This window comes from Bidens hawaiensis, unplaced genomic scaffold (assembly GCF_021521415.1).
Source record: "Bidens hawaiensis isolate Kalapana, Puna unplaced genomic scaffold, B.hawaiensis_p1.1 tig00049671_1, whole genome shotgun sequence".
NCBI classification, from domain to species: domain Eukaryota; kingdom Viridiplantae; phylum Streptophyta; class Magnoliopsida; order Asterales; family Asteraceae; genus Bidens; species Bidens hawaiensis.
In genome coordinates, this window is record NW_027498884.1 from 5,594 (window position 1) to 77,682 (window position 72,089).

At 33.8% G+C, this 72,089-nt stretch overlaps 2 protein-coding genes and 1 pseudogene across 3 annotated transcripts; 2 read left to right on the top strand and 1 right to left on the bottom strand.

Annotated features, from left to right (window-relative positions):
• Positions 1–6,227: 6,227 nt before the first annotated feature.
• LOC143598129 (putative mitochondrial protein AtMg00860 pseudogene) lies at positions 6,228–6,824 on the top strand (annotated as a pseudogene).
• A 1,230-nt stretch (positions 6,825–8,054) lies between these two features.
• On the top strand, positions 8,055–8,612 carry LOC143598130 (uncharacterized). Its single transcript, XM_077076427.1, has one exon. The coding sequence runs from the start codon at positions 8,055–8,057 to the stop codon at positions 8,610–8,612; it is 558 nt and encodes a 185-aa protein (XP_076932542.1).
• Positions 8,613–22,997: 14,385 nt separating this feature from the next.
• Positions 22,998–57,163, bottom strand: LOC143598128 (serine/threonine-protein kinase ATM-like). Of its 2 annotated transcripts, none has more exons than XM_077076426.1 (79): positions 57,018–57,163; positions 56,827–56,935; positions 56,443–56,574; positions 55,825–55,986; positions 55,554–55,749; positions 54,757–54,913; positions 54,522–54,661; positions 54,050–54,137; positions 53,371–53,474; positions 53,035–53,133; positions 52,346–52,402; positions 51,830–51,914; positions 51,111–51,185; positions 50,894–50,935; positions 50,723–50,793; positions 50,223–50,271; positions 50,075–50,146; positions 49,194–49,349; positions 48,794–48,883; positions 45,729–45,916; positions 44,515–45,088; positions 44,373–44,444; positions 42,950–43,114; positions 42,658–42,831; positions 42,102–42,229; positions 41,678–41,834; positions 41,392–41,438; positions 40,746–40,809; positions 40,587–40,661; positions 40,398–40,517; positions 39,718–39,903; positions 38,787–38,908; positions 38,632–38,701; positions 38,415–38,542; positions 38,124–38,265; positions 37,890–38,030; positions 37,593–37,691; positions 37,427–37,473; positions 36,679–36,865; positions 36,345–36,566; positions 35,595–35,666; positions 35,392–35,461; positions 35,180–35,297; positions 34,691–34,814; positions 34,406–34,543; positions 34,204–34,314; positions 34,070–34,117; positions 33,233–33,337; positions 33,050–33,136; positions 32,423–32,740; positions 32,201–32,316; positions 31,605–31,671; positions 31,454–31,528; positions 30,833–30,952; positions 30,455–30,619; positions 30,261–30,359; positions 29,473–29,624; positions 28,947–29,148; positions 28,108–28,155; positions 27,942–28,025; positions 27,759–27,842; positions 27,560–27,640; positions 27,379–27,468; positions 27,235–27,297; positions 26,993–27,133; positions 26,846–26,902; positions 26,602–26,661; positions 26,385–26,479; positions 26,194–26,302; positions 25,971–26,060; positions 25,775–25,854; positions 25,620–25,698; positions 25,391–25,437; positions 25,195–25,294; positions 24,716–24,847; positions 24,468–24,602; positions 23,648–23,713; positions 23,416–23,559; positions 22,998–23,328 (listed from the first exon to the last, which is right to left on the bottom strand). In XM_077076426.1, exons 1-79 carry the CDS (start codon positions 57,084–57,086, stop codon positions 23,251–23,253), a joined length of 9,111 nt encoding a protein of 3,036 aa, XP_076932541.1. In that variant the 5' UTR covers positions 57,087–57,163; the 3' UTR covers positions 22,998–23,250. The 2 variants fall into 2 exon arrangements, with proteins under 2 accessions (XP_076932541.1, XP_076932540.1); XM_077076425.1 differs by having other exon boundaries at positions 51,111–51,194.
• Between the last annotated feature and the right edge of the window lie 14,926 nt (positions 57,164–72,089).

Below are 72,089 nucleotides of genomic sequence, written 5' to 3' on the forward strand. Positions count from 1 at the left end.
TCCTCTGTGTTCTTATCAACTTTGACTTTGACTATGGATAGTCAAAATTGGCATTATTTGTGCTCATTCGTTATGTACTAATGAATTGAAACTGATTTGTCTTCAATTCTTTAGTATTTTATAATGAATCAACTCGTTCGTGAATTATTTAACGAATTACATCACATTCGTTCCTTAATTCGTTATGTTTATAAGATTAATTCGTTATGACTAGTTCGTGATTTTGTATAACTAACGAACTAAGTAATTCGTTATCATGAATCAGTAAGATTAACGAATCATACTTAGATATTTTGATTTATTTTGAATTTTAATATTTAATTATTGTTCCTTTTTACTAAATCTCGGGTTTATATATTTTCATTTAAGGCTGATGAGATTGTTTAGGATCCTCCTGTTGTTGAGCAACAACCGGTACAGCAACAACAAGTACCGGATATTCCATTGCTATCATTCGACAAGAAGCATAACATCTTTGCTTTTGTCGGTACGAACGTTGCTGAAGAAGATTTATTTGGAGATTTGCTGGCTTTTATAAGATGATCTCGTATTTATTATGTTGTGACTAAGAGGCCAAACGTTCATTTTAGCATTGTTCGTCCTTTCTGGAACTCAGCACGGTACGTTGAATCCGAGAACCACATTGTAGCTTAAGTCAAAGGGCAAGCTATTACTATTACTCATGGGGTGATAAGACGGGTGTTACAGTTTGGAGATAAAATGGACAACCCGAGTGAGTTTGATAAAGAGTTGATTTGGGGGTTATTTAATCGAGTGTTCTACACTAGTGACCTTGACAAGTCCATGTATAACAAGGCGTACTTGTGTCCCACTTACAAGTACTTACTAAACGTACTAATTCATTGCCTTGGTGGACGGAAGGGAGGTTTTGACGAGTGCCTTATCATGCTGCAATCGACATTAGTCGCATTGATCTTGAACAAGCCATTCAACTTCTCGGAGATGATCTTTTATCATCTCAAAGAGAATTGTCTTGTCAAGAATCGACGTGGGAAATTTTTGATGTATCCACGTTTTATACAATTGATTGTTCAAGACTTGATTCCAAATTTGGAGATTGATCAGACGTTAGTGGATGATGTGCTGAAGATGGAACACATGACAGCTGATACCGTCAAGCGTATGAAGTTGTATAGGCAAGATCCTCGTCCAAGGACCAACCGCTTGATTGGTGATCTATCAGATCCAGCATACGAATGTCCTTCTAATGATCACTAGATCCATGATGATTCAGATTCCGAGCGTGAAGAGGGTCCAGGTAGGAACGATGGTGATGATGGTGACGATGGTGATGAAGGTGGGGATGATAACCAACGACGTGCTGAAGTTGATGCAATTATTGCTCAAGCTGCTCAACAAAAGCGAAAGGGGAAAGAGGTGGCTAGTGGAGAGCCATCTAAACGTCGTGTGACTGAAGGTGCTGGCGTATCTTTTGGTCCTCAAGTTCCAAGGTCTTTTTTCTCCTCGACGTCTAGCGGTGCCGCTTACTACTAGCACCCCAGAATTAACATTGACGACCACACTCACTTCGGATCCTAGGCTTGGTATGATTCCTCAATCTGTTTTATCTACACTACCAAGGCCTACTGCTGCTACATCGGTGGTTTCTCCAACACCAACTATGATGCCAACACAGCCTATGGACATTTCGTTCACGAGGCTTAATCGTCCTCAAGGCCATGTGCAGCCGATCCCTCCATCGTTCCATGCTATGCCCTATGAAAATCAAATGAACATGCTCTTGAGTTTGATTCATCTTTATGAGAACCAAATGGCTACAGATCGCCAAGATCAAGAGCAAATGATGCTGAATCAACGACGTCTGATGGGTTTCGTCTCCTACTGTCAGAAGGAAACGAAGGAGCTGCGTGAGATTGTCACGGCTCAGGGGGTGAAAATAAAGGAGCAAATGGATCTCATTCTGCAGCTGACATGCGAAGAAGATGTACTTAAGAAGCTAATGAATGATGATGAAGATCCTGATGCCTCAGGAGCTGGAGGCTGTGAGCCGAAACAAGCTCACGGCTCATCCTCCGGTGCTAGTACAAGCGGGGTTAGGGATGTGGATAAACAGTTGGTCGTTTATCAAGACTCAACGAATGCTCAACCAATCGAGTCGATAAAGGCTAATATTGTACTATTTATGGATAACACGGGGGTGGTGAGGAGTATGGTGAATGCGGATGAAATTGAGGAGGGACAGTTTGTTGATAGGTCCCTGACACGTAATCAGATTTCAATAATGTTAGGTTTAAATGATGAAGAGCTTGATGTGTTAGAAGCTGAAGAGGATGTAGAAATGTTGAACGATAGGGAACTCCTACAAGATCCGACGATTCCTATGAATACGTCGTTTATTTATAAAGATGAGGAAGTCGATATAGAGGATGTGACAGCAGAGGAAAACCCGGATCTTTATCAACGATCCAATGTTGATGAGAGTATTCCTACCTTCAATGAAGAAAACATCAAAGCTGTTGAAGACCATCTGGAGAAGGTGCCAAAGGGTAAAGGCAAGACGTTTGAGTGGAATCTTGATCTTTTTGTTGCTGATATCCAAGGTTGGTTTGCGTGCAGAAACAAGAAGGCACGTAATATTATTGAGGCATACAAATACATGAACGAAAAAGAGAAGCAGGATGCTGTCGCACGCACTAAAGCTAATCAGAAGACAACCTTTAAAGCCGTGTCGACTGTTAAAGGTGATATCGTGTCCTGGCTTTATGATTCCGAATCATGGTCTGAATTATCAAATGGGAGAACGATGTTCAGTATTATCAGAGCATCACTAACGTTCTCTCATTACCACGTTGGGATGTTCGCACCCTCGTGAATCGACCTTTTATGAACCGCGGTGGAAATCGTAATGCAGAATGGTTTCACCAACATTTTCTATTCGAAGTAAACCGCAGGTTCAAGTTCTTTAAGTCGCAGATTCCAATCCGTAAACGTATCGACGATATTGATCCACGTACGGGTTGGAGGAAGCTCTTGCTTAAGGTAAAACCGCCAAAGACGATGAAAGAAATATTGGTGAACACGTTTCCATAGAGTTTGCATCTCTCCTTCAACTGATGGTACTACGATAACTGTACTGGCGAGGCCGTTATTGTACTGGGAAAAGGGCTGAAAACGAGCTTTATACGAGTTATCGATCCAATGTGGCTCGTTAACTTATCAGAGACAGGCAATGATGTGCTATTTTAGAACAAGATCTTGATCGAGCACCGAGATGACTACAACCTGGCTATGCAATTCCAACGTGTTGTACGCGTGTGTCACGAATTTGGAATGCATAGTTGTAGAGACTAGCAGTCAAGGCGCTTCAAGTAATTTAAAGACAAAGGGCTCAAGACGAGGGGGTGTTTGTTACTGCACGGTTTTGTCGTCTCGAGTCTTTGTATTTATCGTTTTGTATTTATTATTATTATAATGAAAAGATATTTATCTTTAATAGTTAGTTCGTTAATGTAAGGCTAATTCGTTAAGGATGTGATAAGAATCATGAGGGTCCAAAAGAGTTAATTGTTTATTCAAGGAGGAGTAAATTGCAAAGTGGCTAAAGGTCACATGTTAGTAATAATAGGAAGGTAATATTGAAGTTAGTCAGTTATGTATTTTGTTAGAAATTAGTGGCTCTGCATCATGTGCATGAGAGAAGGTGTGACCCTGGGTTGTTAGTGGTCTCTTTCTTTCTCATTCCTGTATTTCCTTTACACAATCAATCAAACAATTCCCCTCCTACACATCACTGTTCTTACATTTTAGAGATTTATTCATCTTAGTCAATCTATTCTCCTTTACAATTGATTAATTATTCATGTTTGATTCATACACCCATCATTGGTCCGACCTGCCTTTGACCTACCGTCAGTTTTCAATTTGTTTCTCCATGGAAACTCGCACAAACACTCGATTAGATGCTCAGGATTCTCATATTAAACAACTTCAAGTTGATGTAGCTGACGTTCGGATTTCCTTACACTCATTGGAAGAGGAACGCACTGAGGCTAGTGAATTTCAGAAGGTGGTTTTGACATGGATGGTGAAGCAGGATAAGAAACCGGTGTCAGATTCATCGACTTCAGGGGCTTCCAGTGGTGGTTTCATTTATTCCAGTTCCAGATCTAACCCGGGATCCTCCGACACCACCGATTCATCTCTTTCACTTCCATGGGCAGTTAAGAAGGTAAAACTTCCTGAATTTTCTGGGTTTGATCCACAAGGTTGGATTCAGAAAGAAAATTTGTATTTCGACTTGAATCATACACCTGATGATGCTCGATTGCAAGTGGCCCTATTAAGTATGGTTCGGGTCGCACAACATTGGTTTACTATAATTACTCAGGTGCATCCTACCATTTCTTGGCTTGATTTTCAATCAGAATTGCTTCAACGGTTCAGTGAATTGGAAATCCAGAACCCGTATGAGCAGCTGGCTAGGATTGAACAAGGGGATTCAATTTATGATTATATTGATGATTTTAGGTACCTTCTTTCCCTAGTTCCTCGTCTACCGGAATCGCAGTCAGTCGGTTATTTTGTGGTTGGTTTAAAAGACGATGTGAAAAAATGGGTACATCTTCATCGTCGTCAATCACGTTTAGACGCTATGTATCTGGCAAAGGACGTCGAATTGATGTTTCGCCCAGATTCAGGCCTAGCGGCTTTGGGCCGATTTCGTTATCTAAACCCTAATGGGCCTCCACCATTTGGGTTTAAAAATGGGCCTTCGGTGATGGGCCGATCTGATTCCAGATCTGTTTTCTCTTCCAGGTCCAATGACAAACATGTTTTCCCTAAAATAGACACTCCCCGTTCATTTGCAAACCCTAGATCATCTTTTCCAGTGGCTGACCACTCTAACCCTAGATCATCTTTTCCAGTGACCGATAATGGTCAATCTTCTCCTCGTGATCGTGGTATTCCTTCTCTCTCTAGAACTGAGTGGGAGGACCGTCGTAAAAAGGGGCTTTGCTTTCGTTGTGGTCAGCAATATAGGCCAACTCATAAGTGCCCCGAGGGAAAGTTACGTGTCCTGTTGTTAGGAGATGATGAAGATGAATTCTCCGTTGGAGACCAATGTATTTTACAATCGGATCCTTCTACACAAGAGACTGATTTAGATTACACGGTTGGTACTTGTGATGCATTAGAGTTTGCTGGCACTGTGGCTGCTCAAGCACCTTCTGCTACTATGAAACTGGAGGGTACTCTGATGGGTTTTCCGATCTCTATGTTGGTTGACAGTGGGGCTTTTCATAATTTCATTTCGCGTTGTTTGGTTTCGGCAATGGGTTTTATCTTCTTCTAAATTCAAGGATATGAAAATCAAACTTGGTGATGGACATTTCGTTTTTGTTTATGAAAGATGTGTTGCTCTTCCGGTTCTTATTGGTCCCTGTTTGTTTTCGGTGGATGCGTTGGTCTTTGATACCAGCTCTTTAGATTTTATTTTGGGTTTGGAGTGGTTAAAGTCCTTGGGTGAGGTTGTTCATGACTGGCAACACTCTTGGATGCGGTTTGAACATCATGGCGTGTCAGTGCAATTACATGGGGTTCAAACGGGTCATCCATCATTATTAGCTTTGCACCAGTGGTTATATATGGACGGGCTATGGTTACTTCATCAGTGAGCACTTCGCCTCCTCCGGTTTCACCTCTATTAAACACTCATCAACAAACTACTTTAGCGTCTTTATTGCAGCAGTTTGAAGAAATTTTCCACCCACCTTCTTCTCTTCCTCCGATCCATTCTCATGATCATCGTATTCAGCTGTCTAGTCCTGCCCCCATCTATGTTTGTCCTTATCGTTACCCTCATGTTCAGAAAAAAGAAATTGAACGCCAAGTGCAAGAATTGTTATGAATGGGGATGATTCGGCCGAGTAAGAGTAAGTTCTCAAGTCCCGTTATATTGGTTCGTAAAAAGGATAACTCATGGCGTATGTGCGTTGATTATCACTCCTTAAACAACGCCACAATTCCAAATAAGTATCCTATTCCGGTGGTTGGTGAATTGATTGATGAATTACATGGTTCAACTTTCTTTTCTAAATTGGACCTCAAATCTGGATATAATCAGATTCGTATGTGCCCAGATAGCATTGACATGACCGCTTTTCGTACTCATGATAGGCACTATGAGTACTTAGTCATGCCGTTCGGCCTTATGAATGCTCCGGCTACCTTTCAAGCGGTGATGAATGGCATTCCGTCCTCTTCTACGGCACAAGGTTGTTATTATCTTTGATGACATCCTTATTCACAACCCTACTTGGGAGGCTCATTTGGCTGATTTAAAAGAAGTTTTTGACATTCTACTCCTTCATCACTTCAAAGCCAATCCTGAAAAGTGTAGTATGGGCCAACGGTCAATTGATTACTTGGGTCACGTAATCAACGGTCAAGGGGTTTCTATGGACCCGGCTAAGGTGGCTGTCGTGGTTGATTGGCCGACTCTTACAACATTAAAGGTTCTTCGGGGATTTTTGGGGTTAACGGGGTATTACCGTAAATTTGTTAAAAAATATGGAAGCGTTGCTCGCCCGTTAACTGATTTGACAAAAAAAGATGCGTTTGGTTGGACCCCGGTGGCCCAGGCAGCCTTCGAACAACTTAAACAGGTCTTAATTTCAGCTCTGGTCTTGTCTTTGCCCGATTTCTCTATTCCTTTCGTTGTAGAATGTGACGCCTTGGGATGTGGTATTGGTGCGGTTCTAATGCAACACAAGAAACCTATTTCTTATTTTAGTAAAGCTTTAAGTGATCGAAATTTGTCAAAATCAGCATATGAGCGGTAATAAATGGCGTTAGTTTTAGCGGTCCAACAATGGCGTCCTTATTTGTTGGGGTCCAAGTTCACTGTGTGTACGGATCAGAAGAGTCTGAAATTCTTATTGCAGTAGCGTGTTTCTTCTTATGACCAACAAAATTGGGTGGTTAAACTCTTGAGTTACGATTTCGACATTCAATACAAAGCCGGTCGGGAAAACCGTGCAGCAGATGCATTATCCCGACGTGCTGATTCTGGTCAGTTTTTACAAGCAGTTTCTGGTCCCATATGGCTGCACGGTGCTTTGCTTATAGAGGAGGCCAAACAAGATCCTGAAATTCAAACCTTAATTGCTAAATTTGAAACGACACCGGCTAAGTATCCTGGGTATTCACTCAAGAATAACGTTCTATTTTGTCAAGACCGTTTGTTTATTTCTCGTCATTTTAGATTTATTCCTGCTCTGTTACATGAGTTCCATGTTACCGTTGCGGGAGGACATTCGGGGTTTTATAGAACTTATAGGCGTTTGGTGGCTAATTTGTATTGGGTGGGTATGACATCTACAGTTAAAGAGTTTATCCAAGAATGTGATATATGCCAGCGCTGTAAGGCTAGCTCTTTGTTGCCTGGTGGTCTTTTACAGCCTTTAGCCATTCCAGATGCTGTTTGGGAAGACTTGTGTATGGATTTTATCGTTGGCTTACCACTTTCTAAGGGGTTCACAGTGGTTCTTGTGGTGGTGGATCGTCTTTCGAAGTATGCTCACTTTATTCTATTAAAACACCTGTACACCGCTAAAACAGTGGCTGAGGTTTTTGTTAAAGAGGTTATTCGTCACCATGGAATTCCAAATACTATTGTAAGTGATCGAGATCCCTTGTTTCTAAGTAATTTTTGGCAAGAAATTTTCCGTTCCATGGGTACTAAACTGCACATGAGTTCTGCCTACCACCCGGAATCCGACGATCAAACTGAAGTAATCAATCGATGTTTGGAATCCTATCTACGTTGTTTCGCAATTGATCAGCCCAAAACTTGGTCTGTTTGGTTACCTTGGGCAGAATTTTGGTACAATTCCACCTTTCATGCTTCTACGGGTGTTACTCCATTTGAAACTGTCTATGGTCGGCGTTCTCCTTCGGTGTTTCAATTTATTCTAGGCGAAATTCGGGTGGATTCTGTTGCTAGAGACCTTCAAGACCGTGATAAGGCTCTAAAATAACTCAAAAATCACTTATCTACTGCTCAGGGTGCAATGAAGTTACATGCAAACAAGAAAAGACAGGACGCGCAACTTTTGGCGGGTGAATGGGTATATGTTAAATTGAAACCCTACCGCCAGCTATCCTTTGCTAGTCGAATTCACCAAAAGTTGGCAGCTAAATTCTTTGGGCCTTTTCAAATATTGGAGAAGATTGGGCCAGTGGCTTACAAATTGATTCTCCATGCTACTTTCAAAATACGTCAGGTTTTTCATGTCTCTCTTTTAAAGAAAGCTGTATCGCGTCTTAGTGAGACGGAGTTACCTCCAGAATTGGATATGTCTGACTCTCTGCATCCTTTACCTCACAGTGTTTTGGCTATTCGTGTCATTCGGGAGGGCTCGGATTCTCTGGAACAATGGTTGGTTCATTGGAAGGGTCAACCAGTGGATGAGGCTTCATGGGAGGATGCTGATTGGATTAAACTACAATACCCTGAATTCAATCTTGAGGACAAGACTGTCCTTGAAGGGGAGGGCAGTGATAAGAATCATGAGGGTCCAAAAGAGTTAATTGTTTATTCGAGGAGGGGTAAATTGCAAAGTGGCTAAAGGTCACATGTTAGTATTAATAGGAAGGGAATATTGAAGTTAGTCAGTTATGTATTTTGTTAGAAATTAGTGGCTCTGCATCATGTGCATGAGGGGGGGTGTAACCCTGGGTTGTTAGTGGTCTCTTTCTTTCTTTTTCCTGTATTTCCTTTACACAATCAATCAAACAATTCCCTTCCTACACATCACTGTTCTTACATTCAGAAATTTATTCATCTTAGTCAATCTATTCTCCTTTACAATTGATTAATTATTCCTGTTTGATTCATACACCCATCAGGATGTTTAACGAATTAGCCAGTTTGTTTAATGTAACACCCATTCGATAAGGATGTTTAACGAATGGGCTGATAGTTTGTTATGTTTGTTCTCATTCGTCATGGAATGTTGACAAATGTGGCATAAGGAATCAAAAATTTGTTATGTTTCCCTTATTGAGTCTGTAAGTTAACGAACTGGACACCAATTCGTTACGGGATGTGTAACGAATTGGTTCCATCGTCTATATATAGGGGTGTTCCTACCCCTATTAATTTAAGTTTTGATTATAAAGTAACGAACCCATGTCCAAGTGTTCTCTCGATCAATCCTTCATTTAAGCTATTACTTAACACACATAATACAACTAATACATACATATATATATATATATATATATATATATATTAATACTGATTAAGAGTATAACAATGAACTAGATCTTATTAAGGTATATTACATCTCGATTGATAATCGATATCGTCTAGATCTGAATTGTGTTTAAACAAAATTAATGGATATAATGAAGTTCTATGGTTCTCTTATTTGGAAGAGTTCTCTCTAGATCCCACCCATATATATATATAGAGGATCATGAGAGAACTCCTTTTTATGGAGAGAACTAATAATGAAATATTTTTAATTTAATTAAAAAAATATTTTGAAAATTTTTTTACTTTCATCCTTCTTATATGTTGTTATTCTTCATCACAAAAAATATAAAAATATAAAAATAAAAAAATTAAAAAAATAATGCATATATGCAATACGCCGACTTTTTTTATAATGCATATGTGCAATAGTGTTCATTTTGATATTTGAATAGTGTTGAATAGCATATATATAGTTGTTTGTATTGTATATTTGCAATAGTGTTATATTATATACAAAAATTAAAAAAATCGATATAGTGTATATGTGCATTAGTGTTGTATTACATATATGCGATAATGTGTTTTACATACAATTATTAGTGTCGTATTTGCATATATTCAATAGTGTGTATTTAGATAATGTATTTGTGTTGTATTATAAATAAAACACTATTTTATATATATAATACACATTAATGCACATACGCATTACATCGACGGGTTTTTTTATGTACAATATCATCCTATTAAAAGGAGGAAAGAAAAAAAATCACAAAAGAATTTTTTTAAATAGTTAAAAATGATTCCTTACTAGTTCTTTCTTTAAAAAGAGTTCTCTCTAGATTCCACCTATATATCATATGAAACTTTTTAACCTTTTGATATAACCTTTAACATAAACTATAAATGTTTTTCAAAATGAATATAAGTTTCTTGTTATTATAACTTTCCACATTAACTATTTTAAAAACATTACTAAACAAATGTAATGACAAATTAATAAGATTGTAAACCATATCTAAACGTGAGCTTGTCTTGAAATTTAAAACTTATAACAGGTCATAGTAACCGTTATGAGTCCCGTGGTTAAAGAAGTCAAAGGCCATTGAGTTTCCTGATGAAGTGAGCTGAAGGTTACTTTGTATATATGGGTGAGAGCTGGGAGTTTTCTTATTTGTGGTGGAAGAAATGAAATTTAAAGTATATAGAGGAGCGGCAATGAGAGGCACAAAAGAGGGGGTGGTTATTCGTGGTGATTGTGAATGGTGGAACTTATAATGGACCAGATAGAGATTGAGAATTTAAGGAAAAATGTTTTAAGAAGAAGATGGTGAACATATAAATGCAAAACTTAAGATTTGAGAAGAAGATATAGTGGGGGATGATAGTAGGTTGAAAAATGTCAGTATCCACCACGTCTCTTTTCAATTTTAAAATATAGAATAAAACAAATATGATATCAACAGTGAAGGACAGTGTACCACAATAAAGCTGGATGAAAATAACATGTGAGACAACTAACATACTATAAATAATATATAAAATTTATTATTTATTATTTATTATTTTATCTTAAAAGGTTGTTACTTATTTTGATGGCAAGTTAAATTCAACGGGAACAAGAGAATATTACTTGGTAGATTTAAGAATGAGCTCATTTTCCTTGCTTTCTAAAGGTTAATTCGAGAACACCACTTAATATTAATAAAACCATGCGTAATGAAAAATTTTGAGGCCAAAATGCTCCTAAACATCGCCGCCCTCAACATTTTGGATGTTAACATTGTGTAAACAATGTTAGGAATCGGCGTTTTGTGTGTGAGAGGGAGAGAGGGGTGGGGGTGGGGGGTTAATGATTGAAGAAGAGCTGCGAGCATTTTCCCAATACACTTGTTTTTTACAAAACTTTGAAATATTGATTGGGCATTACGTGGCGTAAAATGCTTAGAGTTGTCTAGTTTTGACTAAACATAGTCTAAGTCAAGTTTTGTCATTCTTTTTTTGTCATTTGTCTTATGTGTCTAGTACAAAAGTAATAAAAATGATTCTTTTGTACTGTACCTCTTTTCTGAAATGGAATTATCAGTATTGTTATTAAAGTACATAGATATAGGGGCATATAATTTTGGTATGTATAACATCCTATTTTTGATAATAATAAATAAAATAATTTTGTTAATATTATTATTATTTAGTTAAGTTAAATAATAATAACAGTAGAGTGTGGGTTTGAAAAATAAAAGAGGTGCACACAAAACCCGAACCCGAAACCGGACCCGAAAAAAACCCCAAACCAGTTCTTTTACCCGGGTTTTTAATACCCGTACATGATCCTATCTGTAAGGTACGGATAAGGCATGCATTTCAATACCAAAACCCGTACCCGAACAGGGCCCGATTTGTACCCGATAATACCCTAAAACTGGAATCGGTTCTATACCCGAAAATGGGTTTTTCAATTACCTGAAAACAGGTTTTTCAAATACCCTATCTATACCCGAAATTACCCGAAAATACCTGAAAATACACCTAAAAAGTGCAACCCCTTAAAAATCTAATATATACTCGAAAAAAATCAGAAAAACCCCAAAAATAGGGTTTTTTAAAAATACTCGGAAATCATCATCATCGTACTCAGTATATCCCACCAATTTTTAAAATACTCGGAAATAGGGTATTCAAATACCCAGTTTTAGAATACTCAGTTCTGTACCCGACCCGAACCCGATACACAGGGTGTTGTTTTTAGAAGCAATACCCGGACACGAGCCCGACCCGGGTATTGCCAATACCCGATTTTTCAATACCCAGTCATACCCGAACCCGGTTCTATACCCGAAAATGCGTATTTGAAAAACCTGATTTGTGCACCTCTTGCCTCCATACACACTCAAAAAAACACACAAACACTCTTTCTCTCAACTGAATCCGAGATCCAAGAGAAACTGGGTTGTTTTCATGATTCTATTATCGTCGAATGACTAAGAAGCGTACCAAGATCTTAGCTCAAGTCAGGCTCAAACCGAAATCGAGCCAAACTCGAACCGAACAAGGAAAAAGGTATATTCTTGGTGTAAAGGTTATGTTTTAAATATTGGTTTGCCTTAATATTTGATACTAAGAAAAATCAGGTCATAACATGTAAGAAAAACGTAAACCTGAACATAAACAAGTTGTTTGGAATGAATCGAGACGAACGAGGGACGTTCGGACCGTGTAAAAACAAGAAGATAGAATGGCTGTGACCTAGAACTCGTCATAATGGTAGATTGGTAGGACGTGTCGAAGGAAATCGATTATAGCAAAAGGCATGCAATCAGGTCTGAATCATATTCTTGTAGAACGCTCGTATCGAATCCAATCTAAATGAAACAAATCGAATCTAAATAAAACGAATCGAATTAAAACGAATCGAATCGAAATGAAACGAATCGAATCGAATGAAAACTCGATTCGATTAGAATGAAAATCGACTCAAATGAAACTCGATTCGTTTAAACTTCAGCTTGAGCCCAGCCAGGGGCTCTGCCCTTTGGACCCTGCTAGGGACTCCCGCCCCTAGAACCCCGCTACCAGGTGTGCTGCCCCCGGACCTCCGTTCGTTTGGGGTTTCACTTACTTAGAATATGATCTAGTTAAGGGTAGTTAATTGATTATTATAATTGTTACACAGTTAGCCGTGCACTTCTAAGGAGGGGTATTACAGTTAACTCAGAGAGAAAACAGGACTAGGGTGAGTTTCTAGCCCCATTTCCTTGTTATGTTTTCGGGGTTGTGTGCATACTTGATGTGATTAGTTAATACACTTACCTTAATTGGTATGTGTATGCTTTATGGATGTTCTGTGGATGATGTTTGAATGATATAAAAAAGGTTAAAAATATGACTGTAATTATATGAGTGATAATATGAAGAAATGTATGTATGAATGTATGGTTATATGGCTGTATGGAATGAATAGACCAGACCCTGATAATATTTGTGAGGATGGGGACCAGACCCTCATAATATATGTGATGTTATAGACTGGACCCTTTTAATGTCTGTGAAGTTATAGGGTGAAAGACTCTTTAAAACGTAAAGATAATTATACATGCACTATATATGTTAACAAAAGAAAGAATGAAAGTTTGAAAGAAAGAAAGAATGTATGTATATATGTATGAAAGAAAGATTAAAATGTTAAGTATGTAATATGTGTCTTCGGATACGTATGTTTGAGAATGTAATGTGTGTTGTGTGATTAACTGTTACTCACTTAGCATAGCTGACTTTTAGTATACACACATGTAAATAGGCTAAGGTGGCTAGCTTGAGGGAGACACATGGCATTGGACTGAATAAGTTGGCTTCTTCGGAAGAATGTTATGATGTTCTAGTATGATGTTTTATGTATGTTATAAGACAAGTGTTTGATTGTTATGATGGGATTTAAATGTTTAAACAAAGATGTTATGTTTTGTAACTTAGGGTTGAAGTTTTAATATTTCCACAAAAGTTTTAATTCACTATGATATTTAAAACTGTATTTATAAGTAAATCCAACGCTAAAGTAAGGCACCGGGTATGAAGCCTTACAGTACGTTAGCAACAAACTTTGTCCGGGTTTAAGATAAGAGGAAGACGACATATTTTGGTATAGGATATGTCGCATGTTACATACTATTTATATAATTTCCTACCATGAAATTTTACGTGTCGATCTCACATCCCCCCTCCTTTTCTCCCATCTACAACCATCATATTGCTTGATTTCAAAATTGAGGTTTCTCATGCATTCCTTCAAAATTCGTGGGTATGTGTTTTGTTATGGGTATGAGTTATATCATATAACCTACAATAATCATCCAACCCTCCTTCATACCACGTCTCGACTCTAATACCCAACACTTCCCACCAAGTTGGTTCCTAAATTAATCCGGAACACTCTTTAATCAATTCAATTATTAATTCAAATCCGATCACAAACCGCCGTCTAGATGGATTCTGGATCTTCAAAAGGCTTTGATTATTGTTATTATTATTATTATTTTAAATTTACAATTAGATGTGAATATATCTATGTTATTAATGACATTGTTGTGCAATATAATGCCTATGCTTTTATATAAATATGTTGTTGCCTATGATCATAATGTAGATGCTGAGGTGCTAAATGTTGCAAAAGCTACATTGTATTTGTCTAGAGCCTGTTCCATCGTCATGTTGCTTGGTTACTTTGCATATCTGGCAATTCAATTGTGGACCCACAACAATATCTTTAAAAAACAAAAGCATATGAAATTCATGATGGTTGGCTAACATAAAGGATGCCGTGACTTTGGCTGTTCTTCAAAGTGATATTGAGATCATCATCGTTATCATGATCTGTCAGTTAATTGCAGACGCTAATGGGATGACGCGAATCTTTTTCATTTGAGGTCCAGGAAAAGGGGATTGTTCACGACTTTGTAATTTGTCCATTTCACACTACATTCCTTTATTGATTTGAAAGATAGTTGCATCATTTTTTATTATGGTAAGGTGACCAGATCTTCGTGTCTTGAATGAGTACCCAGATATTCATTCATTTTTTGCATTCAGCTCTATTCATAACAGCATCGCCATTTTTGGAAACCAAGTAAGATTGACTGATCATCAATTTTCTTCGAATTACTTTTGTTACAAAGTCCCAGGTTTGCATGGAAAGCCATTGTTGTAGCTGCTAAAGAGCTTACTATGATTTCCCATGAAGGAGCGAGCAGGTTAATTGACACATGCTCTTTCAACCCATTTCTTGAATGCTATAGATGAAGTATTAGACACGGATATCACTTCCATTGTCGTAAAGCTTATTTCCTTGCCCTTAACTGTAGCATTTCGGATTTTTCAAACCCTTGTATTTGAATTCTTTTTCGACCCAACTTTGTAATCAGTTAAATCTTCGAATGCAATCATTCGAGTATGTTACGTGTTTTATTTAATTACGTAAATAACTTTGAGAGTGGTGCAATAACCTCCCCCCCCCCCCATTAGAGAGAAGAAATATTGAATTTTCGAGTTAAATACAAAAAATTTTAATTTTTCATATACTTATTTTAAACTTTATATATAAACCAGTCTTATTATATATACTTCACTTCCAACAATCCGACATTTGATAACAACTTAATGATTATTTGGTTAACTAGTGTTTTTATCCGGCGCCTTGCATCGGGCAGTTGCAATCGCTTTCTATACATGTCGTGTCGTAGTGGTGCACAATGTGGATTCAGTTGGTAGCAGTGGCGAAGCTTGGACATACACGTCGAAGGGGACGAACTCAATATGTATAAAAAATTCATAGACTAGGGGGGCGAGCTCAAAATTTCGGTCGGAAACGGGTGAATTTATACCATGTATAAAAATTTTCGGTTAAAAAAATGATAACTTTACACTGCCAAGCAAAAAAGGAGGCCGGGCTCAAAATTTAAATCGGAAATGGGTAAATTTACACTATGTATAAAAAATTTCGGGCAAAAAGTGGATAAATTTACACTAACGAAAAAAAATCTGAGGGGGCCGGACTCAAAATTTCGGTCGAAAACGAGTAAATTTACACTATGTATAAAAATTTCTGCCGAAAAAGGATAACTTTACACTATCGAGCGAAAAAACAGAGGGGGGTAGAAGTTATGTTCGTTAAGATACCGACACGAAACTAAAAAAATAATCAGTATGCGTTATCATTCGTATTAATAAAAATTAACATATTATAATGTACGTAACATTTACGATTTCCCGCACGCGTTACGTTGGTCGGTAAAACTCGGTCATTGCATGGGTGAGCCAACAAGAATTCGGTCGATACTGACTACGCTCGTCACGATACCAAAACTAAATGTAAAATATTTTTTTCTAAATTAACATATTAAAAATCAAACCCAAAAAAAGGAGCGAACACTCATATAGTGTATTATAAAATATTTAAGAGGAATTTTATTTGGTCCGTAAAACACAGACGTTGGTAAAACCAAAGTACTATCGGTCTCTGGCATCGCAGCGGTGATTAAGTAAAACCCGGAGGTTGGTAAAACATGAGCTTTCTCCTGAGTGTTGCGGTGGTGAGTCGATGCGAATTTGATCGACTTTAGTTACGTATGTTACCGTCATAAATTAAAACCTAAATTAAAAAAAACATAAAAATTGATGTGGTCCATTGATATCGTGTCACTTGGTTCAATAAGAACTCAAGCGGCACCAAAATTTGATTTTTATTAGTAAACTAGTGTTTTGCTCGGCGCATTGCGCCGGGGCATGTCGGTGAAACCAGAACGGCGATAAAAGTCAAGTGTTGTCGGTCTCAAACGTTGAACCAGTACGTCGACCTGAATTCGGTCAATTTCGATTACGTGCGTTATAAAACAAAAAAATACAAAAAATTGAGATGGATCAATGGGGTAAAACTCGAGTGCTGGTAAAACCGACCATTGTTGATTTCGGGTGGTGAGTCTACGCAAATTTTTTCGGTTTCCGTCATGTTCGTGAGGAAACTACAACTTAAAATAAAACCGGCATCCAGTCGGTTTTCGTTACAATATCGTAACAAAAACAAAAGGCGGCAAGTGTATGCGATTTCGGTCGATTTCGATTACATTTGTGACGGTATCAAAGCTAAAACAAGAAAGTCGATAAAACCCGGTCGTTACTAATTAATACCCGAACGTTGTCGGCTTCAGGCATTGCAACGGCGAGTCAACATGAATAACCGTTTAGTTATCAAATTAAAAATAACAAAAACAGTAGTTTGATCCAATCAAATGACGTCACATGACCAATCATGGCCATTCGATGCCAAACTTTTCATATATTATATTATATATAATAATAAATAAATATGGGGATAAAGTAAGTAGACAATAATAACGAAATTATTTAAGTTTATTTTGACGTGATTCGTAAATTCGTATTTGAAATCTAACTATCAATATAATTGTTTAGCATAAAATCCTATGGGTCACTCTCACGTCCCGTTTAAAATTCGCGGGTGATGTGATTAATCGTCGGATCCTCCTAACATAACCCGTTTCTTCACTTTGATTCTAAACTCTAATGCTTTGTCTTATGCTTCGATGATGAAAACCCACCATCACTGGCGGTATATCGCCTCTCCGCCACCACAACCTCTAGAGGTCTAATTCATATTAATGGTCGCTGCCGTCTCCAACTTTCAACTGGGCATTTGCTTTACGATCGGTGGCCATTCAATAAGTAGATTCCTCAATTGATTCGAGCATGCAATTGATGGCTCTAATTGATCCTCAGGACATCGATCTCCAATAAACGATTTATAAGGTATGTTCGATTTTTATTTCATAAATAGTATATTCGATTGCGTGTTGGTTTTCATCTAAACTATAATCGCTAAAACAAATTTAGTTCCTCAGGGCTTCAACCCTAAATCGACTCCTTCATTGAATATTACTAAGGTTTTACGCATTTATGGGTATATTTAACCCAAATTATGATATTATTATTATAATGATTAAAACTATTAATGAGGTTTTTATATATTTATGTGGATTCAAGGCATTGATTATTAAATGTCTATATGATCAAATTGATATTTATGTTTGATGATGCATAATGTGTTTCATGGATTATACCTGGCAAGGATTTCGGCCGATTTGTATCGAGTTTAAACAACTACCGAGGTAGTTTCTGTACGCGAGTATGTTCTACTTCAGTTTCGAATAGTATGTTTATGAAATATGTTCATGTTTCATTTGTTGCAGAAGCAGAGATTAGTCGGATTCCCTTTTCTTGATGTTCCTTAATTTTTGTAATTTGCAAATTTCAACATGATATTTGGCATCCCATTTTAAGGAATTTGAGGTTCATTTGTAGTAATGTGATTACTAATAGACTAAGCGTTTTTTACGTTTTTATAAATATAAATTTCATTTGGTTAATCTGATTGTTTCTTTCTTTTGTTTGTGCTTATCATAAAGTGGAGACACTTCTATCAAAGGTTGACCAGCCACCGAAAAGTCAATGCTCGATTCACTCAAACCGTCAATGAGGGCATTGATACATGACAATCTTTCAAAACATGTTGATGTGAAATTTTCAGTTGCTTCTTGCATAAGTGAAATAACAAGAATTACAGCTCTTGCCTCATGATGCGCCCTATCATAATGACCAAATGAGGGTACACCATAACTTGACACGCCATTTGATATATGTATATATGTAGTATATTTAGAACTCTTCTTTTGTGCACATGATGTCTTTTAGTTAATTGTTTCTTCATCAATCCAATCGATCTTATGTCAAACGAGCTTCAATTATTAAATCCATTTCAAAAGTCAGATCATGTGTCATCATGATTGATCTTGAATGTGGCGGGCTAACTGTTGAAATTTTTGAGCATTTTAAAAAATCAGTAAGGTATGTGTTTGATCTAACTCGTGCTTCATTTGTCGTAACAATATAATTATTATTTGTATTTCAGGGACTATCATATGGACTCCATATTCCCACCATTGAAAAACATAATGGTGTTGGTTTTAGAAGAAAGTGAAGAAATTCCAGTCGAGATGCTAAAACCGCTACTCACTAGCATTAAGAAAAAAGATAACATGGTACGAGGTTTATTATGCTATGTAGCTTTGTTTTAACTTTTAACCTTAGTCTTTGCCTATATGGTTAATCATTTATGTTTGACATGTTATCATTGTCTTTTGCATATTAAGGTTGAGTTATGGGGTATCCAAACCACGCGAATATTCTCAGCTCGCGAATATTCTCAGACTAAAGAACAGGTTAGTTTAATTTGATTGTTATCGTTTTCATTTGATTTCAACTTACTAATTTGACACTGGTTGGAAATTAACGCGTGCAGATAGGGGCTGAACATTATAAAGTTGGATCGTACATGATCTATTAAAAGAAAGTGTTTTGCTTGACTGATCTTTCAAATTTTTTAATGTTTGTTTTAATTCCTATGCATGTGTTCGGGTCGGGACGAGTTCGTTTCTGACCGGTTTATGTTTTGAAAACGCAAATGGGTCAATTTGGGTTAACTTTCATCTGACCTGAACTATACACACCAAACATGGTGCCTTTCCGGTAATTTCTTTATCGTTAACGGTAATAAATTTTCAAGACCCACGTAACACGCGGGCTATAAACTAATCAAATTTGATACCGGAATTATCGATTTGATAACACGCTACTCACTCTTCATAAATGTTTCCTTTTTATTTGAACACAACCTTTTCTTCATTGGCACTTTGGCATCCCCACCATCACCTATGCACTTTGGCAGCTTTTTCTTCATCTTCACCACCACCGCCACACACAGTCCTCCACTGCCGGTTTGCTTGATCTTATCTCAGGCAACCACCATTAAGGTGTTGTTTAACTTAGGTTATAATCATATCCAATACTTACATTTTCTTAAAGTTTAATGAAAAAGGGTATACAAGTGTTAGCAAGTCAGTTCGGGCGGTTAATCATAGCCCATTTTGGCCCATTTGGATGACAAAGAAAGGTCCAGTTCAATAAAGATAAATTGACTTCTTAGGTTATAATCATATTCACTACTTTAGTAATTTTCAAAGTTCATAAAATAAGGGCAAAAGTGTGTTAGTGGGTCAGCGCAACCGAGTTTATTTGAGCTCACATAGGCTTGTATAGTAACAAAAATGGTCCATATCCAACAATGCAGGATGGGAAAATCAACTATGGCGAGTTTGCTGCCATGATGAAAACAGGAACCGATTGGAGAAAAGCTTCTCAACCTTATTCAAGAAATCGATTTAACAATCTCAGCGTGAAGCTGATGAAAGACGGATCTCTAAACCTGGTTGCGCCTTTTTGCTTTTACCATTTTAATTGTTTTAGAGAACTTGTATTGGTTTATTGCATGAAATATTGTAGTTTTTTTTAACTCTTTAGTGCATTCTTCTAAAAAGATAAAACTTTATCTTTTAGTATAGTCGGGTTTTCATTCAAATATGTTCTATAAAAAACTTGTAATTTTGTGATATGCTCAATTTGTGTGAAAACATGTTGAAGTGTCATGTGAAAACTGAATGCCTTCAAAAAGCAAATAGGAAATGGTTTATTGTTTTAGAGGTTGCAAAACGGAAATGTTGGTTAATGTATACAAAAGGTAATTTTTTATTGCTCAAAACTAACTGAGACTAGGATTCCGAATTCTCAAACATCGTGTTACTATAATGTCACCGTCGTTTTAGAAAACTAAGTTGGGTTTTGTTTGTAGAATTCAATAGAATTGGAATTTGAATAATGTTTCTGGATTTGTTTGGTTTGAAGAAACGTTAAAATTGAAATGTGAAATACATTCTTACTATATACATATTCTTGACAAATGAATTGAAATTGGATTAAGTCACTTGAATACGATTTTCCATAATTTTGTGATTCTTTATCAAAATTTTAATGATATTTACTGATAGTCATTATGATTTTTATCAAAAAAAACATAAAATTAGTTACCATAAAACAGGTATTTTTCATTGAAGTGGCACATGTTTTGAAACTGTATATATGTGTTAAGTTTGCATAATGTATATTTGTATGTGTATTTTAAAAAATTGCCCATGTTAGCTCCATGAGAAATTTTTAATGAATCTGAATCCCTTTTAAATGGCCCAGTAGCATGGTCACAATCTTTTTACAAAACTTTTGGACAACTATTCATAAGAAACTTGATGTGGCAAACAACAAAGTACAAATAAAAATACAACCAATATAATCCTACACACCATCTTAGTTCAAATCATAACTCCAACTGATCTATAATCCTAACCTATTTATGTCTAAATAGTTATTGAAAAAATAGGGCAATATATAGAATAGTCACCAAGTTTTTCAAGTTTTTTCAAGTGTTTTAATTAGTTCACTCATATTTAAAAAGTGTTTCAGTTAAGTCACTTAATTTTTATATTTTATTAAACTAAAGAGTTTAACATGTTTTTTTAGCATTTTTCTTTTTTGTTTCACACATGAAATCTCCCTGTTAAAAAAATGGGTTGCGTTTGGCTTGACCAGTTTAATTAAACGAATTAAACTACTCGTGCTTGGTTTGTTTATCTATTTATTTTCGAGTTGGGGGTCTCGCCGGAAGCAACCTCTGTATCATTAGAGATAGAGGTAAGGTTTCTTTACATCTCACCATTCCCAGATCCTACTAATAACTTAGGCTATTTGTAGGAAATACCGGGTATGATTGTTGTTGTTGTTTCACATATGAAATCTTTTTATCATTCTTTTTATGTTGACGTTGAGCGGTGACGTGAATTTTATTTTTTATTTTTAAAGTTAATATAATTAACGTTTTTTATTTTTTTTAATTTAACTAAATATATTGCAAATCCCGACTCATACATCTTATCCTCCATCCATTTTTGACACAAAAAATCGGTGAGACTCGATTTGAAGATTTAGTGACCCGATTTAGAGAAAATTTGCACGGGTGACTTAATCGAAACACTTTTAAAATTTGATACTATTCTATGACATTTTCACAAAAAATATAAATAAAACATAACTCAGTTAAAAAATAAAACAATTATTTAAAAAAATATAATGCAAAATGATAAAAACAAAAACTTAAATAAACCCGCGTAATACGCGGGCTAAAACTAGTGATCTTATAAAGTGATTTAACTAAAAAAAAGTATTCTAGGGTTGGTTAAATATAAAAAAAAAATTAAAAATTCACATGGCATATAAGTTTCTCGAAACACCTACTCGGATGAAATGAATTATAGATTACTTTTGTTAAGAAAATATTTTTGAAACTACACAATACTTTTTTTAAGACAGTTTTTTTTAATAAAGTAAAGAGAAGAAAAAAACTAAAAAGGAAACATGAGACAAAACCTATGTACCATGACCAACAACTTGATATAAATTGTTGTCACCGCCGTTAACAAACTCCATCATTCATGATATGGTGAAAGCGATCGGGCATTAGTGACTATACTGGCCGTAAAGCTGTCATTCGAGCCATATGACAACTATACGACTCATATAAGATACTATACGAATCGTAAGATGGACCAATACAAATCATATGATGTACCTTTCCAAATTGTATTCCTGATTCTTTTTAGATATAACAAATTTTAAACACTTTATTACAAATTATTCAAGTTAAAATTTTGTTTTTAATTTCATAACGGCTAGCTTTATAACTAGTTTTTTTAAAAACAACTATAATATTTAATTTAAATTTCGTATCAGCTAGTTTTCTTACGACCAACTTTTTAATAGCTATTTTTGTAACAAGTTTTATATCACAAGCTGCTTGCTTCTTACTAAGAAAGAACAATGTACCGAGTACCGGTAGCCTACCAGGTACGACCTGGAACACAACATGTACCGGCACGGATTGTTTTTGTTTTCGTTTTTAGGACTTTTTGATATTTTTAAGGGTGCGGGTAAACCAATAAACGAAGTATGGTATTTGATTTATACTCGCTTAATTTTGAGACCAATATTTTTTTATACGACAACCTACTTACATATTAATAATTGCAAACCAAAGCTACTGAGAACATTTTATTTGAAACTCTGTTAATTAATTTGGAGAAGTTAAATATATAAACAAACCCATGGCTTCTATATTTTTCCACTATAACTGACTTTACATCATAAAACCCATGTATAGTTAATTTGATTTCTGCTGCACTTTTAACAAATTATATTTCTAACTAAAAAAAGGTATATTTTAAAGTTTGCGGTTGGTGCATATAAAATACAACCAACATCAACATGAATGCAAATACATGAAAAAAATCATGATATAAAAGTAAGACTATTTTAACTAGCTCTGTTTCATACATGTATAGAATGGAACAAGAAACTGATCTAATACATCAACACATGACTACTTACATAAGAGTTGGTAACAAGGTAAAACAGAAAACATATAAGCCTGCACAAAATACCTCAAATCGGGAACAAGGGTAAACTCGGGACAAAAAATATGTACAGCGCTTATTTGATCTAAACTACAACCAAGATGCCCATCCCGGGAACATATGACACAGCCGGTCAGGATCGATCGCATCCTGTATCAATTGTTGAACCTAACAAAACAAACACAAGCATCCTAAATATAAGCCATCATTCCTAGGTTTATCCTAAATGTGAATTTACAAATTGATATTATATACCTGTCCATGTACACTTCTCATTTCACCTTCTTCATATCCATCAAGTTTCTGTTTAACACGCAGCAAAGCACGTGTTGCATCTTTGTTTCCTTCGTATTGCTCTTCTGAGTCCTCCAAACTCGCCTCCAGATCATCATCGGTTTCCTAACATCATTAAACGAGTTTACATTGTTACATGGAAATAATTAATTAGTAAAGCAGTATGTATGAATTAAAAATGCTGATTAAGTACCTTTTGGCGCTCCAAAGCTTTTAGAGGCGATAGGGCCCACTTGTATAAAGGGTCATGGATAAAAACCTGCATTATATTTAAATTCACTTAAATCACCTTTACAGACCCGACCTGGAACACTTGTGTCAAAAATTAATATACTTAGTGGGCATGTCTAAAATGGATTAAAAAAATACGTTATATTAGCGGAACCTTACTTTTTGAGAAAAAAATGTGTTAGTTATAGCTCGTGCCCGTTTGACTTGTTTATCTCTTAAGCTAATATATTTAATTTTACTCGTTTGAGATAAGGGAGTACATCGGTTGGTTTTGAGCTAATCAAACAAAAAACCGAGTATTCTGCTTTTTTGGGTTTCGAAAACGTTTGATTTCGGTTTTTTCCAGTATACTGGTTTCACAATGGGTTCAGTTTTTCAGTTTGGTTTGGTTTTATAGAAAACTTAAATCTAAATCGCATATTTTTTATTGGGTTCGGCTTGGTTCAGTTACGTTAGCTATTCCGATTACAGTTTTTATTTTATTTTATTTTTATTTTTTTGCTAATAGCAAAACTCTACTGAAAATGTCCAGTTATGTCAGTTAATCCAGTTACCAGTTCAGTTTTCTTTTTTTTTGCTTGATAGCATAATTGAACCAAAAAATCTGTTTCTCAAAAACATAAAACCAAACCTTAGGTTTTTTATTGGGTTCAATTATCACACTTCAGTTAGGTCAGTTATTCCAGTTACAATTCGGTTTCGTGCACACCCTTAGCTTGAGATAAGGCATAGCCCGAATTATAAACAGGCCAAGATTGCCATTTCTACTTTATATGACTTACTTCAATTATGGTCAATAAAGCTTCTTTATTTGTTCGCATAACAGATAGATTTTCTTCACAACATCTTCTGAAAACCCCTTCCACGCCTGTTACCCCCATACCATCGATAATGTCTCTTGTCAGTCTAAAAGGGACCTACTCACAATTCACATTACACAACACTATATCAGGAAAAAATGAAGGAATGAAAATAATAAATATATAATAATAATTATTATAATAAACAGAAGGAAGAACGAGAGAGAAACCCGCTCAGGTGTTTTGAGCATCAAGCCTTGTTCAAAGGCGACACCGAGGTCAATGTGGACTACTTCTGCTGTTGCCTGGTCAATTAAGATATTCATGGAATGTCGATCTCCAAGGCCCACAATGTAGCCCACCTAAAAATTTAGGACAAAAAGTTAATAGCCAATTCAGTTTATGTTTCATCTTTAACGGATTAAACAAATAGCATTGAAAAACTTGGCTTAAAAAAAGCAGGTCGAAAGACAACCAATACACTTAATACGCATAACTTGATAAATTATTTTATTTGAAAAAACTGATTATTAATGAAATATAAGCTGGCACACTAAAAATTTATAGAAAAATTGGATAAAAAGGGTCTTTAGGAAGCAACAAAGTGGATGAAAACTATGAAATAAACTTAAATTTTACAAGCAAATTAATGGAACTTAAAAGAACAAAATCAAGGATACTGATAACTAAAGAAAAAAAAATAAACTACCATTGAGCTAGCTGCAACACTTCTTGTATATGCAAGTCGCTTTTCAAACCAATCAGCTGGATGTAAAAATCTCTCTAGGAAAAAGTGATGCATGACTGGTCTGCAAATAATAATAATCATAAACATAAAAAATACATATGTACAGAAATTAATGGCTTCGTGGTATTGGTAATATAAAATTTTTGATGCAAAAAACCTGAAATTGTCACAAACTTCCTGGAATGCCTTGCGCTTGTTATTTTCCTATATCAAAACAAATAAACATAAATTATACTGAATATACTAGTAGTCTAGTACAAAGTTTTAGATCCATTACAGCAAAACCAAAAATGATCCAAAGATTGAAGAGACGTCCAAGACTTAAAACTAAAATGCAAAATATTATGATCAAATAATTAAATGAAACAGGATCAAAAGCAACTTACTGTAGCCATATGCTGTCTGCATTTTGGAAATGACCAATCTCCTAAGCCATAGCGTCCATGGGCCCCACCACTTCTCGAACTGAAAAGTAGACAATTTGAGGTAATGCATATTTCAAGTCTTGACCCAAGGATTAAAAAAACATATTTTCACTGACCTTCCTGTAAGATAATCGCCTAACGGTAATGTGCCATTAACCCACTCAAGAACACCAGCACTTGGAGTAAAAGGAACCACCTGTTTCATAAAACATTAGTATAGTTTTAAAGTTTCCAATCCTATTAAAAAAATAATAAGTTTTTAACATATTTTAGAGAAACATTAACTATGAGTCTATGAGTTTATGAAAACACCTTGTATGTCCGTATCCCTAATCTCCTCTTCCATGTATCTCTGTGGTTTTGTAAGAAAGTATTGACCAAAGCAAAGAACTGCTCCATTACCTGCAATACATTTATTTTAATTTAATACAACAGTAAACAAACTTAAACTTAGGTTATTTAATGATCCTTTTTTTGACATCGTTAGTTATACATTATGAAGAAACAGTTACAGATTGAGAAATTATATCCATACCGCATCTTGTCTGAGGTCATCATTTCCAGATTTGGCTAGCTGGCGATATCTTTTACCATCTGAACCGAGGCACTCAACAACTTTTGGAGCATTTATACCGTTCATGATCCTGTTTATGTTTTAAATAAATAAATAAATCGACAAGTCAGTATATGTTAAAAGATGATATTATTCACACTTTGTAAACATACGTGACTGAATCTGCTAAGCCTTTGAAATGAGGAAAAGACCCTTCGTTATATTGACAACTAGGATCAACTGGAAACGATGATGTCACTACCGGGACCTACAAATCCAATAAAAACATAAGGAGAGTAGTCAATACGAATTCAGTTAACGTTATTAAATGTTGTATATCTTCATAATCCATATATGTTCATACTTAATAGATGAAAAAACAACACTTACAAGTTCAAGTTGCCGAACACTGCGAATATCTCTTGGTAGAGCAATCTTTTTATTGGTATCCTGTTAACATAATCTAGTCAGCAAGTAATAAACCTCAAAAGGCAGATAAAATAACTGTTGGTACTTAAATAGTGTTGCAACTGTCCTGTGCTCAAAAACTAGATATGCTAACATATTTACACTAACATACCATCATGTTTACAGTCATTTCCATAAATGGATCAGATGGGATTCAAAAGATTACCTCTCGTTTTGTTTCTAGTTCATCAAGCTTGATATAAATTTCTACCATCTGTTTCATCTATAATAAACACAAGCCATCACTTAAATAACTTACTGTAGATTTTCTTTACATTGTCAATAATAAAAATTATTAAAACTGGGGGGGGACCTGTCGCATAACAGCTCCATGGTGAGAAGATAGCTCTTTTAAGAGGCTTTCCGCAGCATACTTTTTATCCATATCCACAACAAATGAGTTTCTACTTCGTTGTTTGTCCTTCACGCGGTCACCATTTGCCAGTGCCAAAAGCTAGAAGAAAACATACAGAAAATCGATAGTTATCTAGATTTTGAGTCACATATAGTAAATATCCATTTGACTCGTTAGCGAATCCGAAAGTTGTAAACTACCTGAAATATCGTGTGGTATGGATGGTCAATTGCCATTTTCTTTAATAGAAAAACCAGAGCAAACTGCACAAAAGGTAACTAAAAATGAAATAAGGAAAACTAAAACAAAATGAAAAACATTGCAGACATTCATCAAGTTCTAACCTGAAAACTTTTAGGCCCCTGACTGTCTTTTGAGCTACCGAGCCTTGAAGCAATTTGGTATACTAGTGGTATAAACTTGTAAGATTGTACCTATATAATAACCATATATAGATATGAATCTTAAATCAACTGTGTATAGGTTGATCACAGCAACTAATAAATATTTTCATTCTTTGTGTACCTCGTTGATTGTGCTGATCATTCCATCTACAACAATTTGTCTTGTGGATAAACTAAACCAAAGAGATACAAGTCGGAAGACCTGATAAAGTCATTAATCATTCATCAAGATGTAAAATAACAAATATATGCACCTTCAAAATATATATAAACCAAAATATAGGCATTGGTATTGGAGATAGATAAGAATAAGATCATACCACGCGCACATCATACTTGTCACCAATGACGAGACATCGCTTATATCCTTCCAGTGCTACACTGAGAAAATTATCCCTATCTTGCTGAAAAATGTAATATATACACATATATAAACACTATATTTATGTATACACAGAATTTTGAAATCAATGAGTGCAATTGTCACGTGATTGATTTTCTACCTGCAACTTCTCAGCCTCCTCTTTATCCATTGCAAGTTGTTTTTGCAACTCTTGTATTTTCACTGTATACTCTGCTTTCTCTCCCTACAAACCATAAATGAAAAGTATGGAAACCATATGTAGCCCATTGATGACTTAAAAAAGAAATGTGTAAATGTTCACTTGCCTTGGATGAACTCTTGAATCGTCTAAATAGTGCCTCCAGCTCCTTCGTCTACAAAATTGCCCGTTTTTAAAAGCTTGTGATTACGTATTGATTGATAAACCAAAACTTCCTTTTTATTAAATTTAAAGTGGCATTTTCGACCCATTTACTTATAATGAGTAGCCCCATAAACGAACAGAATGTTCAGTGAACAGTTCGTGAACCGTTCGGCAGGAAGTTCAATATGAACAAAAATAATTGTTCATTTGGTCAAACGAACAAACATGAACACGTGTCTTGTTTGTCCATTTATGTTATGAACGTTCGTTCGTTTAAATTTGTTTATGTTCATTCGTCAACATTCTTACATGTTAGTTAGTTTACATTAGTTTAAGGTCTTTCATTTACGTTCGTTAATATATTCATTCCAATTTTTTGGCCTATTACAACTTAGGAAAGTTTTAATAACTTTTTTCCGGCCCAAAACATTCATCTTCACGTTACTATTAACTGCTTTTAGCTCAGTTACATTCGTTCAACTAGGTTCAGTTATGTTCTTTTATTTATGTTCATGAACCGTTCGTTCATAATGTTAAAAAACGAACATAAACATGTTCATTTTCTTGGCGAACCAAAATGTACAAAAATACTCCGTTTGCTTAATTGTTCGTTCATGTTCGTTCGGTTCGTTTACAAGCCAAATAATGGGTCAACTGATTAATCATCTGGAGGGTAAGTTAGTGTACACAACCTTCTAAATCGCTTTGTGTACAAAACTGAATTAATATTGTAATAAGATAGTTTTTGTAATCATATTTAGCACACTAACTATTCATAATTGAAAAAAGAGTATAAACAACCTTATGTTTTCTTAAACGCATAGCAGCTTGCCACTCATTAGAAGTGAGTCTTTCCTCATAATTACGAAAAAGAGCATCAGCATAATGAGCAAGATGAAACTGCGTTTGGGCTTTTCTTGCAATAGACTTTTTGTCTGTAGCGTTGTTATCATTAGCAAGATAAACTGCATTTTTTAAATACTTATCCAATATAGTCCTTGAGCTACAAAACAAAAAATTAACAGTAAAGTTAGAACTGCATTCAATACTCGGTTTGGATTATGCTTTATATCTAACGGGTCAGACAAAAAAAAGGTAGTCAACCCAAACAGGTCGTGTGGGTTGAAAGTGTAAAGTCTGTCTAATGAATTGCATTACAACTTCTTAAAATGTTTTATTCCAGGATTATGATCATGATCATGATCATAATAAATCTTCTTTTGATATCATAATTAGCACGATTAAAACAATTATAATGACGGCCATCTGAAAAAAAACAAGTATGACAGAAAGTGAAAACGAATAAGAGGTGTAGTATATAACAAACTTGCTAGAACGTGTTTCAGCCAGCCACTTGCCAACTAGGCGATACACATCAGCAGCTTCCTCGTTCACCTTACAACTTTCAGATATATATTTTGCAAGATTAATTGCCATCTCATGCTGACCTTGGGCCCGCAGTAACTTTGCTTCTTCAACCTGCCAAAATTAAGTGGATTGGTTCAAAACAGGATACACTTTGATACGCGCCACACAAGCTTTGTCCAAAAGTTGACTGTCCAAACTCCAAACGATGAGTGAACCGTTCTGCGGCAAGTTTCTTTTAAGAGCACATGTCTCGGTCGTTAATTTATGTTCGTGAGTGTTCGCTTTAATTCGTTTATGTTCAGTTATGTTTGGGAGTTTACGCTTGTATAAGTTTGTTCTTTTACGTTCGTTAATATATCTACTTTTAGGCCCGTTACAAATAGTATAGTTTCAAAAACGCTTTAGGCCCAATACATTGTTCACATTTACTTTTAGTTGTTTTAGCAGAGTTATGTTTGATTATCTATGGTCAGTTATGTTTCGGGAACCCTTCATTTATACTTTTAACGAACATACATAAACAAACACGAGCACGTCAATTTCTTCACGAACAAGAAAATTCCGTTCGTTTGATTGTTAGTGTTCAATCGTTTGTTCGGTTAAGTTAAATAAGCAAACATGAACATGTTCCCTTCATGAACATACTCCCTCCGTGTGCAATCGATTCGTTTACAGGCCTATGGATGGTAATCTAAAGTGATGTTAACAAAATACATAAGACGGTGAACTGGTAAAATTAACGCATACCCTTCCAAGCCAGTAAAGTTTAGAATCTTCTCCAGTGCTGCCCATGTAGAAAAACTTAAACTCATGCAATGCAGCAGCGGCATGAGAGAATCTGCATCCCTAAAAAATGAGGCTAAATATCATTTCCCCATCACATTGTTTTTATAAAGAATTAGTCTTGTGTTTTATCAAGTTATTACAGTATAAGAGCATACCTTACGAAGAATAGATGCAGATTCCAACAGATGTTGGACCGTACAGTCCTTGCAGCTTAAAATCTGAAGCATTACTTTTCTGAATGCGATGAATGGTTCTAATAAGTTCATATGTAATTGTGCACGGTTTAGAATGCAGCTCCATTCTTTATTTAACCATGATAACTACAAAAAACAATTTCAAGGCATTAGATTTCCCAATTCTCACACACACGTTCGTGTCTGCTCAAATTATATAAGATTGCTTATGTAATAATAACCGGCGTGTTAACTTTTCATAAAAAGGACAAATGGATAAACAAAGGTTTGTGGGTCAACCCAGCCCATTCAGGCTGTGCTTAAAATGACACATTCAAAGCAGAAACTGGCAAATTATACCTGGTCCATGTTGGGAGTAAACGGTCCAGATGACAATTTCTGTCTCTCGGTGTGATTATCTTCCTTTCCATCTAACGATGCCCATCGCAAATCCCAGGCCAGACCAAGATGACAAAAGATCTGCCAAAGGTCCACAAAAACTTATTATAAAAAATGTTCATTTAAACTTATTGTTTAACTCAAGTTTACTAACAAAGTTACCAATATGATATCTCCCTTCCTTGTTTTTATGTAAAACAATTTCAACTCAAGTATGCTAAGAAATGATATCTCACTTCCAAAATTTATATTAATTCTACCATGTTGTTGCATTTTATACTATACAAAGTACAAATCCAAAGTATATAAACTATTTAAATTATTAATCTCCTTGTTTGACAGGTTCATAAATAACTAACAGCATTAAACAAAATAGAAGGTGCATTTTCAACAGACTAAGTTATTCATACTCCATGAACCATCTTGATGATGCTTGATATACATCCACTTATTTTAAACATAAAATTAAGAATACGCTCACTTTAAAGTATGGACTTCAAGTTCCAAAGTAGATGACCAGAAGATTTTGTACAAGCCTTATTAAGTTGCAAACAAACTGTGTAATCGTTGAGAATCACATACCTGAAGCTTCACAATAGTTGAATATATATACTCCGTGCTCTCCTCACTTGCATGGTAGATAGAAAACAAAAGCTCCTAAAATGAATGAAAAAGTTAAAAATGAACTTCAGAAAACCAATTTCATCCAACTACAATACAAACCCATAATTACCTGTTTAGATTCTTTCAGATTCAGATTAAACTCATTGATATCTCCCTCCTTGAAAGCCCTCAAACAGCTAGCACCCCAGATTATAAAATGATTTATGCAACAAATAAAGATATGTGCTTTATGATTTCAAATATACAGACATAATCAATTCATGCGCATAACATGTAGAAAAATCTTGAAATATCCATAATTCCAAATAGCATGATGTTTATCCCACAAATCCTATAAACATGCTTTTATTTATTTTTTCACTATTTAAACTTTAAAGACAACAAAACTCCCATTGCCAGAGTGTGGAAAGTTCTTTTCTACAGACGATTAATCCTAAATATGTATCTCAATACCTAAAATTCGGATAAGAAAGCTCAATGGCTATAATTGGTAGAAATATTTGAAACCGTGCACAAATAAATAATCTAATAGATACAACAATGTTATGCAACAAATTATGTGCACCACTCATGGAAGGTGGATCAAACAGCAAGTTGACACTTAATTGTAGGAAGATTATAGCATGAGAAAAACTTCAACACATGACAACAAGATTCACATTGCGTACTTTGTCACGTATTTCAAAAATTAAACATAGTTTATACCTGTGCAGTTTTTGGTTAAAATGATTGTGTTTGATTTGCTGATTTGAGTTAAGAGAATTAGAGCCTGTGTACAGTACAGAAAAATCCCAATTTCCTGCACGCCAAGCAGCTTCAAACTACAAAGAAAGTGAAAACATCACCATACACAAAACAGATGAAAACAAGAAGAGATAGATATCACGAAAGTAAAACAAATTATATTATTGAAAGTTAAGGGCATACCTGTAGCTCATTGAATTCCAAGTCATCCTGAATCCGACCTTTCCGTAACATTAACCCTTGCGAATACATATCCAACACATGAGTGCAACCAGTTTGCTGTAAAGACTTAATTACCCCTTTGTGTGGTTTTCTTTGCCTCATTTCATCATCTGATTTAGAGGACGATAAAGGTAAAGACGGATGAAAGTTTCCAGGGAGAACCTCTAGGGAAGACTTACCCATCTCAATCGATGCTTCAGACCGTACTTGTAGGTCGTAATACTCTAGAGCTTTACTCCAATTACCCTCATGCTCAAAGGTGATTATTTGTGATGTCAACTATACGTCATAAAAAGACAACCTTAAAAACAATACATTTATTTGAATAACGTTTTACTTCTAATGGGTCAAACTGTCAAAAGTTTAAATAAAAATAGCTTATACAAAAATGGGTCGATGTCACCCAAAGTATTAATTTATTGTGTAAAGCCTCCTAAATCATTATCAAAATTTTTATTATGTATAAATAATATAGTTGCAATCGAATTCCAAGCTCACGCAAACTATTTGAAAGAATAAACAAAAAAGTGTTCTGAGTCAACCCAACTTGACCCGTACCAAATAGATAACAAGTTTTAGTAACTGCACCTTGTGTGACTGGATGATTCCATACAAACTGTCTGGTTCATTTATTTGAGTAACTGCTGAGACTAGAATTTCTATGTGGTGAGGCAGCTGATGACCATAATGAAAAGATCACAAATGATGTATCATAATGCTTTCTTTAACATGGTAATGTTATATATAATATCCAAAAGAAAATTAACTTACCATCTCTGAATGGGAAAAATCTGGACTCCCTAACGTAAGGCAATTAAAATGCTCTTGACACCAATGCTCCACATACAATACCGCAGTGAAATATGAGCCGCATCCCTAACAATTAATAATAGATACAAGTCACATAGTAGTGACACTAGAAAAAAATGGATCACTTTTTATTTACAGAAAATTAAATATCATGAGGGTGGTCATCTGGTTGAGTAATGGGTTAAAGCGAGGTAAGTTTATGTTTGGGACAAATGGGTTGGGGTCCACCTGTCAACATTTCTATAGTCCATTCATTATTTAAATGCAAATAACTAATGTATGAAATATGAATTTTGAACAAAACCTGTTCCGGTTTGGGTCAACAAAACTCAATGCAGGTTTTTGTTGGTGCCAGTTTGGGTTGGAACCGGTTTGAAAAAGGTCAAAAATCAGGTATGGCAAGTTTGAAACCGGGTTTTGACCGGTTTGAAACCAAATGGTTACAGCCTAGTTACAACTTTCAATCCTTATGGTTTGGTCAGTTTTCAACTGGTTCTTGTCATGCCAGTTTCAATATCGGTTCCAAAACCGAGTCGGGTTGGAACCGGTTTCATAACGGTCAAAAACTGGCTTTGACCGGTTTGAAACCGGGTTTTGACCAGTTTTAACTCTACAATTCGGGTCGGTTCCTAACCGATGCTTGTCAAACCAGTTTCAATATCGGTTCCAAAACCGGTAACAAGAATTTTCCTGTTTTGGCCCGTTATCAACAAAGTACAACCCTAATTGGCTTATTTCTATGTAAACAAGTGAAACCACAACCTCTATAACTGATACTTAACAATGAAACTAACTCACAATAGCTGACTTAGCGACAACAAGGTAGTCAATTGGAAGCCAATAAACCTGAGAAATATAGAATGTCACGAGTAAATAATGAATTCAAGTATAGATATAACATTGGGTTCAATAAATTCATAGAATACGTTAACCTTTTCCCAAGTCAAAGTAGATGCCGATGGTTGACTAGATGTTGCAGTAAGGTCCTTTGACTTATGTGGTGTATTACGGGATCTAGAGCTATAACCAGATGACTTTACGTGCTGCAGAATCAAACTTTAGTAACTAAAGAGTAATGGAGGCAACTGGCAAGACAATATAATATTAAAAGTAATGTTTCTAATAATGTTTTACCTTTGCGCCTTCGGTTTTAGATGGAACAGAAGCAGCTCTCTCCATTACATGACAAAGTCGAAGTTCATTGAGTGCGTCCAAAATAACCTGAACTGATCTTATCAAGTTATTTGACTCAATAAATATTTCTTCCATCACCTGAATATAAGAACATCACCTTGTCATGACCATATCATCTGGCAAATCAATATTATACTACATGCCAATATCCATGTGTGTATAACAGTATATTAATCTTGGTCAAACCATACTAAAATTGAAAAAATGGAAAATTAAGTAGATAACCTTTACAGAAATCAGCTTGCAAAGATCAGTGTCTGAATTCTTCCTCTTTGCAAGATTAACCATAACATTTGACAGAAGAAGCTCTGCAACTTCAGCTTTCAGCAACACGATATCTTGGCATAACCTATTATGCATATCCATTCAAATATTTGCAAACTATTTTTTCCTCTTTAAAATTAACAAAATAATCAAAAGTTCAGACCAGTGATGTAAATTCTAAAAATTAGGGACCAAAAGTGAAATTTTGACAAACCACGTGAATCATCCATCTAGTTCATTATTAAGATTAGAAACTGTACATGTCTTAAATTGTGCTGTTTTTTGTTTGTGGACAATAATTTTGGAACTCTAGGTGTAAAACAACTTCTAAGGTTTTGAGCATTTTGAATGCAGTTTGACCAAAGTTCGACCTACTTGACCCATTTTCTGTTTAGCTAAACAAACTAAACCCATTTGACCCATTAAATGAAAAATCACTCAAATTGGTACCTTAAGATAGTATCGTCACTAAAAGAAATAAGGGCGTAAACGAGCTGACAGATCCATGTCTCAAATGTTTTGCCACTAGTCACCCAAGTGGCAGTCTTTTCAATTGAAATGTCTTGACCTAAAAGTAGTAATAAATAGGTTACAATATTAACAATATTAAAATTATAACACAATTATTAGAAAAGGGAAAATTTGTAAAATTAAGACTGTACCATTAAACTTCCTCTCCAGATCCACTAAAGAACTCCGAACTAGTTCTGTGTTAACACCCTTGGAGTGAACCTACAATTTTGCCCAGTGAACACATTAATACAAAACTAAAAAGTGTTCATATAGATAAACAAAACAGAATTGAAATTAAATCAATAAGTATTGGCATGGGTAGAATTGTAAAAAGGCAAACTATTGCTATTACCTCAAGTATAGACCTCTCATAAGAACTAAGTGACAGTAAAGCTCGGTCACCCCTTTCAGTTGAAAGTATCCCCTGGTCAATGGTTGTGTATGTTAATGAATATACAGAAGATTAAAATAAATCAAATACTTTAAGCATATCTTATACAAGTTTTTAAAGAAGACTAGAAGAATACTCGATAAGATTAGCCCTTTTTCCACCAAATTTGTTTTCTCTCAGTTGTATACACCAAGCTTTCTAAAACTAAATAATATATCATCATCATCATCATCATCATCGTACTCAGTATATCCCACCAATAGCAAAGCTATAGTAGGGTCTGAGGAGGGTAAGATGTAGAGAGGCTGCTTCCGGTGAGACCCTCGGCTCGATAGTAGTTTTGCATCAAGCCTTGGACATAAGACACATAACACTCAACCATCGGGACACCGACCGATTGGTGCATGTACCCTTGTCTTATTATAACTGAATTATTTTATTTATATTTATAAAATAAATAATATATATGTACTCTAAATTATTATAACTGAATTATTTTATTTATATTTATAAAAATAAATGCATACAAATTAAATTAAGCTGTTTTATTGTACTTACAAAATGGGATTATTTATACTTAAAACTTAAATATATACAAACAAAAGTACTACTATTCATGCTCACTCTTGAACTTATTTTAAAATCCCGATGTCATTATTTCAATAAATATGCTTTATGTAAGATAAATTTGCATGCTAGTATATGACATACACGTAATGCTTGCGATGCCATCTCGATTATCTCAACAGATTCTTCCATTAAATACTTCTTCAAAAGCTGCATTACTGCAATCAACAGTTCTTCAGATAAACCCGAATCCATAAGAAAATTAAAGCCACTGCCACCATCAGAATAAAGAGGCCTGCAAACATGCATCCGGTTTGAATCTCCAGGAAGATGGAAAACAACACGATGTGGGTCCCCTATACCAATCTGAAGGCAGAATTAACAGAATACACTTCTTTATCAATTGAGGATATCTCAAAGGTGTAATACAATGCAGGAAGAATATAATTAAACTAAAATATAGAGTTATGAATAATACCAGTGATAAAAAGTCGGAAACATATTGTCCAAAACTGTTTGTTGCATCTGAACTGGCCATTCGAACTAGAGTCCATACAGCATGTACAATTTCACTGTCATATTGCCAAAATTCATCTCCAAAAAATTGCTGTGCGTTCTTTTCACGTTGAAATCCAGTGAACATGATACTGTGCAGAGCTTTAAGACTGCAAAAATTTAACCAACAGGGTCAGACAATTACTTGACAGTTGACCTAAGCAAGCAGGGGTGTGCGTAGGTCGGTCCTGAGATAAAACCAAACCAAATTAATTTTGGAAAACCGTTTGCTTCGGTTTTTTCGGTTATTGGTTATCAGTTATACCATATTACCATTTGAGCTTGAAATTTTTGGGCTGAAAAAAATGGGTCAAAAATAATAAATTTGAGCCTAAATCTTTTTGTTAGTTGATAATTAAATTTGGGCTCAATTATATGGGTTACACTATTTAATAAATTCTTATAACTTAAAATTCAAAATAAAAAAAGAAAATCCAAAACTTCGTTTTGTTTCAGATTTTTTGTTTGAGTTCAATTACATATAAGTTTTTCGGTTTCACGCACACCCGGGATATCCCTTTAACACATTTTCTTTATATTTTTGTAATGAACAAGCGTACAGTTAAGTTGTTGTCCTTGAAAAAAAAATGCAATGAAATAAACCATTAGAAATTGGCTATATGTCTCAAAAACCAAACTTCCACTGATATATGTCAGACAGAAAAAAGAACCTGCAAATAACCAACCGCGGTGGAAGATGACTAGATCTCCTAACAAGCTGTAAAAGAAAATAAAGAAACAAAAACATTAAGACAGGAAAAAACTTTGGGAAATAAATACTGCAGGGAACAGTCACAACTAATTAAAATTAATCAAAAGAAATAAACGAGACAATACCTCTAATAAATGATCTCTTGCAGAGTAATCTATGCAAAGTTCAAGGTGAAACACTCGTATTTTATCAAATGTATCCAATTCAGGAAACGGCCCGAGTTCCTGAATAAGATAAATTCGTAAAAATTAGCTAAAGTGGAAACAGGCCACATGGGCAGAACCTTCTAATTCATTTTATAAAAAAACAAAACAGATTCTTGTAGTATTAGCGTAGTTTTGCAGCCACCTTAAACAAACCAACTTTATATGATTTCAAGCTGGACTAAACAAGCCTGTTTAGTCCCAACTAAACTAACTTACTTTGATATGCTTATGAAGAGATGGATCAGAATCCATAACAAGCTGATCAAGCAGTAACAAAGCCTCGGACGGTTGAGTGAGAGAATTCTTTATATCAGATTTTGAAGGAATGCAACACTCGACTAACTTAGATACCAGAAACTGCAAATAAAAAATATGATAAGTTAGAAAATGATGATTAGTAACAACCAGTATAGAAAATCAGGTAGGAAAACAAGATCTTAAGATATGAACCTGAAGTTGTTCACCCAGAACATCAATACCATATTTGGATTGGTTAATCTTAATAGTTCCGAGTAATACATTTATAATCTGACAACACTGATCTTTCAAAGGCCCGCAATCAATGAATTGACCCACCAAGTTGAAAACATAACTGCATAATCATAAAGCAGTTTTTCAGAGTAATGATCAAAGCGGGCTTGAATTGAAACATGTTTTTAGTTCACTTTAAATCGACCATAAACTTCGTTCTTACAATAAGAGCCCAAAACCGACCCATGCAAAAAAGATGTCTAAACTCACTTGGATGTGCTTGGTGTTGCAGCTCTATGCCCAAGAACATTAACAAGCACCTCGATCCCAGACAACCTATTACATCTGTGCCTATGGTGAGTAGAAGTGGTAACTTTTTGATGAATTTCAAGTATGAACTGCAAAACAAGAAGATAATTGTGGTTAAGTAAATTATAAAAATAATCACGAAAAACGTTAATTAATATGATATCAACAAGAGTATCACCATAAACACTCTATCAGGGCGAAAAATGTTAATTTTGTCAACTACAACTATGCTAGAAGGAGATTCCTCCCTACAAAACAGCATAGATAATGGTTAGGCAGCATAAACTAATAATTTGATATTGTAAAGCATAAATAAACATTTGCAACTGTTACATGTTCAAGAAACCATCAACAACTGTTTGAATAGCACGTTGAATTGTATCCTTGGAAAAGAAAGGTAATGCAGGTTCTGATAACCGAGAAGCGAGTGATAGTATGTGACTGACAATAGAAACCTGCAATTCAATAACAGTTGGTGTTACAACTTACTATCAAAAAAGTTATAAATGTCCTGTATGTGCATAAATAATACTAAAAAATTAGTTGAGATTTTATTAAGAAAATAGGTCAAAAGGTGGGTAAAATAAAACTTTTTAAGATGGTATTTAAATAAGACTTTCATTTTTTGCTTTACCCAAATAAATGTATCTAAAACGAATCAAGTCATAATTGAAGAATAATAACATAAAGAAAACAGGTCAAAATGGATCAGAAAGTTATATTATTGTTGATAGGCATGTAAAAAAGCCAACCAAACACGAAGGGAGCATGTTCTTGTTCGCTCATTTAACTTTAACCGAACAAACAATCGAACACGAATAACTAAAAGAAAAGAGTTTTCTCGTTTGTGCTGGTTCGTCACGAAAATGAATGTGTTCGTGTATGTTCGTTTGATAAAAGCATAAAACAACGGTTCACGAATGTAAACGAATGAACATAACTGAACATAGATGAACGAACATAAGCAAGTTAATTATGAATAATGTGACCAACAATGTGTCCAGCCTAAAAGGTTAACTGAACTAGTAACTTCTAATGGGCCTAAATAATTTAAAGTGAATATACTAACGAACTTAAACTAGCAAGCATAAACATAAGTAAAAGAACAAAAATAAATGAGTTCAAACGAGAAAACATAAATGTTCATTTATCAGATAAACAAACTTCCCGCTGAATGGTTCAGTTGGATAATGAAATAAAATTGCTCCATATACAACAGCAAACCTATTAAAAACTGTAATCAAAAGTAAAGTAGCAAACTAACCATGTGTTTCTTGATAAGCACGTCACGCTCGTTTTCAGATATCCCAGAGATACTTAACATTGTACTCTGAAGAACAGATGCACCAGATTCCCACCCAGGCCTTTTACTACAATGCAATGCTATACATATGGAAAAGATAGCTACAAAGTGACTCCTAATAAGAGATGCAGAAGGTTGACCCGCAACCTGCAAGCAGAAAGAAAGTCAACTCAAACAAAATACAAACATTATTCAACTGTTGAATTTATAAACCATTAGTATGAAGGCTTCAGATATTTTCAGTAACATGATGTATTCAAATTGCTCTTCATGTCTGAATACTTAATTGCCTAACTTGGCTCGACAAATACTTACAATAATACAATATAATCTAGTTTGAGAACTCTTAATCTATTGCTTTATTTCAACTTCTTTTTCTTCAGCTAAAAAGTTCATATCTTAATTAAAATATATATTTACTAGAAGCAATCTTATACATATGAAATTTTTAAATATGATAAACTACTATAATGTTAATACTTGCTTAATAAGATATTTACCTAAAAAAATAATATATTTTTTATTGAGTGAGTCATGTCTTAAGATAATTTAAATGCAAAAACGACAAAAAAATAAATATAAAAAATATATGTCAACAGCATCTGAAAAGAGCAAATATAAATTAAGTTGAGAAATCCTACCTTGGCAACCCAGTTCAAGCTGGAAATGTCATTATACAAAATCAAAGCTGGAAGGAGCCAATGAGATATATACTGAATGAAATTACTAGCTTCCACATTGAGAACGAAAAGTTCACGTGTCTGTAAAATTAAATGAGATTACTTGTAAACTCAATAATGCTTTTAATGAAGTAGTTGTAATAATAATACCTCAACTAGTGCAGCTAAGCTCACACCACATTGGACCCAAAAGAAAATAATTGGTGCCATAAGTTCTCCAATGTACTGCAGAAAATGTAAAAATAAAATCTAAGCGTCCCAATGTTTAAATGCAGTTAATAAACGAGTAAAAAAAACTGTCAAAATTACCTCTGATCTGGAGCTGTAGTGTAGTTTTTGAGATAGATTATCAAGTACTGCACCAACCAGCTCCCTATAGAAAAACCATTTAAGATTAAAAACATAGAAATAAAGCCATTCCAAATGAAAAAACATTAGGTGTGCAAAAGAAACCGAATGAAGAAGAACACAGCATGTTCGTGTTCGTTCAATTAACTTAAACCAAAAAAATTATCAAACACGAACAATTAAATGAACAGGGTTTTCTTGTTCCGGTTTGTTCGTTAAGAAAATGATAGTGTTTGTGTTCATTAGCAACATAAACGTACGAACATAATTGTATATAGATGAACAGGCAATACAGAGCTAAAACCAATTATAAGTAAATGTGAACAACAATGTGTTGGGCCTAAAGGATTGTTAAAACTAGACTAAATTGTTCACGAAAATAAGTGAACGTAAGCCAAAAAAATAAGAACAAACATAGCCAAGCGTTCACGAAAATAAACGAACGAACAAGACATGTGTCCATGTTCGTTCGTTTATTAAATAAGCGAGCATAAACGAACGCCTAACATACAAATGGTTCACTAAACGTTTGGTATGTTTATACTTATAGGGCAAAAAAAACATTGAAATTACTCCAAGATATAAAGTAATGGTGGAAAAATAATACCTCTGAGAAGAGTCAATTGCAGCAACAACACAGATCATAAAAACAGCCTGCATGCAGGATCACAAATTAATAAAGTCAACAGAAGCACCCTTGACCACATCCTAAGGATAAAAAAATCAGTTAAAAGAACTTAAGGACTGCATGCAGGATCACAATTATGTTCATTTATAAACACGACTAGCAAAAACCACCCCATCTTGAGACATGGCATCAAGTTATTCCTAGTGTTTTTTAATGTATCATAGTTCTCTTAATAATTCTTTCTACTTAAATAAAAGAAAATTACCTCCAACTCAATTTTCTCACTATGCAGGGCAACATGCCCAAGGGTAACGATGATGGTTTCCATCACAGGTTGTGGTTGATGACCGGCAGCTAAAACTTCATTTGCTTTAACAAGCTTATCCTTAAATAGCACCACCAATTTCACGCTAAAATTCGACCTAAACATGAAGAAATGCAATTTGTGATGTAAACATGTAGCTACTGCATGAAACAAATTCCATAACTATAACAACTGTATGCAATGTATTCAACATCTAGGCTCGTTTTGCTGCTAAAATCTTTTTTTCTAATTGCAAACATACTCTAAAGCAATGCAATTAAGATCACCCAATTGTGTACTGCCTCAAAGTTTCCAAATTAATGCAAGCATTCTAACATGAAATTTGCAAAATAAAATATGAAAAAATATATATTTAGCATCATACAGTATATCTTGGAAGAGCTCGTCATGGCCATCCCATGTTTGGAAAAGAACACCAATTCTTCTTGCTAAAGAAAACCGAACACGAAAGTCAGGATCTCTGAGCATCAGTAGCAGCTTCTCGATCATGGTCTAATTAAAACACATACATATAGCACAAATAGTTATGGCGCTAATAATAAATAATAAGTTGAAATTTTTAAACAGAAAGGAATGACACCAGATTCTGTTGTATTTAACAGGTCAAATAATGGATCAAACAAAAAAAAATAACGTATTTTCAATGCACTAAACCTCAGACATCATTAATGAAATATTATGCTTTTGTAATCATATTTGACTCCAGTTATTTGTAGAAGACTTAAAAAACTTTGACAAAAGTGTACTTAGTAGCAAAATGCTTCAACCAAAACCCATTTGACCCAATATCCAATCCGCCCATTTTGTCACCTCAAATCCCACCTATACCCACAAAAGACTACATGAATCAAAACATCAAATCCCCATAAGGTACCAAAAGGGAAAATCCATATTTAAGACAGCAGGATAACCATAAGTACCTGGCCAATTTGAGGATTAAGTGACACAAAATCACATATGCAGTCAATGAGCTTAACACGGCCACACCAATCGAATTGATCATTTTCTGCGATTTTGTTAACAAGGTCACCCAATGGTACCAAACTCTGAGAATCATTTTCTAGAATTAACTCCAAGGAAACTCGTGATGCATCCTGTAAAATATTAAAAATTGTAGAAAAGCAGTTAGGAAGGCAACCTGTAGATTCAGGAATTAATCAGTTATACATTTAGTCTATTTGAATGTTAATGATGTAAGTTTGTGCAAAAAACCTGTTCAGATAATCCTGAATTAATAGAATCAGTAGCTTCTTTTTCCTTCTGAACTTTATTTAAAGACGTCAATATTTGTAACAAGCCACAGATAACAGCTAGTATCTTAGTAGGATGAAGCTTCATATCAAAAAACATATCAACCATTTTGTCCAGTGCTGAAACCTGCAAACCCGCATTAATAAAAATGTTGACATGTGTATATTTTATGGACAGAAGTCACAAGCTTTTTACTATCCTCGCTCACAGGCATACAGAATCAGTACGGGTGGCAGTGAGGGGTTAAGGCAGGTGATGTAGCAGATCAAAACGGGTAATCTTTTATATGTCTCAAAGAGTAGGGTCGGTTTGACTCTTTTGTCCACAACTTCTAAACTTGCTATAGATAAGTGTGTCATAATCCAAATTGACCCATTCATAAGTAAACAACAACAATCATACCCAGTAAAAATCCCACCAATAGCAAAGCTATTAACAGGGTCTGGGGAGTGGGATGTAGACAACCGTACCTCTATCCAAAGAATAGAGAGGTTGCTTCCAGAGAGACCCCCGGCTCTAAGAGTATATGTATGGTGTGCGGGCCGTATGAAAGAAAAACAAAAATGTAGCACTAGACCCCTAAATAGCAAAAATAAATAAATAATAAATATATTATAGAAATGCTAATTATAGTGGTCTAGTATTAAACAGATTCATGGAAATATTGATAATATTGTTGAATACTAAAATACTAGAAAACTAAGTAAAAATAAAATATTATAATAGTATTATCATTTATACCTTGCAAATAAATAGTTGAATACTTAAACATATTACATTCGATTGAATTACAAGAAGGAAGAAGATATGACCAAAAAAATAAATAAATAAACAAAGCGACACAAAACAAAAGGGGGAAGAAAACCCCTAAAATACGTTTCTAACTAGAAACTATGTGTTGCCCTAGAGGTCTTTAACCTTAATCCTACGTCTCCAAGAATTTCTATCCTCAACCATGTCCTCTGAGAGGTGCATATCTATTAAATCATGTCTAATCCTCTCATAAGGATATAAATCAAAAAATGCTATTTCTAGAAGGGGTTTACAAATAAAACCGAAAAAAATCAAAAACGAACCGTATACGTAAACAAATGAACCGAATTGTGACCTCGGTTTTCGGTCCCTAACTGTATCCGAGTTGTGAAGTCAATTTTGGGTTGCATTATCTGTTCCACAAATTTTTCTTATCCAGATAACCTAACCCAATTCAATTGAACAAACTGGATAATAACCGCTTTGATCGGATAACCGAACCGAATGAATCGGTTTAATCAATTTGATTCGGTTCGATCAGACACATTTCTAATTCACATCGGTTCTGTAATCAGCTAGGTCGAAAAGAAATTGAAAACCGAATCAAATAAACTGATATCATCAAGCGTACCATGTCAGAAAACCCTTGACAAGATGACCAGCAAGGATGTTGACAAAGGTTAAGCAGAAGGCATTCCATCAGCTATACAATAAAAAACTGAATATTAGATCATGTATAAGAAAAAAACCCAAATATTAATTTACAAATTTACCCTTTGATCGCTTTCTATCAGCATCAAGTTGAACAAAGCATCCCATGAGGCAACCGGAAGAATCGAGAAAAAGCTTGAGACCAAAGATATAATATTCAGCTTCAAGTTTAGTGTAGGAGACGCTAGGGAATTCTCTCCGCTACGAATAATATCAACATCATTATAATCATCATTTGCATCCAAATCCATGTCAAAAACCATTGTTTTATCGCCCTTTAACGAGTGAGATTGCTGATCAAAAATATCTGGATTTGGCCAATCAGACTGAAGATTATTTGTGTCATCAAAAAACCCTTCATAAAGTTTAGTCAAAGCCTTCAAAAGTCTCATGATTGATTGGATAATAGAATCATACAATGTGGAATCACACTCTTGACAGGTAAAGAGTGGTGAGCTTATAAAACTCTTTAAGGAAGTTGATAGAGAGTCCATGCTATCAAGACCAACATTTGAGCCAACACAACCCGATCGTATCTCACTGGAGTATTTTTCAATAAGGGAAACAGCATGACTCAGCATTTGTAGAATATATTGACCAGTTTCATTGAAGAAAGACGCTTTTTGTTCTTTCAATCTGACAAAGTGAACACCACAAAATATGAAGATTAATGGGGTGTGTCTATTAAAACAATATTTTGGTAAACTTTCAGCCCGTTTGACCCATTTGACCAGTTCCCCTTTTAAGCTATTTTACTAAGTTTATCCATTTGTAGGCTTGTAAATGAACCAAACGAAAACGAACTAGATGTTCATGTTTGTTCATTTAAATTTAATCGAACAAATTACCGAACATGAACAACTAAACGAACAAGGTTTTCTTATTAGTGCTCATTCTTTAAGAGAATGGGTGTGTTCAGTGTTTGTTTATGAATTATGTTTGTTAATAGTATAAACGAACGGTTCACGAACGCAAACAAACACAGACGAACTAACATAACTGAGCATATGAAGGCACACCAATCAAAAGTAAACGTGAATGTCAATCTATTGGCTTAAAAAATAATAAAAACTAGACTAAATTAAAATGGGTGATAATTTAATTACATAAAACTAGACTAATTTGTGATGGACACAAAAATTTAAATGAATATATGAACAAGCGTAAACGAGCGAACCTAAAAAAGGTACACAAATGAACAAAAGTGAACGTAAACGAACGGACATAAACGAGCGTAAATGAAAGAAAGCTTACAAACATAAAGGTCGGAACATACCTTAAAGCATATGAACCATATAGAAAATTAGACAATAGAGCACAAATGAAGAAAACATCTGAAAGGACCATTTTTTCAATCTCTTTACTTTTGATAACTTCAAGAATGTTGAGCTCCGTTTCATGAAGCAGTGAGTCCCTCAAATGACGAGGAAGGCGCGCCTGCTGGTAAAATGAAGATTGTGCTACCTGAAAAATAGTATTGGTAAATACATTTAAGGTGGCAAATGAGCATGTTGGCGGGTTGGGTCACGCAAAGACAGTTTTGTGCCCCTTTTATTGAACTTTCAATATTACAAATATGATGATCTACTTTATTAATGATAAGGCGATTTGAAATGTACACACTTAATCACACTGGATCAAAGCAGGTTTGGGTCATACTGGTAAATTTTTAATGCAGGTTAAAAGTGGATCAGGTTGAGTTGACCAGCAAATATTCTTCCGCACCTGTTTAATTATATTCTATTAATAAATAATGTATTAAACATGATTATGACCAGCAAATTCCTCTGTCCCTTTTTTATTAAAATCTATTAATAACTAATGTATTAATAATGATTACAAGACTATACTATTGAAATGCTAACACAATCTCTACTATATATAATGGAGTCAAGGACCTCTTAATTTTTAAGAGGTATAAGATTTGTTGCTAATTGTACAACACACAATGCATAAAATTATGAAGTTTTAGGGGTAATATGGTCTTTTGTAACTTCATGAACGGTTAACATTATTTCATTCAAATATAGTTACAAATATGGTCCTTTTACTTCAATCAAATTATGTTAATTTTGTAGTATAGTTACATATAAACCCCCTTATCTTTACCCATTTATTTGACAAGTTTATATATAATTTTTATTTCTTCTATATCTTCTAATATATTATATTTAGAAAAAAAACGAATTTACCGTTGTGACGCGCTTATTTTTGTCAATGTTTTGGTATAAAAAAATTTCAACAACTATGTGTAGTCTATAATGTACAAGTTAATAGAGCATTAATGTACAAGCAAATGATGCAATTATGAACCTATAACATGTTACACATACAACCCATGTTCTCTTTTTACTATACCTCAAATATAAAATTACAAAACAAGTCCTTCCAATTATACCACCATTCAAACTACAAGATTTAGTGCCTTAACTTAATATTTATGCGTCGTTAATCCTTATAACAAATAAACCACATAATAAATGTGAATTGGTTTTGTTTATTTTTCATTTTTAGCATGACATTTAATGCAATTATTATAATATGTTTAAATATAAGTTTGAAACAAATTATTGACTTTTTATTTCATTATCAAAATTATCAACATAAAATCTTTTTTTTTCGTAATTACGTACATCCTTTGCACCTATAATATGTTTTAACATCAAGTGAAACTTATTTTCATTAGATTATATAAAGAAATATTAGCATTAATCTTATATAAGTTTTTAACTATTGTAAACATGTTAAACTTCTATCAAGGAACTGAACTGAACTCGAACATGGCTCAAGTTTGTCTGAGACGAGTCTTAACTCAAGTTCAAACATAAAAAAATAAGCTCAAACTTGGAGATATTAAGAAAATCGAGCTCTAAATATATAACGTGCCACTTTGATATGGTTACTTAAAACTATGTTATAAATGCATGCCACTTATATTAAGTTTTACTTTGTATGCTGATCTTTAACAAACATAAAATGAGAAGTTATGTTGACAAAATGAGTAAAAAAAACATCTAAAAACAACGTTAAAAACTTAACACGTAAAAGTCATATAACAACTTTTAACACATATAACCACTATAAAATCACATGTTACATAAATTTACGTTAAACTACATCTTATTCTCATATGTAATGGTCACAAGGGAAAGAAGAAAAATTTATGTAGAGTTACTGGTTATACTAAGTCATATAACATAAGAGAGTGAAGTGTCTCACTTAAATCTGTTTAAAAAGGTAGCCTATTAAATCCACTTTAGCTAGCTCGAATTGTATGATAGCCAAATTGAAGTTCTAAGGGTTTTTTTTTCATTGAAATTTTTTTCTTTTTGAACTACAAATTCGTTTTAACTTAATTGACTACTATGAGCCCAAACTATCTATGATTTGTTATGGATTCCGTTGTGATGTTAATAGGTTATTATATAAATGAAGAGAGAGAAAAATTGAATGAAGAAAAAGGTAAAAGTTAAAATTTTGTTAAATACTTAAATAACCAAAAATGCTTCTAATAAATGTGTTATCCCAATACAAATATGTCATTCCTTTAACACCAAAACTAAAATTACTAGAATAATTTCATCTTTATTTAAGTTGATTTTTTAATTTGTTTGAAAATATTGCATTATACAGGGTTTGAATCATTTACCTTATATTTCACATATTAAACACCTTACCACTCAATCTAATAAGTGGGAATGACTAATTTAACTTGAAATATTTGCGCTCAATGATCTTTGATTTTTCAAATAGGACAACTTTTTTTAAGTATTTGTAAATTTACATATCTATACCATATATAATGCAGGAGTGGTGGACCACTTAAAACTTTTTTATGTGACAGCCATGTAATGCTTATGGAATATATATACCACATTCATGCTATTAACTTAATATCTTTAATAACTAATAAACAAATAATATTATGAACAGTTGTAACATATTGCACGAATAACAAAACTAACAAAAGTACTATAAAATATATCACGAGATGATTGATAAATCAACATAAACGAGTATAGCGTTGCAAATTGCTGACGCCGCAGCATCGCGCAAGCACTCAACTAGTTGTTATGAATAAACAACTTAAAATGTTGTAGGAACTTAAAAACACTATTCAGATTACTAGTAGCCTGTCCAACCTTTTTCACCCAATTTATTTTTGACCAAAGTTTAAAGTTTACTCATTTGACTAGTTAAACTAGTTTCAAGGTAGATAGGTTTAAAACTGTCGCCTCTACTATTATTAGGTGCCGACACAGCCAAAGAAACATTTCTCTGGGCCCACCAGGTAAACGCATTTATGTAAAAGAAGAGTATGATTAAACGAAAGAATATAACCTCTGCATGAGAATCAAGACAAATTTCAGCAAGCACTGCCACAGAGCAATCAAACAAATCATGTGAACTTTCCTGCTCCAGTTTTTGAATCTATAAAAGAGCTGAATGTTCAGATTTGCTGGTCAAAGTAGTCAAACGCTATAAGATTATAAGAAAACTGTTAATACTAAACTGTAAAATTAATGAACAGATGCGGGTAAATATACAGGTGTTAAACGTTTGAAAACAAACTATATAAAATTTTTATCGACTATTCTATCGCTGGTTCATATTCATAGTTTAACTAAACATATTTATTGAGATATATTTAAAAAATATCTAGATAATCATGTAATTTTGATGATATGGAAAGAAAATTTCAACATATATCAGCATGCAAGATGAAAAAAGATCAATATACCTCTGGGCTGTCATCAGTGGTTACAGGGATGTCTACGAGAAGATGAGCCAAAGGAGATCCTTTATCACAATGTGCAAAACAAGCAGAACCAGCACAGAGGGAGAATACAGCCGCAGGCAACAATACAACCATATGCTCGTTGAAAATCAAATGTTCCTGAATAAAATGGTGCCAGTAATCAATCATAAATAGTCTTTATATTTTTTTATGGATTAATGTAAATTAAACCACAGATTGGTGTACAATATGTTCATCCAACAGCAGCTTATAAACACACTGCAACACTAAAGTTTTAGGATTTACTATTTAGCCTCGAGTCCTTGTCAGTTGTCACAAAGCATCACATGATTGCTTTCTAAAAAGTTCTTAATAAAAATGAAAATCATTTTATGGGTATCACAACTGTAAATCGTATAAGGTTAACGTGTAAGACCTGCTTCTAAAGCTCAAAAAAAATTTTGAGATATAAATCAAATACATACATACATACATATGTACTTTAGAGCTGAGGATCTCTCTGGAAGCCACCTCTTTATCCATGAGGATAGGGGTACGGTGTGCCTACATCCCACCCTCCCCGGACCCTACTTATAGCTATGCTATTGGTGGGACTTTACTGGGTATGATTGATTGATTGATTGAATGAAATCAAATAAGTTCAGACTTCAGAATAAATAAAAAGTGTCCACTGTGTAAACTGTACAAATAATGGTAAAAGTTTAGAAAATAATGTAAGCATTTTATAAAATGATTTTTATCATTTTAGTTAATAGAACAAAATCAGCATTCAGTACAAAATTCTTAGCTTATAAAATATAAACAAGAAGCAAATAACAGATACACAAAAAACTAAACTGCACATTATTTAGAAAGAAACAAACCTTCCAGGTAAGCAAGCCCATAACTGTTCTTAAGAGATTTTTTCTTACATGTAAAACATCCCGTATGTCACCCTACACAACATACAAAAGGCAGTAAGATTGAATATCTATTATAAGTATCTTAAAGCAACTAGCCTGAACCACTTACATGGGATCCTTTCTTTGAAAAATATCCAGATATGAAACGTAAAAGAGACCTGATTACCATCAAAAACACAAATGAGAACATGATAATTGATAAAGAAACAGGGTGATTTCCATAGGCATCAAAAAGCTAATGACTAAAGTAAAATTTCAACTTCAAAATGAATCAATACTGTAACAATGCCAAAGCTTAAAAATAGTCAAACTTGAACCATATATTTATGAATTTATAGAAATCAGAAGTTAATAAACCATAGAAATTTGAGAATCAATAACAAGCAAGTGCACATACTGTAGATACCCACACGTCAACAACTATGATGAAGACTGAACACAAGACATTACTGCATAAATATTGCTTGCAATTACAATGCAAGCACTAAAGATATAAAATGCTGAATAAAACAGAGCGTTTCTTTGAAAAATAAAAATATTGGTAAAAAATGAGCATATGGTTACACAAACAAAAAGAAGCATAGCTAGGTCCACAAATGAATAACTTACACCGATGGAGAACTTTTAAACAAGTGTAGGTCCCATGCATCATTAGCTACAATAAACTTGTTCATTGAGTCCTGAGAGAAAACAGTAAGCTCCAAAAATAACATAAAAATCATAGACGAAAAAATTAATAAAAGAAATAAAAAATGGAAGTTCATCAGACAAAATACTCACACTCAAGTTAATATTTCCAAGAAGTATAAGAGCAGCATCTGCCTAAAAAAATCAGAAATAAAAAGGTAACAAGGCCTTGTAGCACAATACCAGCATCAAAATAAATATAATATCTTTCAATAATGATAAATATATTCAATGGGGTAATATTATTGTCATCATCAGATAAAGAAAGTGATGGCATCATTAAATAAAAGCAAACACTTGAAACACTTACAAGTGATGCAACATTATTGAACATTGGTAAACTACGTAGTAGAGTGTTCCATATCATATGCCAACCGCTGTACAACTGAGAATTCTACAAAACTTAGTTAATCATTAAAGACTGGAAGAAGAAAAAAAACATGAGCAATATATTGTGTTCCAAAGCTTCAATAAAACGCACCATTAACTTTTACAAAACACCTATGGATGAAGATTACACAGTGTATAATAAAGAGAAAAGAAACAAACAAAAAAATGGTATATGGGATCTAAAACTTATAGAAAAAGATGGAATTATGTCAGCTGAAAACTTTATTGTTGAAACTTGAAACAGAAACATTGCAATTAATCTAACAGAAAATCATTAGGATCATGAAGTAGAAGATATTAGAAAAGAGGTTGAAAAAGGCACTTAACTGACACAACACAAGATTTTCATTTCTGGATTCAGTTAAATCAACCCAAATAGCACAGGAAGATGTTAATGATTAAAAGACAAAGTTAGACAGTGACCCGACATAGTACGTATCGGTAACATAATGGGCAGTTGGCTAACAGGTCAAATCGGATGTCTATTGGTCTGTGCGGGTAGAATTGACCCAAAACATCTTGTGTCCAAAAGAATGTTTCTTTTATGAATAATTAGCATGTCAAATATGATTAAGTGAAACATGTTAATTCAATACTAATCTAATTTCTTAAATGACACAGAAAGAAGCTACACCACACCTGATTGTTGGTAGATGCCACTTTTCCTGAGCAATCTACTCCATATACAGGACTCAGCAGTACCGATGATAGTCCTTGAAGACTCCTAGAAATGCAAAAAAGTAGATTTAAGAGAGAATAGAAAACAATAAGGGCTAGAGGTGCTCATTGCAAGTTTGCAACAAAACCAGATACAAAATTGGGTTTTATAGTTTAAAAGTTTATAAACAAGTAACTAAAATTATCTATAACCATATTTTGAATATATGCCATAGCCAGCCACCCGTTTTCCAAAAACCCTAGAACCAAAACCGAACCAAATATATTTGTATTTGTTCGATTTAATTTAGTCCGGTCTTGGCCCTGTTGTTCTGGATTTTGTCGATCTGGACATATTTCTACACACTGCCGATAAGAGTTAAAAACAAGACTGTAGAGAATCAAAAGCTTAGAATGTATTAGGATCTGTGACGTGTGTATATGATTCAAGCTGTTCAGTCATCTAAAGCAACCACAGAGTTAGAAAGAAGGGAATACCGTAGGGTCCACAATAGGTTATCATAAGCATGTTCCATAGTTGCAGCATTCATTATTCTGTAACAAACCAAAAAAGTTAAGATACAAGCAATATGTATTTTAGATTACCTGCAAAAGTGCATGAAAGCTCAGATATGAAGTAGCAATAGCACAATAAGAGTGCAATTTTGAGACATACAAAAAGATAATGCTGCAACTTATGTCAGAAGCAAAATTACTAGCTTCATCTCCTTATGTGCTAAAATTGTCATTATACTCAGGAGGACGGCCCTCGAAGCAACTGGTAAGGTTGCTGCTTTGTGACCTAGAGGTCACGGATTCAAGCCATGGAAACAGCCTCTTGCACAAAAAAGTGTAAGGTAAGGCTGCGTCGTACATCAGATCGCGAAGCGATCCGGGCCCTACCCGGACCCTGCGCATACATGGCGGCCTAGTGCACCGGGTATGCCCTTTATACAATAAAAGGCAGTAAATAAATGCACTTATACAGACACATTAAGATAATGTGATAATATATAGACTCTGCGCAATTATAGTATTGACCTTCAGAACCTCTAAATGAACATTAGCACTGCCAATGCAGATTATATACCTTCTAAGTATAGATGTTCATACAGATGCAATTTGGTTTGGTCAAATAAAGGATAAGACAATACAGCAAATTAGGAATAACCAGTATGCAGATTTACCTCTCAAAGTTAGTAGATAATCCTTCAAACCAGTAGAGTAAATGATCGTGCTTAACACGACTAGAGTAATTGTGAACAAGGAAGCAAAATGCTGCATTCCTGCCATACAAGCAGAATCACAAACTGTTTTAATGGGCTTATATTACTATAAAAAAAATACAACACAAAATAAGACAATTGACCACTTTAAGTAATAACATATGTCATTGTACACTTTTCTCATAAGCCCATCAACATACTGATAAGGTCAGTGGTTAATTGACCTTCGTGTCAGCCCTGAATAAAGAAAAAGGTAAATCCACAAAGAAAAGCAACCCATAGAGCAAATGACCTTACCAGGACCATTTTCCTTTAATGATTTGTTCGTGCAGATAAACAACAGCATTTTCCCTTCTGGATCGTTTATCAGCTCCAGCAGCTTTACATGAGAAAAGGCATGCCTGAAAAGGTTAAAGCACATATCACTTTTATAAAGTTTTTACTGGTGTACGTGTAACCATATTTGGAAATTGAAATAAGAGGTGCATTAATATTAAACTTATAAGACTCCAAATCCCATCACAAGATCAGACCCTATAAAAAAAATACTTTCAGATGGGACTAACTGCATAAAAGATAACCAGCTTAGGTCTGATTTTTGTTTTGTTTGACTAACCTATTTTAAATGGTAGAAAACATTGAAGTTTCAAAAGTTTAGTTTTATTTACCTAAGATAACAAGTTTCAGACAGGACAACGGCCATGTTTATTATGACCACCAGGTCAGATAGCATTAACTTTTGTAGCCTAAAACATGCGGTTACCTTTTTATGCAATTAGCTATTGGATATAAACAATATTTCGGTAGTAGTATAAAAATAAAAGAAAAGCATCAACTAGAATCAATAACTTCGTGATTGATGACCCAAACAAATATTTGCAGATCTGGATAAGAACTTCTAGGGACTTTGCATTTCAAACATAGAAAATAAGCAACTTTAAAAACTAGAAGTTTTATAAAATAATTGATTACTGACCCGACAAAAGACAGCAGCTGCAAGCTCCAGCAAACTAGATTGTGAGTTTGTCAAGGTGCCTCGCTTATCATCCCTGGTTGTATCATTCCTGCATAAATTGCATTAACTTAACCATAAATACTTCAGTAAAAACTAAAGTTGGCAATTTCATTCATTGGGTCAAATTTACTTCAAACTGGAACATGTCAAAACTGACCCATAGACCGTAATGCATTTAGACACTTACAGCCTCTAATTTGCTATATTCAGATTAAAAAGATTATTATCCTAGTAACAGAGCTTTCATGGCATTTTTAACAGTTAATAACTACTTTTTAAAAAAACAATAATAAAGTGACAGCAATGCTGTGGGTCCAACCGACCCGCCCATTTTGCCACATCTAGTAACGACGACGACGACGACGAAGACGAAGACGAAGACGAAGACGATGACGATGACGATGATGACAAAGTACTTAGAAAAAGAATCTACCATGGCAAACTGGTAGTAGATGTGTTAATTTGATCAAGTTCCTTTCCTATTATATCCAAAAGTTGCTCCAGCAAAACACTGCCATCAGTGGCCCCTCTTGCCAGCTTTAACTGTAACCTCGCGTATAGAACAAGTGCGTCCTGTGAAAGAAAAAAAAAAGAGAATCATAGACTTATTTCATGCATGTACATGTTATACTGTATACGAAGCGTTTATAAAATAAAAAATAAACCACCTTCAGACCACGATCATGAGTAGTTACCCAAACACAAAAAAGAAATTGATGTACAGCATCATGAATTTCTAAGGATTGACTCCCCATATTTGGACCATCCCTTATTAAATATGTATTGATACACTCAACCAGCTTCCTCAGAACCTTCCCCTCATCCCTGATAAGAAAACAAACACATGCTCTGTGTTATAAATATAAAGTTAGGCTTGTAAACAAACCAAACAAACACGATCAGAGCATGTTCGTGTTTGTTCAATTAACTTAGCCGAACAAATAATCAAACGTGAGAACTTTAACGAGCGAGGTTTTTGTGTTCGTTTTTTAAGAAAATAAACGTTCGTGTTCATTTATGTTTGTTCATTAACAGCATATACAACCGGTTCACGAATGTAAACAAACGAACATAGTTGAACATAAATGAACAAACAAAACTGAACTAAAACCAAATGTGAACAACAATGTGTTGAGCCTATAACGTTATTAAAACTAGACTAAACTGTAATATGACTAAAAACTTTATATGAATATATTAACTAAAACAGACGTAAATTAACAAATATAAATGAACGTAAATGAATGAGAACACATATGAATGAACAAACATAAGAGAATATGAACGAACAAGACGTGTTTTCATGTCCGTTCGTCTAACTTATTGAACAAAAAAATTGTTCATGTCCGTTTGTTAAATGAATGAACATAAACATACTTCCTAACGAATGGTTCATGAAAGGTTCACTGATTCGTTTACAAGCCTATGAGAAAAGAATATCAAATACCTTATACCTTTTTTTTACCTTAAAGTGGAGAAAATCTCAATAAAACCTTTTGTTATTCCTTCACGAAGATCATCAGAAAAATCTCCAGGAGGACTATCAAGAAGTGAATGTAGAGTGAGGATCAACCGAAAGACTTCCTCTTTGGGATTTGATTGTCCGTAACTGAGCTCACTCAAGCTTATCTCAACCTTTCCCATATACAGAAGCACCAGACCTTGAAAATCATGGTAAATGATGAGATGAGTTTAAAGAAAATATTTATTTATTAAAATTAGATATAGGTACTCACTAGAGTACACACGCTTCCTCAAGTGAAACTGAAGGTGTTTAAATGCTAAAAGATGTCGTAGAATAAATCCATACTCTGATTGAAAGCTTGGAACATCTTTCAAAATTTCCCATATATGATTAAAAAGTAATTTTGCTACAGATAGAAGATGCAAACTTTTACCTGTCAATACATCAAACAAAACAAGATTTTACCATATGGAAAGCACTTAATAACAGAAGGTGCAATACTGCAATTCCAAACATGTTAATCCTACTACTGCAAAAATCTTATAAAACTAAAAGTACTGCACTTCAGATTTTACTTGTTTCTCAATTCCACTCAATCTAGATTCAATTGTGATGTAATTTTATTAACCTCGAGTATTACTGAATTAACAGTTGGGTGATCAAAGAAGTAACATGAAGACCTTATCGACTGGCATTATCAACATGTATCTTTTCAATTGTGAATTATCTAACTTGCTGCTATCAGAGATTGGAAAGTAAATGATTTCACGGAATATTAACTTAAAAGAAAAGACACAAATTAAATACTAGTATCATGGCGGAACTACATCAGGCCAAATGATGTATACAAACATATAGCACAACAGTAACGAAATAGTGAAGCACATACCGTCTTCTGCTCGCTGTACCACGATTCTAAGAGTCTTAGCAAACGCCAGTTTTGGCACACGCTTCTTGCTTGCATGTACCTCCAAAGATATAGCTTTGGTGAGCAACTTAACGAGAAAGGGCCATGTTTCAGCTGCAAGAAAACAAAATCCACATTCAACTCCCAATGTATTGTATTGTATTGATCTCATATACATCCATCCATAGAACACAAATATACGTCTAGTGTGTGCATTGAAGTAATAGAAATCCAACACAAATAACTGAATAAACTTTTATCAATATAATCTAGTGAATCAAATCGATACCTAGATACTAGCAGTGTACAATGCTGATGATATCTTATACACAAATGACAGTTAAATAGGCAATGTGTTGGTCTTACCGTGAGGTACCTCATGCGGTTTGAGCATGGACGTATTTCGGCCTAAATAACGACAAAACTGGATCAACCTCTCTCCTTCTAGCCAGGTGTTTAACAACTTAATCCCTTCCTGAAGTAAAAAATGACAATAAACGATTACATAAGGAGATGTGAATATAAAGAAATGAAATGAATAGAAAGAAGTTAATTACTTCGCGAGGCTTGGCTTTATCGGATGAGAGCTTGAAGACAATCTCCTGTACATCTCTGGAAGTCACCATCGCATTGATAATTGATGAATTGAGTGGCTAGGGTTTGGTTTGAGTAGTGTTTTTAAGGGGGTTATGTGGCGGGAGGGAAGCAGAAGACGAAGACGATATCAGATGAAAACAAAAAAAAAAGGAGGGTTTTAGCTTTAGGGACAACCAAGGTCAAATTAATATTAATATTAATTAATTAATTAATTAATAATACTAGCAAAAATGTTAGCGCGTTGCTGTGGGTTCGCGCAAATTATCCCTTCGTATTGGTTTATGATGTGGTATGTAATGGGTTATCAGTGCGAACGTGCTGCCGTTATGCATATGGTTAGATTTTTTTTTTTTTGCAGAGTGCACACTAAATATTGATGTATGTATATATATTGGATGCATTGTGTCTTGTGAAATATTTATTAATAAAGTAGGTTTATGGGTTTTATGATTTTTAATAAACGTAAAGGATTGAACATGTGTTAATTGCTGAGTAGTTAAAATTTGAAATTTAATCAGGAGATGAAATAAATGCTCAAATTAAAGCCACAAAGTTGTCGGTCAACGAATTGTAAAAATGGTAAAGTGATGGACATAGATGATTTGATTGTGCACATGCATACTGCCTGGATAGTGATTGGCACTTAATTTGCATAAACAAAAGGTTTTTTATCTAGGACATTATAAACTGAAAAGTAAGAATGTGTGAAAATTAAGAAAACCACAAGGCAGATAGACTTAATTAGTCAGAGAGACAAGAGTTTCAGTGAAGACTATCCCCTTTTTGCTGCTAAACCAATTCATATGATACACACATCCTAACAGTTTGGTGACGACCCAAAACTCATATAGTGTTGTTGTGTCGGACATAGCAAATAGTTTTTCGTTTGTAACGTAATGGGTCCACGAGGGCAAGTAAATTGGTAGACTGCGGGGTTGTGAACATGGAGATCCACTTATCTCAAAGCAGGGACCATAGGTTGTATAATATGTTACGGGTTCCATGAGTTAGGAGCATGTGGAGCGAGTTGTCAATGTTTCCCAAATAGGCGCTAAAGCAAAACGTTTCAATGCATGTGCTACACATCATAGCACAATGTTAAACGGCAAATATCTTACTTTCAAAATGTTCGGGGGATTACGGTCCGAATCGTTAGACCGATAAAAAAGAACTCAAAAAAGGAAAAAAGGTATTGTTCAAAAGGAAATAAAAGAAAACTAAGGATGTGGTTTGAAACAGGTAACATAAATTGTTTAAAAAGAAAATTTATTTAAGTTCAGGGATGCATGATAACTTTATTGAAATAAAGGGGTAGAACGTAAGTTGGTTAAAACTGAATTTGGTTTACAACATGTTTAAGATGTTTTACAAACATCTAAATAACTGAATTCTAAATATTTTATCCTAACAAAAGAGCTGAAATTTGATTTTCATTTTAGATGGCTTTAAGCTTTTGTAGATGTGATGATTCGTGTTGTTTTTATCCCAACGTAGTAGCTAGAAATTGGATTCTAGATACATGTACACAAATGGGGCATGATGAGCAATAATATTTAATCAGAAAACATAATTTTATGATTTAAATTAAGGACATCAATTGATTATATGTGAATTCCTAAGCCTTTGAGCCAATTCAACTCCTAAAAAGTGTTACAATTCATAGTGCAAGTAAATAAACAAATATGTCTTCTGATTAAATACTATCGTTCATTATGTCAGTTTTGTTAAAATATATTGAGAAAAAACTTTGTATAATTTCTGCTTTGAAGTACCTTTATATTCTCTTGCATAGGATAGGGTGTTAACGATTCGTTTTGGCCAATTTTGACGGAAAAAGGAAACGACCAAGCCAATAACTATGATTTGAGAAATGACATACAAATTCGGCGGTACCGACTGGTATTAAAAACCATTTAAGAAAGTGGTCACTTTAGTTTAATTAAAACAACATTGATAAGAACTCATACATGCCACAATAGGTATACCTAATGGTTGGTGGGTCATACCATGACGGGTTTGGGTGGACGACAAAGACGTTTTGTAAACTTCTTCATATTTACTTTTTTTTTGTCATTTTGGTTAGCGTCGAAACGAATTCTCAATAACAAATTGTTTTAGTTCATACAACTTTTAATCATATATTCATAGTATACAAAGATTTATGGAACCATATATGAGCATTAACTATTAAACAATATACAACAAAAGTGGTTGTGAGTCAACCCGCCACATCGACTCGTAGTAAAAGCAACTCGTTTCGACTCAACCCCATATGAAAATTACCACTACTATGAAAAACCACCTTTAAACTCAAAGTCTGAATCACTCACAACATGAGAGTCATATCAACCGACTCATTATTTAAAATATAGCATACTTTTATATCAGTTAATAATTATAAAAGGAATGTACCTCCTTAGAAAACACGCCAATGAGATTTTGTCCATTAGATACCATAGTACATTAGTACCACATAAATATACCGTCTTTGAAATGCTTTTTTGTTGAAAACGATCTAATACATAAACACAATTGATTGAGCTCTTTTAAACAATAAGAGTTGGAGAAGATACTGCAACACAACCAAGAGGCAACCTTATAGATTTTTTTCTTACTATAAATCGTTATACTAACCTATTTCCAGTGTCATATTACGTCAACTAAGTTGGCACCACACTGACCCGAAAAAATTTGGTGCAAAATCAATCACAAAATGTAAGTTGGTTTCTAATTTTGCATGCAATTTGAAGATAAAATAGTTCAGGAGGTCGTATGTTAGTATAGTCCACCAATTTTCAACCCGGTTCTCTTTTAACTAAACCTATCTAGGATAAAAGGCAACCGGAAATATTTTTCGGGTCGATATTGACGCCTCAATGTTGCACTATTCTTGGCATGTAGGTTTCATATTTCCTTAATCTTATTTAACATTTTACTATATGTGATAGATGCTGGATAAATATGAACAACATACTCTGAAAACTTTCACTTTCTTTCAAAACAAACATGTTAACTTTCTTGATGACCCATTTCAACATTCACTTCCAACCACAAACATGTTAACTTTTTTAGTAATTGATCATGTGATGATTGTATTTGCTGATTTATCTGTAGGTCGTATATAATTAAAGACCTCAATGCATTGGCATCTTATAACTAATGGTAAATCATGTGTTAGGTATTGTTTTTGTTAAAGGCTTTTAAATACGGGAATAGGTGGCGGAGGTAAACATCAACTTTAATAATCAGTTTTAAGTCTCAATAATCAATTTGAATCTAGTGATCCATTTATCTTTATTGACAACCAATTTTCAGCTAGCACCCAAATGTTTGTTGATCTTCAATTTCAGAGTAATTTGGGCAAATTTGATTTTTTTAATCTGGTAGGGACTATCGTTATAAAATAGTCTTTATTAAATGTAAACAAATAACCCTTTTTTCATTTTTGCAAATTTGTAAATAGTTGTGTAAATGAAACTATTTGACAAAGAGTATTATGATTGTATACTGAAAATTGGTTTGCAAACTTGATTACTATTTTATGAGGTATTCTAAACTAACAAGCGTCAAGACAAACTTATATTAAAAATATAAAAAACTGCAAGGGTAATTTGTAACTAAAATCAAATGACTAATATTCCTTTGTAGTGACCCACAAAACTCAACACTAACAATATTATATATATGGGTTATAATAGCTACATTACTCGTTAATTTTGCTAGTGACTTTATCTCATCCAAGTTGATGAAACCAATTACCGTAACAAAAACAAATACACTCAACCAAAAATTAATCTTAACAAATCGTGTGAGAAATCTACATCTTCATTCAAGGAGTCGTTGCACGCCACTATTTAATCCCAATCTTCATCTTCACAAGAATTGATGCTTGGTTTGTTTCCAAGTGATAACTACATACAAATGATAGGTTCCTTGATGTTTTCTTTATCAACATTAACATCCAAGGTCTTGCTACTTCATCAATATCATACACTCACCTATTGTTTATAACAAACATTCAAGTTGAAAATTACACACCTTCTAATATACTGTTTACACTACACAATTAATTTAAACACATAAAATCACAAATTATTAACCTACTTTTATGAACTACGGAAAGTAAAAAACAAACACCAATTAGCATACTATTAACTTTCCATGCATTGGTGAATCACTCATAAACCATGTCTCTTGTAGCTAGCCAAGCGTTATCAGTTGTCCTGTTAGCAAACAAAAAATAACTCAAACCTACTCGTTGATAAGAGACCAAAACGGGTCTAGCCAACTTTACTTGCATTGGTGAATCACTAAGAAACCATGCTTATCGTATTTCAGTTTGATACTGGCCAAAGAAAGAGTTGAATAACATCCCACATAGTAAAGAAGTGCCAAAAAAATTCATCCAATGTGCGTAAGAGCTCCAACCGGAATCTTCTATAACAAAAGTCAAACTTTTATGCAGAAAAATGACACTTGGAGCTACTGCATTTTTTAATTGTAGAAATGTAAACAACAATTGTTCCCAAAAAATGTAAAAATAAACTTATAAACATAAAGATTAGTATAATGTTCAAGTATTTGCTAAATATGTTGAACTGTTTGACTAACCTGCCATGAATCATAGGCCGCGTTTATTATAAAATGTGGTGTTTCTATTTCCCGAACCACATTTTCAGGGAAAATACGCTGCAAAAACCGAAATATAAAGATTAGCATAGTGTTCAAATATTTTCAAAATATGTTGAATTGTTTAACTAACATGCCATGAATCAGAAGTTGCGTTTATTATAAAAGTGGTGCTTGTATTTCTTGAACCACATTTCAAGGAAAATACATTGTAAAACCAAAAATGTCGGAGAAAAAAACTCACCTACACTATACAATGAAAGAGCTATGAAGTAAGGGTGTTATCAGCATTCGAGGATTACTGGTCAGTTGCAAATAAATGAAGATTGAGTTCGGTTTAAGAATGAGAGAAACGAAATGGCTACAATAATATGCACAATTTCTAAACATTAAGTTTAGCATGTATTACGAGTAAAATAACGAATTGAATCAAATGTATGATATGGTGTCTAAAATTAAACATTAGGACAAACAAAATAGAAAAAAAGATACCACTATTATCTGTATAAGACATATAATACCGGCATCTGCCATAGCAAAATTTAGTTGTGGTTTAAAAAACCGCACAACGCAACGGTGCAAAACATGGTATGGACCACTATACCAAAAACAATTTGCAATCAGTGAATATCTTGGTGGATATTTCGGACAAATAAAACTTAAAAATAAGAGGAAATAAAACATAAATAAATGTGTCGTATATTTAAAGTTTGGATCATTAGAAATTAAATGTAGTTATTTTAAATACTTTACACTATTATAAGATCCATGACTTACAACAAAATTAAGATGCTTCAGTTGCATCTCAATATAATTGTATCTTAGTTGTCATGTTTGATATTTTCAATAAAATATTAGTGACACACTAAAGTTGTCACTTTAACTTCACCCTATATTTATATTATGCAAAAAAAAATGTGTATAAAATTAGGCCATCTTGCTTGTTGATTGAAACCAAACAAAACATTTATGGTTGCAAACAAAGGAAACATATAATCCTGAGAATGTCACCATCTTATAATCCTACTCTTAGGTCTTCAATTGCTTGTACTCACGAATATTATTTTGGCCAATTATTCCATGATTTCAATCTGTGTCAAACACAATTGATTACACTAATGCAGCAGAATAACAAAACAATAAGTATTAGATCCGGAAAGTGATATAACCTTCTATATAAGAAACTGGGAATGGTTCCCAAACGCATAAATTGAAAGTCATGTTGCAATTGACTTTGAAAGTCAAAGACCGGTTAGCTAGCAGCCTAGCAGAGAGTTTTATTTCAAGGGGAAAAGGGTAATACTGAATGCATTTATTTCGTGAAGGTTAGTTAACAAATGAATTGATTAGAAAAACTAACAGCCAAAATACAAGTATAAAATTTATTTGAATTTATAGAATTTGACATAGGGCAGATTGGGAAATTTTGAACAATAAATAAAACGGATCAGAAAACTAAAATACTACCCTCGAAACTCTGTTGTTTATTGCTATTAAAGTTCGTATATTTAACGGTTAATTAATAGATTCTTAAGATGATTTCACTTAAACTCATCAAATGGATTTAAAGAGTAGAAAATGAATAAATAAAAGAATGTAATATAAATATGATCAAGAAAATGCATCATAGTTATGATAACATGTATGGACTTAAGAGCATGTTGAGAAACTTTTTCAACCTGTAGAATGCGAATTTTTTTAAGAACCACTCAAGTAGGAAAAGTAAACATTTTAATTGTTTTACCTGAAATATATTGTAAAATGGGCTTAGAATAGAAGGTAATAAAAGCTAAATTAAGTATCATTTCATAACCAATATTAAACACGGAGAAAATAAGTAGCCATCATAACAATTTAATGTGTGGTAGGTATATTTATTAATTTGGCTTCTTCAACTAGAGTTGTGTTGGATATGAATAATTTATAACTATACAACAACATTTAAGAATCAATAAATTAAACAAAAAACTATAGAATCAATAAATTAAACAAAAAAACTATAGTCCATTCATTTTATATTATTATTGTTATTTTGTTTTTATGCCCAAAAATTAGCTATTGTATTTTTAATAAACAAGAGAGTTTTTGCAGGTCAATCCAACATCTTTCAACCCGTTTCAGAAAGGGCCAGAAAATTAGCTACTGTATATTTAAGGTGAACAATAAAGTTTTTGTGCCTCAACTCATGAGTTTCGACCAATTCTACAAATGGCCCATCTCAGCTTAAAACTGGTTTGACTCACCCACGAAGAAAAGCTAATTATTTGCATACATATATTGCCACTTATGCAAAAGGTTTTAATGAACACAAACATTTGAAGGTGGCAATTTGGAGGTGGCAAGCCCCAACAAGAGACAACACAAGTAGAAACTTCCAGCCAACACCTATTACACATTGTATGATGTCCGGTGAAAAAAACTCAATAAACTACAACTATTATCACACAATATAGTTTTTATAACTTCTTACATAATGCATTAATACATATAAAGACTAACTGGACGGGGAAGCAGCCCCCCTGCTCTACATTTCATATTACTTCTGCAGCTACTGATTTTGCTAATCCTCATAATTTCATGGCACCCTGCATTTTTAAGAACATATGCATTATCTTGAATAATATTAATGTTTATTTTTGTTAAAAATGAATATGCTAAAATACAATCACAAGATGTCCATAGGAGAAGAAAACTTTTATACCTTGTCTGCCATAACAATCCACCCAAATCACAAGATATCATACCTTCTTTATTCAACACCAAAACCATATGTCTATTACAGAGCCATGAATCCATTTAATTATCCACATAGTAAGCTTAAAAGTATACATTTTTGGAACCAAACAAGAATACATAAACAAATTAGGTACATAATAGAGAGAGAGAAAAATAACAACATACCTGATAAATACTGTAAGGCCCCGTTACCGGTAGCCCTACTTTGGTGTTGGATTTACTCATAAACATAGTTCTACAAATCAGAGTTAACTAAAACTTTCGCGGAATAATAATAATAATAATAATAGTCATCCATTCGTTACAAACATTCTTAACTTGTCTTTAAAACATAACATAAATGATAATATCAAAACATCACGACAAATCTTCAGATGCCAGCCTCTTCGATCTTGCCATGTGTCCTCCTCAAACCAGTTGTCTCAACCTGTTAACCTGCGTGCATACTAAAAGTCAGCTACGCTGAGTGAGTTCCAGTTAATCACATAACTTACTTTACATGCACATATACGTGCCCAAAGGTACGCATTACATTCTTAACCTGTCCATCGTTCTTACATATACATTCATAACTAACCTTACGTTATAAAGAGCTTTCGCCCTACATACCTCGGATATTATTAGGGTCCGGTACCCTCCATCCTCGGATATTATTAGGGTCCGGTCACCCTTCATCCTCGGATATTATTAGGGTCCGGTCACCCTTCATCCTCGGATATTATTAGGGTCCGGTCACCCTTCATCCTCGGATATTATTAGGTCGGTCACCCTTCATCCTCGGATATTATTAGGGTCCGGTCACCCTTCATCCTCGGATATTATTAGGGTCCGGTACCCTCCATCCTCGGATATTATTAGGTCTGGTACCCTTTCTTCTATACCTCTATAACGTACTTTCTATATACATAATCGTAAGTTTCGCACATACATACATCATTCGTACTTCATCTTACAACATACATATAACATCAAACCATTTCCTGGCAGTACATGCAATTCCGAAGATTGTTCACGTACTGACAAGAAATCATTCATACATTTCACATAATACATATATGGCATACACTTATCACTTAGGATAAGTGTATTAACTAATCACATCGAGTATGCACACAGCCCCGAAAACATAACAAGGAATGGGGCTAGAAACTCACCTGAATGCGGTTACGTTCACCGTTTATAGTTATTCCTTTCCTGAGCTGTGCACGACTAACTGTATAACATTTACATGTATCAATTAACTATACTACTCATATCGCATTTCTATCTTTATATAACCCACAACGAACGGGGTCCGGGGGCAGCGCCCCTGTCCAAGGGGCAGAGCCCTGGCTGGGTCGAGCTGCCAGGTCAGCTTAGAAAAATTTAATTTCCCTTAACCATCGTAACACATTTTCCATTAGAATTTTGAATCGTTATAAATTTGCTAACTTAAAAGTTCAAGGGCTTCTTTGTAATTAAATCATCCTTTTCTAAGTCCAGGGACTGCTATGTCATTTCATTAAACTTCTAATTCGTTACTTTGGTCTTAATGAATTGGGTTATCATAACAACAGAACTGATTCATGTAGCGAATTGAACCCTTTAACGAACTGGTCCTTTGACGAATCAGTTCATGTAGCGAATCAGTCCATGTAGCGAATCAGTCCATGTAGCGAATTGGACCTTCTAATTCGTTATCTTCTTCTAACGAACTGGCTATACGAATCAAGGGTAATTCGTTACCCTTTTCCCTTAACGAATCGGATACGAACTAGAGCTAGTTCGGTATGCTTCCTTAGACGAATTAGTTAACGAATCACCCTTAACGAATCACCTTTAATTCGCTAATTCCCGTTAGCGAACTAGGGTTAGGTTTTGTCAGAGAATGTCAGAAACATTCCCTGACATCCTTAAATACCCCGGCCGCCTTTCCGGGGCCGTCGTGCCGGAAAACCGGGCGGTGGCCGGAAAAACGTTGTTTACCCCATTTTACACCGTTTTTCGCCGTTTTTTATCTCGTTTGATCCAGATCTGAGCTAGGGCGATCCCTAAGCTCATCTTAGGTTCTGTTTATACCCGATTCCATCCGGATCTCGTGACTTAAATGGTTTAACGGTGTCGGCTCGTCGTTTCGTGACCATATCTAACGGGTTTAAGCTAAAACAACATCATACTATCATTACCTCGGGTCGGTGCTCGGTTTCCTTCTTGATTTCGGTTTAGATAGGGAGAGAACTAGAGAGAAAGCTTAAGTGTGTGTTTTGGCGGTGTATGGAGCATGTGTAAAGTGAATAAATAAGTGGTGATTATGGTTTATATATTTAAGCCCATGGTCTTTCCATCTTTCTTTCATAACCCAAGTCCATAACCTATATCCATTTACCCAACACTAGCCCAACTCATATTCTATTTATCTAAACCGATAACGACCCACTATAAAATAGACGAAATTTATTTTTTTATTATAACCAAAAGTAGGATGTTACAAATACCGACTGAGGTGCAATAGCAAATGTAGCCTCCTTGGTGAGTATAAATAACCGGAGGGGTGCGAGAATTACTCCAATCGTCAGTTTAAAAAACGACCGATTGAGTCCCCAATACAAGATAGGGTGTCTTTGATCATTCAATTGATTATGTTTAGGTATTATAACCATTCAATTCATTGATGGCATATTCATTGCAATTAAACAATATATATACCATAGTAATAATGAGTTGGTGTTTGGGCTCCTGTAACCCGTGTAATAATAATAATAGAATGAATAGGTATTAATTGAATGAGTTGGTATTAATTATAATTGAATAAATTGGTGGATTATAAAACATAAGTCACAAAGGATACAAGAGTAAATACATAAAATATGACGCTTTAAAAGTTGTACGATACGCTTGAACAACGAAACGATGTGATGATAAATTACTTTTTCTGCCCAATTATGAAACATTGTTTTTGTCGTTGTGTTGTAATTGTGAATTTACTCTTCCGTCTCTCACTCCTCCTTAATAATAAAATATAGATAATAATAATATAGTACAAAGCTGAAACGGTTCATCTTTTGAACCAAATTGAAGAGTTGCGCCGTATTTTTGGTGGATCCATTGCTAAATGGGAAAAAAAGTCTAGAATTGACTTATTCCCATGTATATTATCCCACTGCAATGTCTGATGATTATTCTAAAATGTATAAGTAAAGTCTTAAAACATTATATAATTGGTAAAATAGGTACTTATAAGTTATAACTGATCTGTATTTTTGGTGCATTATTATGTCATTGACATGTGTATTTGTTTTTCTAAATACACATATCTGTTTAGCAGTACATTTAGGTGGTGGTTGGACTTATAATAAAGTACATGATTGTTTTTAACATCTCTTTGTAGAATCCACATGGTAGTCTCATTGATGTTAACATTTAAAATGGATAAGTAAGTTGTATAGATGATTGACCTACAATCATCACCTGTCTAAGTGAGATCCATTGATCTTTCACAGCCCCCAAAATGAGGCTGCTGCTAAAAAAAGGTCAAGAACCGTGGTTTTGCTTTTGTGAAGTTTTCATATCATGTTGTAAGTTATGTTTTTACTTATCTCATTCTTCTTGTTGGTCGGTCAAAGTTTAGTTTAGACTAATGTGATCACTCTCAATTTGTTAACATGCATTGTTTGTTGTACACACATTTATACTTTCATTTTTGTATTTCAAAGTAAAAATAGCATTGATGAATTATGAAGTGTCATTTTTGTCTTTGTAATTCAATTATGAAATAACATAACCAAAAGGATAAAATAGTAATTTCATAAACCATGAATTATGAAATGTTTTTTTGTCCTTGTTATGCAATTATTAAATGACATTTGTGCCCATCACTCTTCTTTTATATATAATATAGATACTTGTACACCGTATTAATTGCCCTGAATCATTCATTCCCTTTCCTCCCCTTTTATTTAATCAACTCTACCATCCTTACGTCATTTGTTGTTAAACATTAGCATAAATAAATGTCAGCGCGTTGCTACGGGTTTACGAAATTTTCCCCTTGTATGAGTTTGTAGAGGTTGGTGTGATGTGTAATGGATTATCGGTGTGAGCTCGCTGCTGCATGAACATATGGATTGTTGGATGTTTTTGTGCGGAGTGCACCCTATGCATCATGTTTTGTGAAATATTTATTAATTAAGTATGTTTATAGGCTTTTTAAACAAATTAATAAATATTATTTATGAATTTTTAATTTTAAAAATCAAATAAATATGTAAGCAATTGATATGTGCAATCCGACATATTCAATTGACACCGTCGTTCGTCTAAATAAGGGCAATCGACGATAAACGGAATACTCAATTACATCCCGGAAACAATTTCCGTCAATCGATAAGTAGATCCATGTCGATTGTTAATCAGATCTTCACTTCGATGGTTGTTTTACCGTCAATCGATGTTTTTTCTAGTTAGTATTTTATATTGTTAGGATAGTATGTTTAATTATCCTAGGTTAGTATTTTATATTGTTAGGATAGCATGTTTAATTTTTAATCTTAATTGTTAATGTTAATTGATATTTTTAATTGATAGTTCCTATGTTTCATATGGTTAATAGTTAATGTATAATTCATTCCAGATTTCAATTACATTATATGTTAAATGTTAAATTTTTAATTTTTAATGTGTCATTGATTCCAATTTTTAATTATGGTATTTGTTAATTTTTAATGTGTAATTGATTCCAAATTACAATTATAGTATTTTGATTTTTATTGATTCATATCATTAAAAACACCTAACTACTTTTCAAAATCGGAATTTAAATTCGTAGTCAACTTAATGTCTAATTTTGTAAACATTAACTATAATATAATTGAATTTATATCAATTTGAATTCGTAGTCAACTTAAGGTCTAATTTTGTAAACATTAATTATAATATAATTGAATTTATATCAGTTATAACTTATGAGTTATTATGATTTTGTTAAAAATAAATCCCTAATTACATTATGCAAATTTACTATATTTATTAATCGGTTATTGGTTATTATACAAATCCCTAATATATTCTTTAATTTTACTATATTTATTAGTAGCAAAATAAGTTTATATCAATATCAATTACATTTTTGAAATCCCTGATTGTATTCCCTAATTAACTGTATTTAGACCTTTCCTTTTTTTAACAATTCAAACTTTCTAACAAATACTGTTATCTATATATACTATAACCAGAATAAAGAGATTCACACACTTCTCACTTACTTACTCTTCGATTCATATTTGTATCATTGTCAAGGTTTTTCATTTTCTTTCATACGGATAAATATTTTTTTAACTCATCTAAAAGTTAATTAATGAATCTTGAATCTTTGCTTGAATTTTTTATTTGTTACACAACAACATGGAAGCATCAAACATTACCATGTTCAACGGTTTGGATGTTTCGAACAACGATTATGTACTGAAGGTTCGTATACTCAGACTATGGCGTTTGAAGGAAAACAATAAACCAGGAGAGGACTAGTCCATAGAAATGATTTTACAAGATGAGATGGTATTATTATATACAACTATAATTGTTTATATTTCTTTTTTTTCTTCCTCATTATATAAAATTAATTGTTATAATGTTTGTATTATTAATAATGTAACAGGGTCATAGAATGCATGCAGATGTAAGGAAAGCTTGCATACCGAAACATGATGTTTGGCTAGCTGAGAATCGGTCATTGATTGTTCGAAAACCTTCACTTGGTGCAAATCTGTCAGCATGCCGTTATGTTGATAGCCTACACAAGCTATGTTTCACATCAGAAACTCGTTTTTCGATTTGCGATGAGTTTAAAGGTCACCTTTATGGATTTTCGTTTGCTACCTTTGATGATATCAAAGCCAAGAACATACCTCAGAATGGAACAATAGGTTTCCTTGATTCTTTATTACCAATATAGTTTTAAATTCTATACATTAAATGACGACAGTTAAATAAGATCGTTTAATATATGTTTCATTCCTCATTATGAAATTTTCCGCAGATGTAATCGGTCATGTCAACAAGATTTTTACCAACAAAAACTCATTCTTCCGAGAGTCACAACACCAGAATCGAAGAACCATGGAATTTGCTGACTTGGGGTATTATTAATAATATATATTATCAGGTATAATCAAATAATTTAGTTTTGTTAACTTATAATTTTGTTTGTCAGTGACAACAAGATTTATCTCACTTTATGGGATAACTATCTTAAACAACTTACCAAATATGTTGCTGACAACCCGAATGAGGAGTATCTCATTATCGTCCTCCAATTCGCACGAGTCAAGTACTATGGAGGTATCATTAACAATTATATCTTTTATATTTTATCCTTCAAATTCTTTATAGTTAATAATTTTAAATTTACATATGTGTATATGATTTATCCAGAAAATGTATATGTCCAAAACTCCTATGGTAACGTTGTTTCAAGGTTGCTGATCAATGATTACTTGTATGAAGTTGCTGATTACAAGAAAATGTAATTTCAATGTTTTAGTAATGACATTGCCGTAGACTATTTAACATGTTTAGATAATATGGTATGTTGAAGTTTGTATGCTTTTTCTTAATGATGATTGCAAAATGTAATTTTTGGTATTATGTTTACCTTACTTTAATATTGTCTTATAATTATTGTCTACATATAAACTTAATTAAATCATACATAACTAACTAGGGCAGTACTAATGTTAAATAAGACATAGTATTATGTAACATGAACGTATGTAATTTACTTATTCAATATTTTGGTCAACTATTAACATATATATACATATGTTAAGTAAACAAAAGATGTGAATGATTTATTGCTTTCTGTATAATTTTATTATTAATAGAATTGCTATATGTTAGTTTAGACTTTTAAACTTTAATAAGCAATAATGTCAACCATATTTAAGTTTTCGTTTTCAAATTAAATAGTTAGTTATCGTTTATTTATTTATTTATTCAATATGTATATTTTAGAAAATTAATATTAAATTTATAGTTTCACATATGGAAGTTTGTTAAATTTATAGTTTCACATTACAAGAAAAGGTAACTTCTTATAACTATTTAACTATAATCTATTTCTATTCCATGTATACATTATTATTTATTTTAAACACCTTATGACTTACTTTTTTATATAATAGGTTGCTTAAAATATCCTCTCAAGTCGATGTCGAAGTACCTAAACCGGTTGGTTCATTTATGCTGCTAACTGTTAAGGATGAGATTTTGAAGAACTTTCCGTTCTATTCAATCAGTGATCTTTGTACCATTTTGGAGGTATATAACCATTTGTATTTATAAAAACGCATCTTCATTTTTATTTTTACTAAAAAGTCCATTATGTTTTTGTTTGTAGGCTAAAAACGTCATCATAATTGGTACCGTTAAGGCAATAGTAGGTAACAAGGAATGGTACTATAATGGATGCAAACGTTGTAGTCGTAAGGTTACTTCTGTTTTTGTTGATGGAGTGAAGGTTTATGAATGTAAGAGTTCAAGTTGTAATTCTCTAGGCGTAAACGCTGGACCAAGGTACTATTTTATAGGTTTAAAATATATAATACTAATATTTTTTTTCATTAAATAATATTAAAGTTAAAAGGTGTTTTAGGAGACTTTTTTAAGTAATCCTCTTTATGTTTCAGATTCCG

Excerpts from the sequence above, each read along its gene's own strand:
- LOC143598130 (XM_077076427.1), top strand. The coding sequence starts at position 8,055 with ATGAAGTTACATGCAAACAAGAAAAGACAGGACGCGCAACTTTTGGCG.
- LOC143598128 (XM_077076425.1), bottom strand. The coding sequence starts at position 57,086 with ATGGTGACTTCCAGAGATGTACAGGAGATTGTCTTCAAGCTCTCATCC. Across the intron at positions 50,794-50,893 it reads TTGGAAATATTAACTTGAGT|GACTCAATGAACAAGTTTAT; the intron begins GTGAGTATTTTG and ends GTTTTCTCTCAG. Across the intron at positions 26,303-26,384 it reads GGCTTAGCAGATTCAGTCAC|GATCATGAACGGTATAAATG; the intron begins GTATGTTTACAA and ends AAACATAAACAG.